The sequence below is a fragment of the Seriola aureovittata genome, chromosome 5, assembly GCF_021018895.1.
Source record: "Seriola aureovittata isolate HTS-2021-v1 ecotype China chromosome 5, ASM2101889v1, whole genome shotgun sequence".
NCBI lineage: Eukaryota > Metazoa > Chordata > Actinopteri > Carangiformes > Carangidae > Seriola > Seriola aureovittata.
The window spans coordinates 4,777,079-4,848,107 of record NC_079368.1 but is presented as its reverse complement, the minus strand read 5'-3'; the positions used below and the strand labels follow the sequence as shown (position 1 = coordinate 4,848,107).

Genomic DNA, 71,029 nt, shown 5'->3' with positions numbered 1-71,029 from the left:
GCTAACTAACCGCTGCTGTTTGACATTTTAGATTAAGATGCTGTCGGAGAGGAAGATGGAGCTGGAACGCCGGGTGCACGCAATGCTGGAAGAGAATGAGCTGCTGCAGAGTACAGTGGACGACCTCAGAGAGAGGACGCTGGTGTTGGAGAAGCAGTGTCACGAGAAGGACCTACAGGTACGGAGACACGCACAAAGGACTCTTAGATCTTTGAGGGTAGCTACTACCTCTGTAGATATTGCACATTACCTTCTGCAAAGCCTTTTTTTGTGTTTAACCCACTAAAATCTGTCCTTAAAATAGTCAGCACTCCTGTCAACGCTCTGCAGGTATTCATAGTTTGCACCATTAAGTCCCGGTTTTGCCTCCTTTGTCATGTCCAGTTGCGACAGAGCCAGATGGAGCTCCAGGAGGTTCAGGTTTCTCACAGGCAGCTGACTGCTCAGCTGGAGGAGCTGACAGAGGAGCACAGCCTCCAAAGCCTCACCCCACACCCGTCCAGCCTGCTGTGTGAGATAGAACAGAGCATGGAGCAGGAGGAGCAGGAGCAGGAGAGGGAGCAGGTAGTTAGTATTACTATTATTATCATGACCGTAGGATTATGTTTCATTCACTCCACTCTTAGTTTGTTTCAGTCTCAGCTTCAGTCCGCTGTGAGCACCAGACGGGTGGGTAAATAAAACATCCCCCCCCCCTACTTGTCTGTGTAGTTGCGTCTTCAGCTGTGGGAGGCCTACTGTGAGGTCCGCTCACTCTGCTCCCATCTCCGGGGAAACGACGTCACGGACTCGGCGCTGTCCACCGACTCTTCCATGGATGAGTCCTCGGAGACGTCCTCAGCCAAGGATGTGCCTACTGGCAGCCTCCACACCAGCCTGCTGGAGTTACGGAGGCTAACACAGAACCTGCTGGATGGCAACGAGTCCACGGTAATAACACACTGGCAGCTGCTCAGCACTGACAAAATATCCTTCCTCTCAAAGATAAGGGAGGCAATGCCCAATTTTAGGGATTTTAAGATGATCTTTCAAGAAGTTCTATGTAATTTGTTATTATAATAGCGCAAATAGACTCCAGTCATTTATTTAGATTTTTAAGGAAAGAAATTATATAGTAGTCACTAGGGGGTGTATATTTTTAATTAATGAATTAAGCTTGTTTTATTAAATTTAATTAAATGGAGCGGTATACTGTGGCAGACTAAACAGGTTTTGTAGTGGCCTTATCTCTGTTTGCCTTCTTGTTTTCTGTTTGCAGCTAATACAATGATACATAATGGAGACACAGGAAGCTCCTAACAAAACCAAACTCTATCGAGAACTTATACTCGTCGTATTAATCCCTCAGCCAAAGCAGGATCTGATCACCTGCCCCTCCTGATCTATCTGCTCTGCTGTTGCTGCTCATTTGTCATTTGTCTCTGGATATTTTGCATGAAGTCAATGTTTACACCAAGACAAATTGTTCATTGTTCAGGTCATCAGTTACGTCTGTGTATATTAATCATCAGCAGTTATCTGTTTTTACCCGGCAGAATTAGACATTGAGAAGAACAGAAGAGGGATTTTGTTTCCAAGTTTAAAGTTTTTTGCGAAACCCATTAGATTTCAAAAACTTAGACCTGCCTCCTTAAGCTGAACGGCCATGACAGCCATGAAGTTACATGGTTGTGTAGAGTTTATCAGAAGTTGGTGATTTTCAAAGGAATTTCTTTGAAGTGGCTTATCCTCCCCACAGTGATGCATATTAACCAAAATAAATCTTCACCCACTATTGGAATGTTTATTCTCAAAATAAGTGAATTGAATGCCTGGACGTTGACATCCAGCTGTCATGCTGACATTGCAATCAAGTAATTTCTCTTTTTAAATACTCCAAAATCACAACTTCCACTCCAGGAACTTTACTGCATATCTGTTCCTTTGTAGAAACTATAAAACCCATAAAATAAAGTGGTACCAAGATGGATACCTATTCTCATAAAGTTAATGAGGTTGCGAAGCTGAAACAACGATAACGCTCTAACAGGATACAGCCTCTGTGGGCTTATTTTAGACATGCAATAATGAACTATATGGGCAGTAGCAGTGCATAGACAGTGAGTGTGTGGGGCGTCGTGTGGTCTAAGCAGGCGCCCCATGTGTAGAGGCTACAGTCCTCGCTGCAGTTGGCCCCGGTTCGACTCCCGCATTGGACGGCCTTTGCTGCATGTCATTCCCCCTCTCTCTGCCTCCCCATTTCCTGTCTCTCTCTACTATCCTGTCCAATAAAGGCACAAAAGCCCCAAAAATATACTTAAAAAAAAAAAAACAGACAGTGAGTGTGTGCTGTGTGTTGACAGGGCTCGCGGCGCAGTGATGAGGAGGCTCTGGAGGAGCAGGTGAGGAAGCTGGGAGAAGAGCTGAGGGAGGTCAGAGTCCTGTACGAGGCTGAGCAGGACAAGACACGCAGCAGTGACGAGGAGCTGCTGCAGCTGCACAGTCAGGTACCGACTCCTCTGACATCTGTGCATGTGCGCACTCATGTAAATCATGTACTGTCTGTGCACATGTTGATGACACATGAGACTTTAACACTTGAGCCAAAGACAAAAGTGTTCGCACCGAGGCTCTGCTGCTAATCACGTGGAAAGCAAACTGTCAGACAGCCCTCATTAATTCAATATCACATCCACTCTTTCTTGGTGCATTAAAGATTGCTCTAAGAATAACATTGTGCTGCAGATTCTCACCAGTTTGTGTGAATGTGATGTATGTTGTTTGTAATGTAGGACATTGCTTCAACCTTGTTTTCTTTCTGTGAGGACAGCTCACTCCTTCCTGTGGGTTTGAGATGCCACCTTACATGATCTACACAAAACACACAGGCCTTATTTTCCCCACTAAACTGGGTCAACTAAATATCTCACGCGTGAGCACCCCCACTGTATAACGCTGCCAGTAAAACCTTGAAGCAGGAAGCAAGCTTGAATTTATGAGGCCTGCGTCTCACAGACCTGCTGTATTCTCCCATGTCACCTGCAGATGGCGCTGCTCTCTGTAGAAATGTGCTCTCTGCGGGAGGAGAACCAGCGGATCAGGATGATGGCTGAAGTCCGAGAACCCAGCGAGCAGCTCCAGAGTGCAATCAGAGACAGAGACGACGCCATAGCCAAGTAGGAACACATCATATGATGAACACTGCATTACACTGATGCAGTTATAACTCCTAATAACACATCACTCTCACCAACAACTGTATAGAGTATGTAGAATGGAGCAGGGGCCGGTTGCACAAAACACCTTAAGTTTTCTACTTAAGTATGACACTTAAGGTTTAATTTCTCCTTAGCTGAGGGAGTTACTTAAGGGTGTTACACAGAATCTCTTAAAAGGTTTCCTTAGTTATGGAAGGTGAGTAATTTACAGCAGTGAAAGAGATTTTACAGCAGTAAAATGTGATTGTTTCCATGGAGACCGTTTATTTGCTTGCCTTAGCTTATGCCTGTTTTCAAGGAAGCGAGCAACATTAGAGGAGTGCGCTGCCATATCCTCCTGTGGTTTGGACAGGAACTTCACAGAAACCTTAAGGAGGAGTCTTAAGGTGTTTTGTGCAACTGGCCCCAGGTTCTCTAAGATAAATATACTGCCCTTATAATATGTAATGTAACAAACCTTCTTAATCAACTCTCAGACTCAATGAGATGATCAAAGGGCAATTCTGGTTTATTACCTCTTGGTTATTTTTTGTAGTTACAATAACACTGTGTGCTAGGTGCTGACATCAGGAAACACAGTGACATCCCTAAAAGACATGATGAAACAGAACACACTTGAAGTCAAATGAACCCCCTCATTTGGCAGAGAGAATTACATTCATTACCCCCACTGCTTATAAACATTCAGCACAGTTTTACAGGTCTCCTTCTTGGTTCAGCTTTGACCCTCTGCACTTGCTGTAGTTGTGCGCACACAAAGTTTTCCTGTGCAGATAGATAGATAGATAGATAGATAGATAGATAGATAGATAGATAGATAGATAGATAGATAGATAGATAGATAGACTCTTTGTTGTCATTGCATTGACATTGCAATTGTCCTTCTGCACATCATTTCAACTCAGATGAGTTGGATACAGATTATAGACATTTTCATTCTCTGATTCTGCTTAAAAGAATAATTTGATGTTTTGGGAAACCAGCTGATTTCCCTTCTTGCTGAGTTTGTTGAATATGAAGCTAAAGCCATAAGCTGTTAGTTAGTGAACTTTAGAGGTGCTGGTAAGTGGATTTGGTTTTAGATTTGGAGCTAGTCAGGCTAGCTGTTTCCCTGTGTTGCCAGTGTTTTTGCTAAGCTAAGCTAACTGTCAGACAGACATGTGAGTGGTGTTGATATTCTCTTTTCTCGGCAGAATGAATTTCCCAAAGAGTCAAACTCTTCTTTAAAGATGCATTTTTCATCCATCACCATGTGCAGGAGTTTTTCTGTGCTGGTAGGAAACCTCTAGTTTCTGTGTGTGTGTGTGTTTCTGCAGAAAGAAAGCGGTGGAGATGGAGCTGGCCAAGTGTAAAATAGACATCATGTCTCTGAATAGCCAGCTTCTGGACGCCATCCAGCAGAAGCTCAACCTGTCGCAGCAGCTGGAGGCCTGGCAGGTGGGTCAAAGGTCACGAGAGATTTACTAGTAAAAGCCTAATAGTCCTTCTGTAGTATTTTGGAGCAGCTATTTTAAGATTGCTCCACAAAGAAACAGTGAATTTTGTTAATCCTATTGTCAATGAAATTAGTCAGCAGACTATTACATAATGTCTATAAGAATGAAATGACACTAGCTGCCAGTTTGTCCATGTTCCTTCCCTCCCCTGTCACTTCAGATTAGTGTCAGCGTATTTTAACACTTGCAGAATCTGTGCACATACACTAAACCACTCAATTAACTTCTGAGGGTGTGTGTCAGCTGGTTGGCCCGGATGGGTGTCAGTAAGGAAACATATTACATATGTAGCCTTCGGACACTGTGTGTGTGTGTGTGTGTGTGTGTGTGTGTGTGTGTGTATGTGTGTGTGTGTGTGTGTGTGTTCCCTCCCTCCCCCTCCTCATCCCTAACTAGCAGCTCTTTCCTCTCTCTTCTCCGTGCCCACAGTTTGCCTCCTCAGGGCTCTTTACTGTTTGGCTCTTGTGGTTTCTGATCTAGTGGCCTTTCTCAGCTTCCGTACCACCCTTTCTCCCCTGTGGTACTCCCCCTCCTGCCTTAGAGGTGAGCCCGTGCTGCGCCATCTCGCCGTATCACCCTGCACTAACCCGACTACGCCATGCTGAGCCATTCCATGCCACGGTTAACTGACTCAGGAGAAACGCCCACCCCAGCTCCTTTTCTCTCTGAAACCATTAAACCATCACAGAGAACCATCCAAACCACCACCTCTCTCTCCACCTGCCTGTCTCCTCTCTCCATACACCTGTGTACCCTACATGAACGCCTTTAGGAGATGGGTCCACTGGTCACCTTACCTGTTCAGAGATGATTCACAGACATCAAACACCTCTGTAGCCCCTGTACATCTTAATGCTTGGCTGATCATTTTATATTATTATATATCATCATATTTAATATTTATGCTGCGTTATGTTGAGCGACATTCAAAGTAAGAAGACTTATTGATAAAAGATTAAACATGTTTATTCATATATTAAGTACTGAGCAGCTTGTCATAAACAAACCATCAGTATTTGGTTCAATTTAGAACTTTGAATCATCGAATCTCAGGGGTCACAAGATGATTAACTTGACAGGAAAGCAGAAAAGATTTATTTATGCAACACAAAATTATGTTTTGTATTCAGATTTATTCGTCTAATGACTGAATAATTTTGCCTCCACAGGCAGAAGCCGTTTTCTCTGAGAGAGATTTGGCAGAAATGTCAATCACAAACTTCTTTCTTCATTCTCCTAATGGAATGCAGCCACTGGTGATCCAAAACAAATTGTTATCAGTATTAACTGGTATCATATTTTCATTGTTTTAGTTTTATGCTTCTTTTGTACATATTCCTAAATAAATTTTTTTATCAAATTACCACACAGAAAGTCTGGAGCCAGGTAGAATGACTGGTGAACAGAGGCTAAAAGGCCTTAAAATGAATTTTTGCCGTGGGGCCCCTTAACAGGTTAATCCAGCCAGGATCATTTCTGTGTTTATTTTAACAGTCTCATAATGTAAAACTGCCAGACAGGCTGTTTTTAGGATTACTTGCTATTCAGAAGTAGAACTGACATACAGCCTCATTTGTGAGAGATGCTGAGCAGCAATAAGTGATCTGCCAGGGGTGAGAGGTGGTTGTTATGTCTGTGTAATCAGTAACTAACAGATAAACTGATCAATGAGTCCAGTCCAAAACTTCCTGTAACACCCCACCACATGTCCTCTCTGTGACAAGTCTCTTCTGTCCTTCTCTTATTCACCTCTCTGTCCTTGGCTTCAGGATGATATGCACAGAGTGATTGACCAGCAGTTGATGGACAAGCACCAGGACGAGTGGCGCTCGGCCCCTTCCTCCCTGTCAGGGTCATCGAGAGCCCACGGCGGTCAGTCCTCCAGACGAGCTCACCGCATCTCCGACCGGGACAAGAGACTTTTCTCTTTTTTCAAAAAGAACTGAGCCCTGTCGGACTGGCCCCAGGCACGGCAGACGGACCACCAGGGGACAAGGAGGGAGCGACATCGTAGTACAGGGGCAACAACGCAGCCAAAGACGGGCAGTGGCGCACACTGAGGTTTGGGGGGGGGGGCTCATTTTGCACTTTATCTGTACCATTACTCTTCTCCTTACTGATTAATTGGTGACTGCTGACAGTGAGAGATGGAAATATAAGAATAGGACTTCCCCAGAGGCTTTGGCTTCAGCCCCTCTCATAGAAAGCTATCGGTCTTACAGAACATGAACAGGGTCACAAAGTTTACCTCCAAAGAGGAAGGTTTCCTTGTAGTGCCTATGACCATCTCTACTAGCCCACTGCCAACTCTGTAGAGAGGGGAACACCATGTACAAACTCTTATCGTATGCATCCCAGTTATCAGGCCAAGGAGTCTGGGGAAAGACAGTTGGGTATATGGGACATTGCAGGATCATGGGAAAAGATGAGGACAGTGGGACAGAGCAGGATGGTGAAGCTGCAGCCGACCGACGTAATCTCTCAGGTTTATTCATTTTGTCAGGGGACGTTCAGAACATGAGGCAACAGCTTTATGTATCAGGACCATGGTGTACTGTATATCTGACAAAACAACTGACAAAAAGAATGCTTATTTTTTTATGGACAGCCATGCAGCTTTTTTTCATTTTACAGTGGGTATTTGCCACGATTGCATGTCCCAAACCCCCAAACCTTCAGTCACAGTAAGATGAAGAAAAACTTTTAAAGCGGTGCTCCAGTAATTTACTTACTCACAAGAGAGATATTAAAGCTGCGCTAAACAATATTTTTATATGAAAAATGAATCAAACAGCTATGTCTAATATGAAAGGGGCCGCCGGTAGTTGACAAACCCACAGAGAATCGCTCCTAGACTCTGTAGTTCGCCTTAGCTCTACGGAGCATTACAGTCCTTTTTTTTAGTTCATTTTTGGATTTTTGGTTTGTTTTTATTTCTTTTCTACAGCCACAACTTTATTGTTTATGGTTCAGTCTCACCAGGCTCTCTCCAACCCAGTTTTCTGCAGCAGGCAGCTCTAATAAACCTGCTATGTGTTTGCCTTGCAGCAACAAACAGCAGACACACAAAGTCATTGACCTGCTGGTGAATATAGTGGAGCATTCAGCAGCTAAAGAGGCAGATATATTGTTCTTAAAACTTAAAACTCCAAATTACTGCTGTGAACAATTATTCGCTAGCATTTGCTAAACAATTTTAAAAGTTGAAATTTGCCTATGCAGCCAGAAAAATCAGTGCAGCAAATTCAAAGCAGCAGAGTTCGAGATGTTCAGTCTTTTAATCCGCAATATCAAGTTCCAAAAACACAGGATCCTACATATCCCATAATGCAACCAATACTCTTTTCATTACACCTCTCCCGCCCCCTCTCCTTTAGATTTCTATTCCTGTTCGTCCCCAAAATCATATCACCGTGATTAAGTTAACAGGACTCTCACATCAAGTGAATGTATAAAAACCAGCACTTTTTATTTGGACCTGTCTCACGTCCATGGTGAACTCTAGTGAACTCTATGAGGCCTTTATGTTCACCTCTGACATCTGAATAAACCTGTGGGTGGCTGACATTATCGTCCAGGTGATATGTTCTTCTACAGTTCACGTTATATTTAACATTTAAACATTTATCCTTTTTTCAAAGAAAAAAACACTGTCTAGCATCATCCTCATGATGTCAATCATCTTCCTAGTTGACCAAATTTTCAAAATGTTTACATCAGCTTGAGAAGGAGGAAGAACTACTGTATGTAGAAGGCTCATCAATTCTCCAAGTCAATCAGTCAGTCCAGCTCAACAATAACCTGTTGAATTTCATATTGTTGGCGGTGTGTCGGTGTACAGAGACTCCTCTAAACTTCCTCTGCAGTGGTCAACATCTGAGCTGCTTTGGTTCACCACTAAAAGAAAAAGGTCTACCTCCATTCTCATTGCTTCAATACTTCATGGGCACTTTGATTTCTTAGATGCCGGGCTTCCGTTTTAGGCGACATATCTGTATCTCCATTGGTAAAGCGGTATGTATTGACCTGAAATCTCCGAGCATGAATGACTTACAGTGTGGCACAGTGATGTCTCATGTCTGTCTGCGTTTGATCTCGTGTCTAATGCAGCTGTGCAAACCTATGCAGATGTCTTCTTGTCATTTCAGCTGGTTGTTGGGAAGGATCAACCCAAAGAATGATTTTTATAAAAAATAAATAAATAAACAGCCGAATAGGTTTGGATGAAATCAATATATTTATAAGAGAAAATGCATACATTTTGAATGAAAATCTTTTTTTAGAGAGAAATATACCTGTACATTGTTATTTGTAGGATCTTTTTTTCATGTGTGTCCTAACAGTGAGCAGGAATTACACTGGTGAGATGGACACGATCACTCATACCTGTGTTTATTTGACTGTTCGGGTGTGGCAGGCAGTACAACTGGAAAGAGATATTCAGGAGCTCTTCTAAGTTCTGTCCAAATTATTCACCAACAGGATGTGAAAACTACAAGAAGACTCGTGAATCTCAACTTTTAGTCCAAGAGTGCACAAGAAATACCACTCTCTGATAAGTCACCCTTTATAAACAGTTGAGTTGTAAATAGTGGCTTTACTAATGGTTAATAAAACTACTTCTTTATAAGGATTAATAATAAAAACTTTTAGGTTGACAGGTTGTGAACAATCTCTCTGGCTGTTGAGTTACTGATAAAGTCAATAGTCATTTGACTAATTGTTTGACATTTTTAGTCTTAATGTTAAGATAAGGAAACTGTCCTTGTATTTAATGGACAGACATAAGAGTGGAAATAATCTTTTATCTAACTTGAATATATAAGCTAATAAGCATATTTCTCAAAATATCTAACTATTCCTTTAATAGTAATTAATAAAGGAAATTAAATATTATGTCTGTAGTAGTTAATAAACATTTGCCAAGAGTTTCTTAATAAGCCAACAACAAAAGTTAATCAGCTAGTAAAGTTAGTAAAAGTAAGTAAATTTATTAAGAGGTTTTTGTCGTCCTTTTCCAGGAAGTGAGAGGTCAAATGATTCACTGGATGAGGTGAATTAAAAAGTCAAACTGAGTGTCCTGCTGGAGGAGGTTAAACACCAACCTCAGAGATTTTCACAACTTGAAAACCCAAAATGTGTTTGTATTTTGTTTTTTTTTTTAACTTTTATTTAAGCAGGAAAATGTAACAGATTAAAAATGACTGTTTCAGGAGTCCAGGCCAAGATTGGCAGCACCAGGAGCAAGATCAGTCGGAAAACCATCAAATCAGAATTTACCAGAATTAAACCTATGTGGCAATTTAAACAGCTTAAAAGCTTCTGTATCTAAAACCATAAAGTAACCAGGACCAATCCAAAACAATAATGTAATGAGACTAACACCGATTCTAAACCTGAAAACATCAGCAGCCAGAAGAGAGCGGCCAGTTTCTGCCGCAATGATCTGAATTCACAGACGGACACCAAATTCAGTCACGTTAGATCTAATGACAGAACGTACTTAATGATTTATAAACCATTAACATAGCCATTAAAAACTCTGTAAGAAGGGTGCCTCATTAGAAAGTTCTCTCACGGCTCCTGTCTGAAAGGATGTGATCAGAAAAAACAGAAACATGCTCCTCCCACAGGCAGGAACATGTCTCTGTAAAGTGAGTGAAAAAACTGAAATAAGTGTAGTTTGACACTCAGTGGTCCCTCCTCCCATTGGCTGATTGACAGGACAGGTAAGGAACTGCCTGCAGCAAACTTAGATTAAACACCGGTCGCTCCTGCCATATCCAGACTAATTTGTCTCCGTGTCACATTTTGTTGGAAAAACAATTCACTGTAACACACTGGGTTCTGTCCACATTACGTCCTAACTGCTGTTTCTGTTTCCTGTTTGTATGTATTGCTCCAGACTGTCGCTCCGACGCTGTAGACTGTACTGATCCATTTTCCAATTGAAAGCATTTTTAAGACCCCGTCTGCTGCTGCGTCTTTCTGTGGCAAACATCCTGATGCTGCCGCTGTGGGTTGAGTGAGTGTGTGTGTGTCGCAGTGACAGACAGACATACCACTGAGAGAATGTGTGTGTGTGTGTGTGTGTGTGTGTGTGTGTGTGTGTGTGTGTGTGTGTGTGTGTGTGTGTGTGTGCTCTCTCTGTCGCTCGTCTCCACTCAGTCGGATGTTATTTTGGAATTTAGTGCTTTCGGTGGGCTCATTGTGCTCCGTGTGAGTGCTTCCATTCACCACTGACTAACGGCACTGTTTCAGTTACAGAATGCTTCAAACTATTCAAAATATTTATCATGCAATTTTCTTAGCATTTTGGGGGATTGTTTTGTACAAATAAATACTTAAATACAGTCTGCTTGTCTCGCCTGACTTGGCCTGGAAATACAGATGCTTTTCTTCTGTTCTGTCCTCACAGTGTTGGAAATGAGCTGAAGATGCTTCACACTTTCTGCTGAAATGTGAGAACACCATCGTCCACAGAGAATAAATCAATAGCAGGGAGAAGCGATACAACAAGGTTTTTAAAGTATCTACACAATGAGGGCAAGAAATAAAAACATTTTCTCACAACATGAACTAAATATTACATGTTAAACATCCTGTTACATTAGGAGCTTCATCTAGCTCAAAGCGCTGTGTCTTAGTACAGTCTCAAAGAGCTGCTGTATAATGGCTCAGTCGCTTAGTCTTAGTCTTGTTCTTATACTTATTTCAATCAGGAGAGACTTCATTACGAGTCAGTGAATACACTTTAATTGCCATGTGCAAAAGAAGAGAGGATAGGTGAGAGATGTGAGGGCCATCGTATTTGAAAAGGGGGTGGGGCTGTTTGAAGTATAGGAACCCCCCAGGGAAGGCTGGAGGTGGAGGGGTGGAGGAGGGTCGCAACAATCCGCACTGAAATGACGGCTGACAGCAGGAGAGGGGAGAACAGACTTTACAGTTTGACGCAAGGTCAACGTGATTTGCTGGTTGAGATCGTGGTGAAATCTGATTGGTTACTGAAAACACCTGAAGTCAGCTGATTACAGGAAGTGTAGGTGAGAGAGAGAGAGAACCGTGAATGAAAGAGGCACAAAGACAGTCTTCCTGATTGAACTTACGCTTAGATTCATTTTAAAGGGAATGTCAGGAGCAATAAATGTAGTGATCTCTGCAGCTGATAGAGTTAGAGCTGCATATCCACACATCAACACTGTGTCTGCTGCACTGAGGGCGGAAAGAAGTGAAAGTCTGCATGAGTCAGATTCTCTTTTTTTTATCCTAATGAGGAAACATTTCAGTCTTTACATCCGGCTGTAGGTCAGGAGGGAGAGCAGGTCGTCCACTAATCACAGGGTTGGCGGGTTAAGTCGAAGTGTCCTTGAGGAAGACACTGAACCCTGAACTGCTCAGGCCAGCACCCTGCATGGCAGCATGCTTTAACCATCTTGTCATCTCGAAAAGCAGCCTCGATAAAAGCGCTACATAAATGCAGATATTTACCATTTACACCTGAGTCTAAAGGCAGAAATGTTAATATGAAAATGTTATCAATCACCAGGAGCCAGGAAACAGTTACTGGGAATGAGTTAACATCAGGAACACACACGCCATGTTTCCTTTAGCTGTTTTATTTGTGCCCACCTTTTCGACAGGCGACATTTTGATTTGTCAATGCAGGAGAATCACAGGTGGAACTGATGATGTTAATGATGAATCTGCTCCAGCAATAACTGCAGTGCAGTCATTAATGTCACCAATTACACCAGCGTTAAACAGGAGAGAATGTCGGGGGGGGGGGGGGGTTATATTCCTCAACAAACCAAGTATGTGGAAGATATTTAGCTCAGGATGTTGGCAGTTAGTGTAGTAGTGAAGGATGAAAAACAGACAGTGTAACATCGTTACTTTGTCTTGTTGCTGCTATGGAGGAATCTTAACTTCCTCTCAGAAAACAAGATGATTCATACTCTATATAAAACTAAATTAAACAGTTTATTTCCAGTTTATAAGAGGCTTCCCAAAAGACCAGTGCACACTTCCATAAAATTTTATTCACAGAAAAAAATAAAAAGACAGGTTCAAAATGAAGTTAAGACCAAGTCTCAAATCATTGACAAATGAGATCAGTCATTATGTGTCAAATATTTATTCTTTTAAAATGTTTATTACTGATTAAATTCATGTAGGGAAAAATGAATAGTACATCTCTTTTTCTCCAGTGTACAGCAAACCACAGCTGACGAGTGTGTTTCAACCATAGCACACGGGGCATGTTTTGCACATGCGCAGTTTGGTGTGCTAATTATGTGTGTATGTTCTATATTGAATATAAACACACAAATATATTTATATATACATACACATTGATGAATAGAAATCATAAAGTGTGAGATTTGATACCATCTCTAGGCCCTGGAGGTCAGAGCGACCTCTCGACGTTTATCAGGATCCCAAACCGCCTGCCAGAGTCTGCCCAGAGGGTGAAGACGAAACATTTCCAACAGGATCTTAGCCAATACCTACGGCTCTCTCTCCATTTATTACTCTCCCAATTCAAAATAAAGAAAAAAATATGTCAGTAATAGACATTGTGTGATGCTTCGCCTCTGCGACAAACCCTAGCGGTGCACGTGGAGAGGGAGAGGAGCTCAGGCCCAAACACACTGAGTTCCAGCTGCTGCAGTTCATCCACATTTGTTCTTACATTAACAGTCCCACTTTCTGCCACACTCTCATCATGGACGCCAAAAAACACTATCTGGTAACACTTCAATTGAACAGGTAGTAGGGGGGTGTGACAAAGAAGAGCAGAAAACAACATCAGACTTTAACATCAGTTAACTGTTGAGAATATTCAGGAAACACAGTAAATCCTTGACAGTCTAAATGCATGTCAGGCATTACCTTTTAAATACCCCTTCAAACAAAGTGTTACATGTTCAGAAACCAAGGGCAATGAGTCTGCTATGGATGTGAGGTCACCGCGATGACTAAGAGAGGCCAGTTTCCAGAGTAAGAGTCTCCTCGTGCAGCGTGAGTGACCGAGTACAGGAGGCGAGTCCGTCGCTGTGAGAGGTGCTGATATGTGGGTGTCGGGTGGAAGAAGGCCGGTGCTGCAGAGATACAGAATAAGAGGGTGGGAGGGTGGGAGGGGGCTTAGCCCTTAGCGCTTCTTGGAGACTCAACAGGGTCCAATCAGACCCTCATTCACCCTGCCTCTGGGCCGACCAGGGGTCACTATGGCAACAGTCCAATGAGAGGCGCCACTGAGCTCCTGATAATTTCTTTTCTATTATATTGGCAGTATCTTTAAAAAAAAAAAAAAAGTGGAGGAAAAGGTTTAAAAGCATAGTAAGACTGCAGTGACCGGTGCTGTCAGAGCTGAACGTCTGAGAGCTGCAGGAGTGGTTCAACTGCTCTGCTGCACTTGAACAAAAGGACAAAAAAGAACAAAATAAAATCAGTTATCGTTGGCTCAGCACTACTGGGGGTTGGGGGGGGGGGGGGGGGGGGGGAGCTTGGCAAAACATAAACAAAAAAAAAACAAACAAACACGAGAAAGTCACCAGTTCTGTCCATCGGATTAGTTGCTAAAGGTTGTCTACCAATCATCTTCATCATCATCTTCACCACCATCATCATCATCATCATCCATGTGTTTTTTTTTTTCCCCATCAAGTCAAATAAAACAAAATCTAGCAGTTCATGATCTGTTGGCGTGAGCCGTGGTAACACAGGTGTCTGAAATGCTGAAACTTGTAGAGAGGTGTCGAGACCTCCGCCTTTACTCAGACGCCAATCCCAAAGACCACCGCCTGACCAACCAAAAACAGCCCCACCCCCTCCCCATTCTGCCCCCCCAAAAATAAAACTAGAAAGAAACAAAACAAATAGATCCAAAGAAAAAAAACTGGTGGACCCTCCTTCTCCTCAGGCGCAGAGTCTGACTCGACTCTGAATGTCCCGTGTGCAGTGGAATGAGAAGGAGAGATGAGATACTGATGAAAGAATACGGGGATTATGTGGATATAAATCTGAGAATTATGGCAGTCAGTTGTCAGCTCGCAGATCCTTAAAGAAAGGAGGACCTCAGGTCAATAGTGCCCATCTGCTGAATTCCAAATAAAACTTGATCTGACGTCTGATAAAATCTGTACATTTTTTTTTTTTTTAAAGTCTTCTTGATTAGTTTGTCCAAAGGGGACATTTTTTTTTCTCCATTTATTTATTCATTTTTTTTATCTTTCACTGTATATTTATTAAATCTTTATCTGCTATTTAATTTAGACGCTCTGAGTCCCACTTGTGTGTGCGTGTGTGTGTTTGTGTGTGTTTGTGTGTGTGTGTGTGAAGAAAAGACGCCGCCGGCCTTGTGTGGATAGCTTGAGTTTGCTAGCAGCACTTTTTCTTTCGTTTACTGTTCCGGGTGAGTTTGACCACGTCGTTCTGTTGCTGCTGCTGCTGCTTGGCGAGCACCTCCTTTTTGGCTCTTAGCACTAGCTCTGTGATGCAGTTGAACATCTGCAGGAGAAGCACAAAACCAACAATGTGTGGTGAGCACAGCAAATCAGTCAGTAAGATCAGCCACATCAAACATGGCTGTTTATGAAGTGCAGTGTGCAGATCAGTTTTTTTTTTTTACCCCGTAGGAAGAGACTGATTCAAAGCTGAAAAACCGACTGTGGTTAAAATCTGTTTGGATTTTTCTAATCAGGACCAACAGCAGGTATTTTCACAGCATCAGAGGAACAGTTCAACATTTTATTCTTGCTGATTCCATTCTCACATCTGTCCATTCAACATGAAGCTACACACAGAAGCCAGCTAGCTTAGCTTAGCATAAAGACTGGAACGGGGGGAAAACAGCTGTTGTTGGGATTTAGAGAATCTTCTCATGTTTTATTTATTCATTCATCAAGAAAATAATGAGCAGATTAATTGATAATAAAAAGAATTGTTAGTTGCAGCCTGTTTATTTCCCTGAGACAACTGACTGATCATCTGGTGCGACAGAGAATTCAGACGCTGCCTGATTCAAGCCGTCAGTTGAGCTGCTCTGCATACCAGGCATGTCCCAGAAACTACGCCACACAAACACGTCAGTCTGTAAACAGCCCGAGGCCAGAGCCAACACAAACAATGAGTTACCTCTTCAACGTTGATGTTCTCTTTTGCACTCGTCTCAAACAGGTTGATTCCCATCTGCTCAGCGAACTTCTGTGCGTCAGTCGTCTCGACCACCTTGGAGTTGGGGTCGTCGTTCTTGTTTCCCACTGAAAATAAATAAAGGTGTGCAGGAGAGTGAAGAGTAGAGTCTGTTTTTTTTAAGCAAAAAGAAGCCAAGACGATAAGAGCCCGAGAGGGACGAACACTCACCTAATATTCGGCACACGTCGTCACAGTTCTGGTTGATTTCATGTAACCATCGTTTAACGTTGACAAAGGACTCGGCACTCGTGACGTCGTATACCACTATGACCCCATGTGTTCCCCTGTAGTATCTGAACATGCAGAGGGACAGAGACACAGTCAACCTTTAACATCAAGTCCCAGACATTACAGTTTGAATGAAACATTTATCCACATATTGCGCCATCTAAAGAAAAACTGAACTCCACGTGTTGGAATTAGGACTGAATGGAAACTAGTTAGGAGATTAATATCTTGCACAAGCAAAATGCAACAGATAAATGGTTTAGGTAAAGAGATAAGAGTAGTTTTTTGACAGTTGAAATAGCTTTAACTATGAAATAGAGCTATTTGAACTTTTAAATGATAGATAGTTAATTAAAGGTAACGGGTAAAAGGTTGATGGATAGCTACAGGTAAACTAAAAGTTGGAAGACAGCTACAGGTGATGCAACTGTAGTTGAAATGTCCAGGTTTTTGCAACTGGTAGCAAGACAAATGTAAACTCAACCAAACTGACTTCATCATTGACGGTTCAATTGCATGAAGAAATTATTGTATCATCCACAATTATGTCCACTTTTCTATCATCACGTTAAGTGGAATCGGCTTAAAAATGAATCCAGTGAATACACTTGGAACATGACATGGTCTGGATGAAGGGTTACTTGAGTTCATCTGTCAGGGCTGTGGAGGTTCATCTGACAAAGAGGTTGGGTACCACTGAGGTAACTACTGATGATGTCAGCAGGGGGAGACAAATCTCAATTATGAAGAGACACAACTTAATTGTCTTAAAAATGTAAAAGGAAAACTTTACTAATGACGCAGTTACTTCAAATGAGCAACGAGTTCTTAGATTGCTGAAGAGAGTCTGAAAATCTGGCCCTTTACCAATGACAAGAACATCTAATTGTCCAGACTGACTCAATGAACTTCACTGAAGAGTAACTGCATAGTCAATTAAAACGATTACTTCAATAATGCATCACTTTAGTGCATAGGACAGTATGTGACTGAATAAATGAGGACAGTCTACAGAAATGAGACCTCATCTGTCCCACACAGGACTAAACCAGAGTGTGACAGCCCGACAGTTCAACTGTGAACCTGCAGGCTTCAAAAAGTTGCCAGGCCCCAGAAAGGGAGCATCCCCACAGTGAAGCTGCACTGCACCAAACAAACACAAAGACCCTTTTGTCAGGCTTACTATGTGTGTGTGTGTGTGTGTGTGTCAGTGTTGTTGCCTGGCGTGACAGTGTGGGGATATGGTGTTGTCCCAAATGTCCAGCAGTAATGGGCCACCAGACAGCAGGGGCGGATGGTGGATGTGTGTGTGTGTGTGTGTGTGTGTGTGTGCGCGTGCGCTCAGTGCACATGAATACAGTGCTATAATCACACACAGCAGGAGTGTGTGGGCCCCAACTTGCAGTCACCTTTTCTGTAGTAAAATCTGCACAAACAGGGTAATAAAATGTAAATACACCAGACTTCTCGTCCGAATTTCTCCACATTATTATTTTTTTCTTTTGTTTAAACGCCAAAAAGAGTAAATGCTGTGAGGTGATTTGGTATCACAGTGATATTAGGGTGAGGAAGCATCCCAAATTTCAAAACCAGTTTTGCAAATGAAAAAGTCCTGTCAGAATAAAAGCATGAACTCACTAGTAGAAGGGAACTTCTTTAAACTTCAACACTAAAATAAAGACTTCAAAACTGTCATTTGCATCATACTGTGACTCTTGATCTGGGCCTCAGGGTGACGGCAGCTGTGGGTCAGCCACAGGAGCACGGCCACAGGGTCTCACATATGGTGGTTATCACCCTGGGCTGCCCGGGTGGACTGAGCAGGTCTCTGCCCGTGATGCATCTCCACAGTGAAATTCATTAAGGACCTAATGAGGCACCACGCCACTCTACCTCAGCAAAGTGAACAATCAGCCTAAATAGGCCGCCTGCCCGGGGGAGGGATTCCTAAAGATCAACTGGCAGCCACGCTTCCAAACTAGGACGGTCATACTCCTCAGGGGCTGAAGCGTCAGCACTGCAGAGAATTTCGAGCTTTCTGGCTGATTTCGGTGTTCGGATGGTCCTCGCTGCAGCGCTGCAAGTACGTCATAAAAACTTACAAACACACCCTTCTGGTCTTGTTAAGGACAAAACTCACAGGCTTGGACAGTGATGGTTTACTAGCTCTGAAGCGCAGCCTCTGTCTGCTCCAGTCAAAGTCAGACAGGGGTGAGTAGGGAAGATGACTTCTGTTTGAGCTGTAGGTCACATCCATGTTGTTTCTGCCTGCACTGCTCAGACGCTGCCTCCTCATACAGTGGGAGTTACAGCAGCACATTTATGCGTCGCTTTTATTTATTACAGACCGAGTGTCACCTCTGTACTGTAATGTCGAGCCTGTCCATGTAAACTACACGGTAATTGAAATGGAAAGTCCATATTCCAGCTGGGCACTTAAAGAAAGAGAGATCATCGGTTGTGACAGCTGGCGTTAGTGCAAGACGCATGAACACATGAGTAATTGGTCGTCAGACACAGCGAGGGACACTCTGGTGGAGAGGACAGCCAACAGCAACAGGAGCAAACTACGCCTGAACAATCTGGGTTTTCAAACTAAAAAACTAAACGGGACAAGCTAAATGATGAAGCAAATAGATCCATGATGTTGTTTACTTTAAATGTTTTGGATGCCTTGTCTTCCTTAGCTAAATCTGTTATGTCAATCAATGTCAAAGCAGTTTAGTCAATGGGGTGTAGTTGTGTTTTAAAGCTGCTATAATCAATATTTTGAATGTGACAATGGATTAAATGACGATGTGTAACATGAATGTTGTTGCCTGTAGTAACAAACACAGAGAATTATCACCCTACTCTGCAATTTCTCTCCTCATACGTTTTCAGCAACTTTCCACTTATTGTTTTGGTTTTACAGACACAACTTCACAGTTTTTAGTATGATTATTATTTTAACTATAATCATTAGTGTGGGAGGAATCATGACAACATGGAAAAGAGGTCAATTATAAACAGGTTAATGACAGAGACGCTCCCCAATAAAAACAATTTGTAATATCTAAAGTCCACATTCACTTTGCATTAACGCCCTTTTCTTGGCCAGACATCTAAAACCAGTCACCTGGAGGCTAACTACTGCTGCGTCTTCCAATGACCCATTAAAGCCTTACATGAATGTGATGTAATCCACTTTTATTCATTAGCGTTGTGCTGTGAGCTGCAGGAGTCTAGGCGAGCGCTGCAGTGTGTTTTGAAAGCTCGGCCGACGGGACGGGGAGAATGTTCCCATTCAAGTTGAAATGAGCGGCTGCGTGTTTGATTTGCATTGTGACTCAGCCGTGTCCAAACTGAACAGATAATAAATCAAACCTATCACAGGACGTGGCGGTGAAATTTAGCTCTCACGTGTGGTGCTGAACACATGTCCGACATCTGTGATTCAAGGGTGGGAATCCTTGCTCTTGTGTTGCAACATGAAAAAATAATAATAATGTGGGTTGCAACCATGCAAGAGTTACCTCTTTAAAGAAGGACGCTCTGCCCTAGATCAGTGTGAAGCCAGAGCCACATGGATACGATACACACTTGACAAAATTGTGACACATACTACAAGCATAAGAGGGTAAAGCTGCCAAGCCCTCGCCGTCATGTAGCACTACAGTATGAGACCAGGAACCTCCCTCTCACATCTGTAATTAGGATCTGTGGGGAATTCCACCCTACTTCACAGAACGGCACTGACTTATTCTAGCTGTCTACAAACTGCTTCCTCAAATAATACCTACTCTGAGGACCGCAAAAAACCTGTCTTGGTTTCAGATTCAATTGTTGAAATGAAAACTAAGCGCTTCACATGAAATGCCCACGAGAATGTGTGTTATATGTGTGTGTGTGTGTGTGTGTGTGTATGAATCTACTTACGTGGAGGTGATGGTGCGAAAGCGCTCCTGCCCTGCTGTATCCCAGATCTGTAGCTTCACCTTCTCCCCGTTGATCTCCACCGTCCGGATCTTAAAGTCCACCCCAATCGTGGTGATATAGCTACCTGCAAACACACACACAAAAACAAGGTCAAGTTAATGACCTACAACATTATAGTAGGAAGTGTTGAAATTAAGATAGAGTTGCTGAAATAGAACCACACACCTGAAAATGTGTTGTCTGCAAATCGCAGGAGGAGACTGCTCTTCCCCACTCCTGAGGAGGAAACACAAGCACAGGATGAGGTTTAGAGTACAACAGGTTTCCAAAAAAGCAAAGCATGTGTTTTTTTATTTTAATAATATTTGACTTCTAGCTTTCAAAGAAAATACTAGCATTGTGTGAAGACAAGCGTTGAGTTTTTGAAAGGTTTTGTGCACCACAAACGAGCAACTTTTCTAATGGTGTTAGTTTCTCATCGTATCCTAGTTACCAAAGCTGACACTTTGAGATGACTGCAAACCAAAAACAAGATGTCAACCTACACGTTTGCTGTAATCCTTGTGTACCTACAGATTTAATACTTTAAGGCATTAAGCAACACTGTACTTGTTGCAGTGTTCAGTATGACAGATTTGACGTGAACAAGGCTGCACCCTTTATGTCTACTTCAAGCATCTTGATGATGCGTGTACTGACATAAACTTAATCAATGCAATAGCAGAAGAAACAACAGCAACTGGAAAGGCTTGTGTCAAAGCCACAGAGGCAAGACAACAAAAGGAAGAAAGGGTTCCTAAAATGATCATGCATAATAAATAGGTTTGAGGAAGAAATAAAAGTTACACAACAGATGAAAGGAGAGGAGAACGCAGAGGGAGAAGGAGAATAGGATGATAGGGAAGATAGATGAGCAGGATCAGTGCTGTGTCTTTCACAGATTGTCAGGTAACAACTGGAGGTTAGGAAGTGACTCTGCCGCTCGGCCTGGGGTGGGACTCAACCTGCAGCCGTGTTAGTTATCCTACCTATTGTGTTATTGTCATCTCATGTTTGATTGGTCCCAACATAAAAAGCTCTCAGGTTCCTGTGGTCTCCACGCTACAGAGTTTTGTTCAAACAAACAATAACCAAAGCTTCAAAGCAGGAGATAGATCATCTTTCTGTACTAGTGAAGCTTAAATATGCCATGCCTTCCTGCTTGTCTTGCCAAAAACACTCCAGAAGATAAAACACTCCATTTGTCAGTGACAGAACATTTCCATTTTCAACCTTTGAAGCCTTGAATTTGTGTATCGTCAAAGATACTCCATAGGTCTTGTAGAGCAGTGGCGGTGAACATCTTATGTGTACAATGAAATGCTTGACAGAATTTTATGTTTCATAACTGAGCTAGTGTCAAACCACTCTCTATAAACAGATATGTCATGCGCATATCCTACTGTGACAGGCCAGAGGCCAAACAAGTCGAGCTAAGTGATAAAACTCAGCCTCAGTGCGCCGTCGAGATCCAGTACGATGAATGTCTTGACTCTCAGCAGCAGATCAGTCGACATGCAGCTGAGGAGGGGCAGAAGGTCAGAGCATCTTTCCTAAATAATCCCGGTGCAGCACTACAGACAGATGTATTTCCACGCTGCAGCTGAGGAGACACTGGCCTCTGTGTGTGAGGGGCAGTGAAGGGCTTGCTGTGCTGCCTTGCCTTCTACTGTGAGCAGCCAGCTGATGGGGTAGTGCCAGGATCGGGGCTGTCAATGAATGCAAAGATCATTGCCCACAAAGAGGTCCTGCAGGATGAGGCTCCACTCCTACTGAGGGTGGAGCCGCATTTAAAAAGGCATGTTTTCACGTTAACCGGGAGATACAAGAAGAGCAACTCTTATCAGGTCTTAACAGATTAAACATTATGCATTTACCTAGGGCAGTAACATTGTTCGCCATGGTTTTTAACATTATAAAGAAGACTAAACACAGCTAAGGTAACCACAGAGCCTGTAGCGTGTGAACCTCAGCAGCCTGGCAGACAGATGCACTTAACTGGGTTACACTATAGCTGACACTGACCACTTTGTTAGTCTCACTTCACTATACTTTGACTGGCTGGATGCAAAGATACAAACCAGAGCCTGCAGTGCAGCATTCCTCCACTATAAAGCAGCTAGCACTATCATGCTAGCCAGACAAATAACAAAACGCATCTCACTAACTTAACCTAACTTACTTTACTTAACAAAGCGCAGCAAAATCAAGAAATGCGACATTAAGTATATGTAGAAATGCCCATGCTTTTTAAAATAATAGCTTCTCAGTCCAGCAAACGTTATTAAACAGTTAGCTAGATAATCAAAGTGTAATGTTAGCCTAACTTCCAGCTACCTAGCACTGCTAACAGGGGATACAAACAAGAGGCCAAATTAAAGGAGTATGAGACCCCCGAGCAGTTATCTGGGTTACAGCGTGTGTTTTGTTGTGGAGCTCCAACAAATGCCTCAGCCGATATGAGCAGAGGACTAGAAAATGTTCGAGAGGGTTATGGTTATATCTGGAGGCGATATCCGGCCTGATCGGCTGACATGCCCAGCCCGGACACACAACCTCCGCCCTGTCACCGCCACATAAATATGGCGGATGTGTACATTTCACAAAAAGAATCGATGCATAAAATAAAATAAATAACAGGTAGTAAACGCGCCAGACAAGTTCACGTCGGACCTACAGCTGCATTTCGGCTTCCCTCCCTGTTAAAAAAACAAGACAGGGCCCACTTCCCGTCCCGCATCCCCGGCGTCGGCTTACCGCTGTCACCGATGATGAGCAGCTTGAAGAGGTAATCGTAGTCCCTGGCCATGCCGGTAGCTGGTGGCTCACCCCCGCCTTGTGCCGCTTCTTCTACTCGGTTTGCTGTCCGACCCCCTGGGCCCGTAAAAAGAATCACCTGCCCCCAGATCCCCCGATATGAAAGAAAACGACCACTACAGATGCTAGAAACTCTTAGCCCCCGAGCCGGCGGCGTTTTTCTCGGGGTTTCGCGGCGTCAGCAATCCTCTCCCTCCGCTGCAAACAGCCGGAAACTCCGCTTCCTCCTCTGCTGGTGCTGCACCCAACTCTGACCCGGCCTCACTGCGCAAGCTCCTGCTACAGCCTAGCCGTCCCAGCCCATTGATGAACACTAGACTCAAACCGCTTGGAGGGCAGAGGACCCGAAGCGTCCCATTGATTCTTTGAAACTTCTGCAAGCAGGGTTCATTAGGCTCAAAATGACAGACTCCTTCACATTTCTTTAAAAAATAATCTATAACAACATAAATTAAAGTGTATACACATTGATAACTACCAGCCCTGGAATATGCTAAATGTACTCCATCCCTCTATTAACACTAATCAGAATAAGGATATATCAAGGGTTAATATGTTCAAGTAACATGAAATAAATTTGAAGATTTTCTTTCAGATGTTTAGGTTTACTTCTCGTGATGAAGACACTACAATGTGGTTTGTCTGTTATCAACCTTGTTTTCACTGACAACTTAAAAACCTGCAGAATTACAGTAAGGTGAGTGATTTCCTGAGCCCACACTGAAGGAAACTTTCCAATATCTCACACACCACATTATGAAATCAAGATCTTTTTATTTTGTATTGCCTTTTTACAACCGTATCACTGACATAAGAATGGTTTTTATTCTTACAAGAGGCTGCCCCCCCCTCCCCCGCCCCTGAACAACTCTCACACACAAAGTCCAAATAAAAGTTAAAGATAGGGGTGTCACTTCATTACAGTGGTGTCTTAAATGCTTGAAATAATTTTGATAAAATAAGTAGCAAAACACTGAAACATCAAAAAAGATTTGGCCTTGTGTCTACCTAATTTAATTCAGTACAGCACAATAAGCTGCACATTGTGAGATAAAAGAAGAGAGTTATAAATTGTACTTAAAGGCCAATAAAACAATTACACAAAGTGAGAAAGAAAAAAGAAAAGAAATTTGTTGGGGAATATGCTGGAAACCAGTCAAAACACAACCCATCTCAGCCTCGGTCCATGATAGGCAACATGGGCATGTGTGGCGAGAGTGTCTGGGGTTCTCATACAGTGGAGACTTGTTCTACATGTCAGTCGAGCTTCTGTTGATTTCTGCAGATGTCATTTCGTTGCACAGTCCTGCTCCATCACGTTAGGATGGTGTCATCTATCTCTTCATTAGAGTCTGGCAGGCTGGCAATTTTCTTCAAAGACCGGCGGTGACACTCTGACAGTAGGTCGTTACTGGCAGAGTCCAGAATGGCAGTCATACTCTGAATTGCAGCAAGAGTAAAAAGTAAAAATTAGAAAAACTGTATTTTTAATGTAAATCATCCGCATTTGTAAATTACACTAGAGTCTGTAGTCTGACCTGCATGGTTTCCTCTCCCTCACGGAGTCGCAGCAGGTTGACGATGGTGTGTTCGCTCTGGGCTCTGACACTGGTGTTCTTGTCCTTGGTGTTGTCCAACAGACTCTTCAGCACAGGCTTGATGAGACCGGCCTCCATTGAGGGTGTAGCCGGGTCTTTGAACACCCACCACAGCACCCGCTCTGACACCAGTCTGATGTCACTGGACTGATTCTGAAGACACTGTGGGGTCACACAGACAGTGGATGTCATAACACAAAACCTCCATCTACTACCCACTGGGAAAGCAGGCACTCATCATAGCATTTATTCAGTTACACTCATTCATAGCCTCATGACTTTATTTATAACTACTTGATATCTGATATCTATCAGTTTGATATTAGATCTAATCATTTTATTTATACAACTGAACGCTTTGTGAAATTAATAATTTATGGCTGATATTTGACTTCAGCTGGACTTGAGTGGATTAAATTCTGATTTGACAGCAAGAGTTGAATATATTCTACACTCCTCAAGTTACTATTGGACTTTAAGCCTATGACTTAATTTCATCATAGTACTAATATATCATCAACATTAGCCTGGTAATAGAGTAATAAAGAGAATTAAACACAATTGTCAAAGGAGAACATTCTTCAAATAACCCCTACTTTACGACACTATGAAGACTATCAAGTTGTACATCAAGCAACAAATGTGAAACCCCATTGTCCTTGTTACCATCAAGCCTAAATGAAAAACTTTTTACAGCAGCATTTGATTTTTTTGTGGCCACTTTGGGACAGCAGAAGAAACTGTAAACACATCACCGACATATATTGTGGTGCACGATTTAGCAAACATACATTCAATAAACATGGAACATCATTACCATTAATTTGGAGTCGTATCTACACTCACTTCCTCATTCATGTAAAGGCAGAAAAGGGAAGTCAATATAGCCTGTGATAACAGTGTTGGACAAGTGACCTGGAAAGCATAGTGAGCTAAGCTACCTCCAGAGAAATGTAGCAAACTAATCTATACTAACACCAACATGACAAAAGCAGTTTATCACACCAGAAGCTCTCTCAGTGGTCAATATAACTGTCAATCAAACAGATACGCAGGTAAAATGATTTTCAGTTCAACTGTTTATGAAACAATAACCCAAGATTACCCTCAAACAGCAATATTACCACCACGCTAGTGAGAAATGTAGTTAAACTAGTGATGCTGCTTCTTGTAGCGATAGAACTGCCTAACACTGTGATTATCAGTGAAAGAAAGGGTTCCTGCTTTACCTTGATTAACTGCGTGATGATGCGCTGGGAAATACTGGTGCCTCCCTCTGTTCTGAGATTATGCCTCATCAGGAATCCCATCCCTCTGATTCCACTGGTGGCAATGGGGATCTGGAAGAGGAGGGGAAAACAATATGTACTAGCAGAGCTGAGGAAAGGAATGACATGCAATGTAAGGGAACAGTAGAGGACATGGAATTACAGCCTATAATAAGTATGTCACGTCACTCAACAACAATTATGTAGTAGTTATACATTTGAAGTTTTTGTAGTTTAGAAAGAAAAAATGTGTAAATACTAATTACTTTCATTGTTCAATTATCTGTTGAATCTTCAACTGAATAATTAGCAATCTGCAGATTTTCTTCTGCAGCAAAGGACTGATACCACACTCACATCTGGCACAGAAAATATGAAGCTACAGCCAGGAGGTGGTTAGCTTAGCTTAGTATAAAGACTGGAAACAGGGGAAACAGCTAGCCTGACTCTGTCCAAAAGGCCCACTAGCTCCTCTAAAGCTGACTAATTAACACGTTGCATCTCATTTGTTTAATCGGTTGTGGTTTAATGGCAGGTTATGGGCTGGAATATCTCTTGGCCAGGGGCAGTGACTTTCTGGAGACTCCAGCCCATAAATTGTTACAGCAGATACCTCCCAATAAATTCAGAACTTGTGAATAACCATATTTTCTAAAGTATGAAACTATTTATTTATAGTTGACTTACACAGGATATTCATTGCAGCCATGTGTATCAGTTCATAAGATATGTGAGAAATGTATTGTCAAAGAACATAGGCCCAGGCACAGACTTTCTCCTCACCCTGTCGGCAGTGGCGTTGGTCAAAATGGTTTCCGTTACAGTATCAAAGTACTCCTTCCCACACAGCTTCTCAGGAGCAGACTTGACAGCTATGGCCAGGGCCAAGCTACGACCATGGCGCACCATCCAGTCCACACCAGACATGTCCGCTACAGGCAAAAATATAATAAGTAAATAAAAATAATTTGTTTAGTTCATGCTCACTGTTTTACTGATGGATAGAGAACAGCAGTAAATTAGGCAACACACACAGGGATACTCAAGCTCTACTGGGCAAATATGTTTATAAAAAGGACATGAAAAATACTATTGGTGCTAAAACCAAGCAAAAAATACACTAAAGGTTATTGTTTCAGTCTGTACACCAAGCCAGTGCCTGTGATAAACTGCAGTTATGATCACTGAGGACACTGAAATTGACAAATCCACAACTTAGACACATGCTATTGATCATATTCAGAGAACTGAAGGTGATGATCATTTTGCATGTAAATACCAACCTAAGATGTGCTGAAGTAACACACTCTTCAGCTCCTCCTCTGACAGGAAGGCACACAGCACACCAACACAGCCTGCTGAAGCCATTCGAGTCGCATCCTACACACACACACACACAGAATGACACACCAATCAGAAAGCTAGACAGCGACAGATTGAGTGTCATTTTTTGTCAAACTGACATGTAGGTTCAAAACCACCTTTTCAGAAAGCCACATCCTCTCTGCCTGACTTCCGTTTTTCTATTGTGATCAGACAGAAAACTACACCACTGAACAGCTCTCTGTGAGATTTCTTCCAAGTGTTTAAACATTTATACTTTACTTCATTGGTAATTACTTTATGTATTCAGTAGCAATTACAGGCCCTGAGGTGAAAATGGACATGTTGCAACAGATTAAAAAAAAAGTCTTCTCAGCTTTACTTGTTGCTTAAAGGCATGTGCTCCTCCTGTCATACCTCATCATGTCCCAGCATGCCTAGTAATGTGGTGGTGATGTTCTTGCGGATGGCTGGGTCCACCTTTGACCCGGCGCCCTGGATGACAAACCTTAAGGCTTGGAGCATCGTCTCTCTGTGATGGGGTAAAGATCACAGCACAAGCATAAGAATAAACTGTATGTGGTAATAATAGAGCTGTACCAGTAACCAGTAGAGTTCTGAGGCTGAGAACAATTTTAATATTTGAATCTTTAAAAAAATATGAAGATGTATTGGCAAGTTTAAAATTTTTTAAAAACATAAACACAAACAAATATGATTTTAGATTTGGTTATTAAAGAACTGTGACTCAGACTGAATAGGACAGCTGAAAAATGAATGTGCCAGTGCTCTCTGGTGGACAAATGATGTAATGGAGACACTATTTTTAAATGAACCCAGACATGTATTTGTTGTTTCTGTACTGACATTACTTGTTACAATATAGCAATGATATGCTTATATCAGCCAACTATAATGGCCTCTAGTCAAGAACATTTTGGGACAAATGTCAAATCACAAGTTATTCATGGACTGTTTGATATGTTGCTCTGGTAATGTATTTGTTTCTGACAGATTTGCCTGTTTTTGCTCAGGGCCTTTTTCATACACACCACACACATTTCCACTTAGCTTTGTGTGTCATTCCTGAAACTTTTTTTTTCCCCCAGTGAGTGGACACGAGTTCATACAAATCCCTCAGACCACTGGTTCACAACCTATTTTACTTGCGACTCCTTAAACTGATGCAATGCGCCATCAAATTTGATCAAATTTGATCAAATTTGAAGGATTTATGGAGGAAACGATAGCATTAAGAGCGTCACTGCTGTCATGTTCTCATGTATGATTTAGTTATACAATATCAAATTACAATTCAATATTAAATCAACAACCATCACCAGCCCAAACAGGAATCCAAAATGTGATTTCATTATATGAAATTTCCAGTATCCGTCGACTGTTAGAGCACTCACCTGACTCCAGCGTCCTCTGCGTTGCGGATGGCAGCCAGCTGCTCAGTGAAGAGTGGGTCCACCTTGGTGTGGATTGAAACCAGTTGGCCTAGAGCCTCAGCAGCCCTGAGCCTCACTGCACGGCTGGAGTCCTGCAGGGCCTTCAGGAAGGTGGTCTGCAGCTGAGGAAGGAAGGGCTTCAGGGCAATGCCCACCTGTAGAGAGAAGTCAGTCCAGACGTTAGAGCCAGAAATGGTAACTTAATACTCCAAAATTACATATCATAATATATGATTATATTTAGCCCTTTTGGTGTCCTATAGGGAGATGCAGGTACAAACCTTTGCCAGCAGCAGGGTAAGAGTCTCCAGCAGAGCGGTCTTCACTGTCCAGGCAAAGCGGTCTCCCAAGATACGAATGAGAGGTCCAGTGATGTTGACAACAGAGGGCCGCAGAGCCTCAGGAGACGTCAGTTTGATGACGCCTCCTAATGCTTTAGCTGCCTCTTCTTTTTGCTCAGGGCTACCAGTGAGGACACCTTCTCTGAGGACAGGCAGGATACAGGTCACACCCTGTGGACACAAACACGATGAAGAACATCAAATATGAATAACAAACTATTATTTTCACTGATTAATCTGTAATGTAATGTTTTGCAATTAACTGCTTAATTACTAATATGTCAGTAAATTGTGAAAAAGGCCTGTTATGGTTTCCCAGCACCCAAGATGACATATTTTAATTGCTTAAAAAGAGCAAAGAGCAAACATTTTTTCATATTTGTGAAGCTGGAACCAGGGAGTTTTGGGAATTTTAAAGCTTTTTAAAGAACGTAAACATTTTTGCTGAGCTAGTGTGTTATTAACCATGCCCCCTGAGAATTTTCAGTCTGGCAAGTGTCTGGTAAAACTGAAGTTTCAGTATTGAACTGACAAATGAAAAGGCCTCTATGTGATTGGTCGCTATGGTTTCTTGTGTGGACACAATTAGAGTCACATATATGACAAGGAAACCAGACTCTTGTCCACAGCAGTGTCAGAGCAAAGTTGCAGTCATTTGCCAACACAGGAGCACAGGAAGACAAATGTGTGGTACAAGGTAGAAATACAAGAATGAAGTCACCATGTTGTGATAAGGTGCCAGTGTTTGTGTCAGAAGGAGCCGTCTTACCTTCTTGGGCAGACAGAAACCAGGCAGGTGCTGACCCCTCACGTCTGTAGCTGCTGATCTAATGTCTCGATGCAGGTCATCAATTAGAGCCAGCTGGCTGCTCGCATCCAGTTTCTACAGTAACAGTAAGTAACAACACTGCGTCATCCTTTGATTAAGAAATAAAGTATTTTTATTCTTCTTTCTTTGCACTATATTGTGTAAATATAAACAGTGAAACCTCAGGTACCTCTACATCAATGCAAAGTTAACTGTGTGTTCAGTTACTTTAATTTTGATGTCAACACACCTTGGTGATGGAGTTGATGGTATCCCAGCTCTGAGACAGGACCTCTGGGTTGGAGTCATTGAGAAGGCGGATCAGGCCTGACAGCAAGGTGCGTGTATGGTTGCTGTAGTCCAGGCGTGTACGAGCGAAGTATCCATTAAGGATGGTGACTGCGGCCTGTCTGAGGCCGGGGTCCGCACCGCGTGTGGCCTCCAAAAGGTCATCTATGATGATGCGTTGGCCCACTTCATCTTCCACTGAGAGGATCACTGTTTGGCAGCTGCACAACTCCTGAGGCAACGGTAATTCATGAGGGTTACCGTTAGTAGCAAAACAGCTGAAGCACAGCACAGCACAGATTAGTAGATATTATAATTTGTGACTGTCTGTGTTACCTGCGCTTCATCCTCTGTTCCCAACTTTCCTTTGAGGGAGGAGAGCAGAGCGGGCAGGATGACCCCGAGGTGGCGTGTCAGAGCGTCTCCAGCCACAGCGGACAGGAAGGCCAGCACACGGGTGTTCACAGGAGGAGCAGTCAGCTGGTTCAGTGATGGAGGACATCCACTTTAGTCAGTCATACAGACACAGTAATATGGACTAACAAAGGAAAACCTGACTGTAAACGTTACCTTTGGAACCAAGTAAGGCAGCACAGAGCGACTCTTCACCGCCATGACTTGCTTCAGACCGTCCAGAGCAAACTCAGCTGTCTCCTCATCATCCTGGAAAGGCATTCAGTGTGTTATAGACTAGACTAAAAACTTTTTAATGCTATCTGGATTTTAGACTGCGTCCTCGCTGTCTCACCAACTGTTTGAGCAGAGTAGGCAGGATGTCGTCCAGCGCCTGGTGACCGATGGTTGCATGGAGCTGCTCAAAGGTTTTGGCTGCAGCCTCTCGAACCTCCTCCAGGGGGTCACAGAGAGCCTTCCTGACTGTGGGGACCAGTGATTCAGAGAACACCAGCACCTGCAGAGCAAACACCGTCAGGTTAATAATTATTCATGGCTATTACAGTTCTCAGACTCCTGGCCTAAACTTATTTGTATTTTTATTTATTTTTTTATATTATTTTTTTAATTTAGATCCTGAATTGAAAAACAGCTAACTTTAACATGCTAACCAATAAAAAAATATGTTAATGCCATTTCATTTCTCCTGAAGACTGTTTAGTTTTTAGCATGTTGCCTGTGTTGGATAGTGACAGTAGAGATAGAAGCCAGTGAATGTCAAAAGAGCATCACACTGCAGTTATATGATATATCCTAACGACTGAGCCATCATGAGTTACAGACTGCTCACTTCTGACAACCTATTAAAAACACATTTGTACTTGAATATACAACTCGATATGTAGTAACATTAATTGGAAATGTATGATTTTTATTTTTTTAAATAAATTGTTCAACACAAAAACATGAACTTTAAGTACATGTTAGCAGGATTGTAGCTTTGAATCCTGGGAGCAGCTCTGAGGTACTGTTTTTAATTAATAACTGCACACCATCTTGCAATGGGATCACAACAGACACACACAGACTTTGTGTTTGTGAAAACAATACGTGCATGTTACGGCTGGTAATAATTCTAATGGGTTTCTGCTGCTGTGGGTAACTATAATCTAATATGATCTTAATCTCATTTAGCCCCACTAGCTATAATGCTACATGCTTGTATAACAGCAGAGAAATGTGTGTGTTACAGCATCTGCGTGACTCACCGCATCTTTGCTGGTTGACTTCATGATCTCACTGAGGCCGATGCAGACGCCCTGCCTCTCGTCGCTCTTGTCAGAGCGCAGCCCCTCCTCCAGGATGGGAATGATCTCAGGGAGAATCTTCTCTCCGAGCTTCCTCACCAGGTCACCCAGTGTCCGAGCAGCAATCTAAAACCACATGGACACCCAGCATCAGTAAAAAGGCCGTGTGTGGGTTCTTTCACAGTGAAAGGAAAAGGCAAAAACTAACAGTAACCAACCAGGGAACATAAAATCAATGTGGTGTCGTTAAGAAGTGAAAAGGAGTAGTACCGTTCTCTTGTCAGGGCAGGTGGAAGCCAGGAAACCCAGCAGTAGAGTGAACAGGGTTGGGAGGATCTCTCGAAGAGTTCTGGGGGTGTTAGATACCACGATCTTCCACACATGGAGGGAAGCCTGTCGAACCACCAGCTGGGTGTCTGAACGACCCATATAGAGACCAGACAGGACACGGTTACGCCGCTCAGCGCCAAGAGCACCAATGATGGCCTGTGAGAGAGAAAGTCAAAGGTCATGTCATCCACACAACAAAAAGACAACTTTTGCTTCTTTGTATTAACTGGATGAATCTGTAGAGGATTTTCTGATGAAGAAATGTATTCGTACTTTATTGGACGCAGCTGTTCCAAAGTTGTCATCCTCAGACGCCGTCTCTGTGGTCATCTTTCCTGTTACTCCAGAGATGTGGAACAGCAGATCTCCAAGCAGTTGCACAGAGCTGAACCTGCAAACCAAGAGCAGCACAGACCCATAGTTAGTCAATATACAAGTGACATTTATCTGACCACTAATGGGTTATTGTGTATTTAGGTCTAACCTGATTCTCCACAGATCATCAAACAGGCCCTGTTCCAGCTCAGGAAGCAGCAGTGCAATAGCGGTCTCGGCATACATGCTGATGATTCGCTGTCCGGCCCGCAGCGCCGTGTCTCTCACATACTCGTTCTCATCAGCCAGAGCCTGGTGGTCAACACAGAGAGGGTAAGAGATACTGAGCTGCAGTGAAGTGTCATCTGCAGAATGATACATGGTTAAATAATAAAACTGCTTGAGTCAATGACAAGCCTGCTTCCAGATTAAGATGTATTTAATCACCATGGTAATCACGATGCTATATACTAATATACTATAATTTTCTTGCTGACCATCAATACATTCATTGGGATTCAATGTTGTACAAGACCAGAACATGGCAAAGACAGATGTCTATCAAAGTGTAATGTGTGGTAAAAAAAAAAAAACAGTTTGGGAAATGCAGGGACAAGGGCCACATACAAATTCACCTGTAAACAGTAATTTTACTGGTTCTCAGAAAGTTGTGATTTAAAGTGTATACCTATAATTCTGTTGAACAGTTTAAGTCAAGATTCATGGCTAAATGGGAAAAAACGATAACATTGTTGTGAACAACTTTGTAGCCACTACCTTGAGGATGCAGGGGATGATGGGCCCAACGTAGGGAGTAAACTTGTCTCCGAAGGTGAGGGGCAGGTAGATGAACATCATGATGTAACCATCTCTGACGTGGGAGGCAATGTCTATCTTGCTGGCTGTTTGCACCACATCTGGCATCAGCTTGTCTAGCTTCTCCACTCCTAGTCCAGCCATCACCTCAGCCAGACCTGAAGACACCGGCACAGAAATCATTTGGTCACTCATTTCTTGAATGATGTTAGGCACAAATCTCCAACAACACAAGAAGAGAGGGGAGACGAACCGACCTTGTGCAGCTCCAGAGCGATCTACAGAGCTCTGCTCAGAGGCCAGCGTTTCCATGAGCCATGGCAGCAGGTCGTCAAAGCAGGACTCACCCATCCCCTTCACCATGGCACCCAAAGCCTTGGCTGAGACAGTACGTACCTGGAGAGGAGAAGAAGAGGAGCGACTACAGCTTCAGCTTCATACAACAGAGCACATATTACTGGGATGTTTTGAAGATACTAAGTTGAGAGAAACTGAGTCTGAGTTTAAGTCTGTGTCAGTTACCATGGTGACAAGAGCTGTCTGACATGCTGTTTCATTTCCTCATTCACACAGTTGATATCAAAGCATTAATTTGCAGAAGTTTACTGAGAAGATAATCAAGATCCCCAGTGCATATTAGTTTGTTACCCAAGGCCTACCTTAACTAATGTTACCATTTTTATGATCAGTCATTAATGTGATTAACACCATCCTCCTTTATAACACTGTGACTCTGAGGACATTAAGATGACTGTTAGGTTGTCTATCAGTTCCTTTAGATGAAACATTTACTTTTTACTGTTAGTTTAAATATATTTAAATATTAGTTTAAAAGTGAGTGAAATTCGCAACATATAGTCTGAATATTTCAGTTACTATGTTTAAATTTACTACATGTTGCAATATCACATGATATATAAAATATAAAATATGATGCTGAGCAAAATTTATGTGAAAAATGAACCTAGACAATTTTTCAACTGCATATCACCAAAATCATTAAGCAATCACTGAGTTGGACTAAAGGTTACGATCACAGGTCTATAATAAACTCATGTCATATCTGATTGATTTCATCTTCTGCTGCCACCAACACTTGATGAATAAATACAGTGTAAAGAGCTGTCACTAAACATACCTCAGGCACCGGGTCCAACAGAGAGGCCTTCAGTCCAGGAATAACACTGGGCAGGTAGGGTGATAGATCCTGTAAACAATGACACACATCACACCATAAGCAAAATGCAAGTCTACAGACTACACTGGTTTGAAGGATTAGTAAGATTTTAACTTTGTTTATAGTTCTTTGTAATATATCTAGAATGCTGTGTACCTTCTGGTCAGTGAGGGAGTACATGTTGCCAATGATCTGAGCGGCCATCTTGCGAGTGTCAGTGGAGCGGTCCTGGAAGGCTCTCTGGACGATGGGCATGATGAGGGCAAGTGAGGCGGCATCAATGAAGTGCACAAACTTGGTGTCCAGCAGCGTCTGCAGGCACGTCTGGGTCCTCCTGGACGGATCAGTGAGAGCATCCAGGAGGATGGGTGTGATGGCTGAGAGAGAGTAACAATGACATCATTAAAATACTAGTTCACTTAACATCAGTGGTAACCAAAAAAATCCTCAAACTTATTCTTTGATTACAAGCCTCATGTTGTAATTTTAATTCATTCATTCATTCATTCATTCATTCATTCATTAATTCATTCATTCATTTACTGGCAGCATTTCTGAGCTGCTAACTAAATTACTTTTACGGATTTTTTTCTGATTGGAAATGTCAAAATACATGAATGTAGATTTAATGCATACAGCAGGTGAAATAATTCTGATTATAACCCTGAATCATATTGTGTTACTCTACTGGACTGCTATCTATTGGAAAATGATTCCCTCATTAGTGACTCAACACCCATTTGATACACGCCCATTAAAATGTAGCAGTACTAGCATCACAGAGTACATAAAGGGTGGTTTTTGTCATTAAGACCTTAAAATCTAGAAACAGAGACAAAAAAACCAAGCGTTTCTCAGACTGAATATGTTAGTGCTTAACGACAACTAGATAAAATAAGTAATAAGACCTATTGTATTGATATTGTACAACTAACCCTGTAAATTTACTCCCATGGGATTAATAATGAAGTTTACCTTATCGTAATGAAAAGTATGCATACAGCCAAAAAACAAACATTTTTAAGCCTAATCTGTTAGCAGCTTTGTCCCAGGCCGCTGAGTCCCTTACCCAAGATTTCAGGGTTACGGATGACAGAACCGATCTGTCGGAGCGCCTGCTGTCCAGCCTTCTGCACCTTCACATGGGAGTCGGTCAGCACCTCAGTCAGCTTGGGCACAATGCTGGGCAGGCATGAGGACAACTGCTTTGGGGCACAGAAAGCCATGGCACCTAGCAACTCCACCGAGCCTGGAGGAAAGAAGAAGGTTTCTCACAGGAATCTATTGTATGACTAGAAAAGTCATTTGATTCTGACAATCAGTGATAGTATATAAGTAAACAAAAACTAACAAAAAACTATTTTTTTACTAACTATTGTTAGTGTAGTTATAGTACAGGAAATATAAAGCAGTATGTATACTTTCCTCAGCTTTCTAAGCAATACCCAGAAGATGACCAAATAATGTCGTATCCTTGATCATTAATACATTCCAGACCTGTCTAGGAACTGTGTATGTACGGGCTCCTCACCTGCTTTAGTTCTCCAGGACTCCTCCTCCAGGGCCACTAGCAAGGAGGGGAGAACTAGCTTCACTCCGTGGGCACTCAGGTTCCTCATCACAGCTTTGGCACAGTCATCTGCAGCCTGGGGAGAAAAAGACAGGGGTAAAAACCTTTGACAATGATCACCCTAAGAGATTTATTTGAGCAGAAAGTGAGATATTAATGCAGGAGAGACAGTGGACTCAGGATGTGATCTGCCTGCTCACCTCTCTGACATACTGGTTTCCATCTCCAAAGCAGAGCAGGAGGTGTGGCAGCACATGGACCACATATGGCTCAAACAGCTTCCCCAACATGTTACAAAGCATCTCAAAGGCAAATAGTGCTCCTGCAAGAGACAAACAGCAGGTCAGTGCTTTCATATTTATTGGACCAAAAAATATTTCATGACGTGATGTTCTGAAAGCCTTTGTGCTGGCTACTGGCAGCCAAGTGCTAGATACAATGACAAAAATAGCATCTGCATAAAACAGTTGTAAATTAATCCAAAGCCAAACAGTTCAGTGGTTGGTCAATCATCACTGACCTTCCCTCCTTCTGAAGTTTTTCTTGTCCTGGATGGCGTCGGTCAGCGTGGTCATGATGTCCTGCTGTTTGAGTGCCAGGATCCCGAGACCTTTGACCAGGCCGGCCAGTCCGTACGCTGCTCCCTTTCTCTCTGCGTACTTGTCGCTCTCCAGCAGCAGCTGCAGCAGGTTTCTTACAATCCCTGCAGCGTCCTCCTTGATGGCAGGAACTAAAGGAGGTAAACAGCTGGCCACAGACTCCTGGACCTGATGAGAGACGACAAACCACATGAGATAATATGGTGAATTTTTCAGTGCACAACAATGTGAGTGGCAACAAAATGAGAGCTGTATAAAAAAGGCTAGAATAAATTATAATAAATCAAATCTTGGATGCTGAACACTGAACATTTAAGGGTTAGTAAGTTGTTTGGAAGCAGGTTGAGTTGCTTACCTGCTGTGAAGGCGTAGAGAGTGCAGTGATGAGCTTGGCTACGATGGGTTTAACCTTGGGGTCATTTTTGTCCAGATGTTTTGCCAAGGAGCCCATGAGAATAACCACACTCTGACGGACAGAGTCATAGCTGGCATCCTGGGGGGCATTCTTCAGAAACTCCTCAAACACTGGCAGCAGGGAGCTCACGTTGTCCTGTTACAAAAAGCAGGGGTATCAAGTACAGAGCAAGACATACTTTTCATATCAAAGTGCATGTTTGAAAAATGTCTTTGTTTGAAATGTAGCTGGGGGAAAAAAAGTGCGCTGTACCTTTCCGTGTGTGTTGAGCGCTGACAGGGCAGCGTCTAGCATGCAGCGCCGCACTTCAGTGTGGCGGTCATTCAGAGCATCAGGAACAAAGAAGAGGAAGAGAGGGGTGACCTGAGATTCATCCAGGTACTGGGACAGCTTGTTCAGAGCCAGAGCGATGCCACACCTGACAAAGAAATGTGTGGGAGACAAAGGAGCTTAGTGCACAAAAGGGAACACTTAAATTTATCGCTCTGTTATAATGGGATTATAGCTTTTATGATAATATCTGATATATAACTGCTAAAGCAAGACATTAATAAGCAGATTGCCAGGAAAGGGCCGTCTCAAAATAAGTAGTGAGCTGGCTCTCTGACAAGCACGTTTCAGCCTTTTCCTCTCATCACAATTAGTATTTTTTGGCATCCTATCTCCCCTTGTTGGAACTAATCCAAATGTTTCTGCTTTACTAAAAGGAGGCTAATGTAGATATTATGGTGGTTAATTGTGCATTCATGGACTAAGGTCTCTGAGACGCACTAATGTTTATTTTGTCTCCTAAAATAAAAACAGTAAAAACCTCTGGCATCTTTCATCTTTGCAAACACACACTGAGATTTACCTGGCCTCCCACTGATCAGGTGGAGCCTCAGAGATGACTCTGCCCAGAGCATCCAGCACAGGAGGTGGTCTCTTTGAAAATACAAAAATATCACACTTTGATTTCTGAGGTCAAATTCATCCACTAGTAGCAGCCAGAGCTACAGTATAAGAGTAATAATGTGATCTTGCCATGACTCAGGTCTCACATAGAGTTTCTGGTGGTAGAGCTCAGTCAGCTGGCTGAGCACCGTAGGAGACTGGTCTCTGTACTCAGACACGGCACTTGACAGAGCTTCTGCTGCGGCAGAACGGACAGCTTCCTCGTGGTGGGTGACATCTCCAATCAGCAGGGAGCAGAGCTCAGGGACCAACTCCAGACCCAGAGACTCCCAGAGTCTGAGGAGGAAAGACAAACCAACAAATTAGTTTAACTGTTAAACTGAATCGTTTCCATTCTCCTTCACAGAGCAGAAATCAAAACTTGCAGGAAGTAACATTTTCTAAATGATATTTAAAGAACAGCATTGTTACTTTTCAGTAGAGAATGAACACTCAGCAAGAAAGGAGCAAGAAATCTCATAATACATACTTTTCAGCCAAGGCTCGTCCTTCCTCTTCAACATCAAACCTGGCAACCCAAAGCCTGCGCAGCAAGCTGAGCCCACTGGCCTCTGTGCTGTCTGTTGGCAGTGCAAACTCCATCTCCAACAATCCCTGAGCACAAATAGTTAAAGAGTTACCACTTAGTATGTTTGAAAGTACATCTCCATTATGGTCTAAAAGCTGTTTGGCCTTTCTTAGTTTATTAAATTTGTTTTTGAGCTCATAAAATATGTAGAAGAAGCTGAAAATGAAACCTTGGAAACTTCCCTTGTCTGTAATTGCTTGAATGGAATAGACCATCTTCAACTAATATAACTACAATTATTGCCTTGAGGTTTTACACCTCCACCATCCAGTCAAGTTGCAGTTTATATCCATGTCTGTCCAGACTCATAAAATATATGCAGTGAAGACTTTGAAGTAGTTTACTAAAAGGCACTAAGTGTATTCTGCCATAACTAGGGTACGAACATTTGAGTTATGGCCAAAAAGGTGTTTTGTGAGGTCAAAGTGACCTTGAGCTTTGAGCACCAAAATCTAATTTCATGCTTGAATCCAAGTGAACATTTGTGCCAAACGGACAATCCCAAAATATAATGTCTCCACCTATGGCTGACACCAGCATGGAGGTATAAAAGTGAACTGATAAATCGCTCACCCTGAGGGCAGCATCCCGGACAGAAAAGCAAGGTGACAGCAGGGCGTTTAGGAGGACATCTATCTCTGGTTGCTCTGCTACAGTGCAGCCCTCTTCTCCTCCAGCACTGGCACACAGAGCTGTCAGGCACTGAGACGCCAACACCTGAAACACAGAATGTGAAAAGTCTCACATCTCAGGGCCAAGTCATTGATGTAGCTACTTTAGGTTGTTCCAACAGGAACTAAAACAGGAAAAGCTAATACAGCAAATGAGACATGTACAGTAAATACAAACAGCAGACCAATACTTAATTATTAAGAAATATAGCAATGGTGGAATCTGGAAAATAGTGTGAGTTTAAAATGAATTTAATGTGAACTCTGTCTGTAAAATCTCTTATGTACCTGGAGTCTTGGGGTGGCTGTGGAAATAATTCTGGTCAGAAGCAGCAGCATGTTGACACGTGGAAGAAGCTCAGGGCCGTTCTGAGACAAGAAAATATACAGTAAGTACATAATAAACTACAAAATAAATGGTAGTATTTTCACAAAGATTTCTCAATTCGCCTTGAGATTTATTTTCATAGACCATTTGGCTTTGCTTAATAACTGAACAAGGCAGGCAAACACAAAAGACTGCTATGTGGATGCCTGGTGAGTAAATAAATGCTGAGACAAATGGACTCCATGAAAACCATTTCTCTTTTGTTACCGAGTCATACTGGTTGTCTGAACTGATGTTTTTTTTCCACATAAATAATGTATTTCCCAGTCATCCTCATGTGCAGGTCACAGAAAGTACAACGGAGACGTTTGTCTTTACCTCATCTATAACAATGTCACCAAGGTCTGTGTCGGCCCGAAGCTGGGAGTGTTCGTTGATGACCTGCAGGGCTTTGGTCATCATGTTCTCTGTCTCCTCTGTGCTGCCTGAAGACTCCCTGAGCATGGCGTTGAGGAGAGGAAAACAGAAGGAGAAAGCTGGTGCAGACAGCGGAACCACATCTAAGGAAAAAGACAACACAAAGAAACAAGAGAGCAGTCAGTATTCCAGCACTGAATCAAATGAGATTACATTTTCATGACAGATTGTGAGACCATGGCTTCTTATGCATCATTTTACATTTCCTGACACAAAGAGGATTAAAATATTGTCTCAATAGTTTCTGAAACATTATACTATTAACTTCATCAGGAAGTGATTCTGCACCAATTAGTTTTTCTCTTTTTTCTGTTTCATTTGTGTTCTGTGGATTTTGATGAAATTGTTTGTCTCATTTTACAATTATTAATGTGTTAATTGTCCCAGATGTTTGAAATGTGGCCCCTGTTTTTGATTGGTTGTTACAGCCTTTTGCTTTAATGTAAAGACATCTTCTTTCACACTGTTAATTTGATGTCTGATATCACTTTGCTACGTACTTTGCACATTAAATAACACACAGTTTAATTCCACATTCCTTAAATTAATTGAGATTTCCAACTGAGACTGAGTTCCTGTAGTGCTTTTATTGCTGAGTCAATTTTGTCAAAGTCTGAATATATTCACAGAATGTAAAACATAATTTTTGGCAAAAAATTGATACATGAATCAGAACTAAAGTGGCGCATTGTATGTGTCTATGTTGACAAATGTGGTTGCCGCTGAGTTTTAAGTTTTAAGTGTCTGTGACTCACCACCAGTCTTGCCCTCTCTCTGTGGCACAGTGTGGTTGTGCAGCAGAATCACAGTACGCTGTACTGCTGTGTCCAGGTCCTCCAGTCCCCAGGCCTCATCCAGATCACACTCGGGTTTCAGCATCCGCAAAGTCACATGACCCACAAGCACAGCTGGAGGAAAAAGGATAGAATGATAATGACTTGATATACTGAGACAAAGCTGTATTTATCAATACAATACCGAGACAGGCTATGTACCTAGACTGTGAAGGTGCTTGGGCATAAGGCACGCTCCAATGTCCAAGAAGACCTGCTGGACGCGTGGAGCAGCCAGAGGGGACTGTAGCAGAGGCAGAAGAACCTGGAGGACAGAAGGGAGCTCCCTGGTGATCTCAGCTGGTCTCTCTATCAAAGTAGCTTCCACCAGACCCATCACACTCTGCAACTCCACATCCAGCTGGTGACAGAAAGGTAAACCACAGGTCAACAAGAAGTCAGGCAGGCGTTACAGAAATCATTTGAGTCTTTACTTTAGACTTAAGGTTCCTTACCCCTTGAAGTCTCTTGCGAATAGAGGCCTCTTTATCAAGCTGGATTTGCATCATTTCCTTCTGTTTGCTGGTGAGCTGCACCTCTTCCTTGATGCCTTTTTTCTTCTTTAACTCCTGTAAGATCAAAGGGAAATCTAACAGTGTTCCAGACTTTAACACTACCAAAGAACAGTGTTGGTGGAAAGTTCACTTTACCTCCTGTAGCTCCAGTTCAATGATCTGTTCCTTGTAGGAGTAGGCCTTGTTCTCTCTCTTCATGTTGACTTTCTTGGTGCTTTCCTTCTGAGCACTGCAGCAAGTGTAGAGGAGGAAGACATGAGTAGTGCCAGATAGACAACAGAGAAGACAGGAGATTGTTGTTGTGGTTGGTCAACGGGTGCAGGAGAGACTGTGTGCTACCTCTGGATGATGCTGTTGTCGTAGAGGTTTCCTTCAGGTGTCAGCATGATGGCATACTCCTCCCTTGTGACCTGAAGTAGAGCAGGACGGGAAAGCCCCTCTGTGACATGACTGATTACCCGCGGTAACAGCTTGTTGGGGGAAAGGCTGGAGAGGGCACCAACAGCGTTTTTCACCGCCTGGGGAGAAACACATGACCATTAATCATCCTGGTATCATGTAAAATACAACAGCAACAGTCAATAGCTAATCTCTTGCAAGATTCTTTTACATCCTGTATGCAGAAGGTAAAAAGCTGTTTAACTGCATCATTCAATCAGCTTGGTGTCTTCAAAGGAAGTCAAGTGTTCTTGTGTGTATAAATCTCATGTAAATGCAGTAATAATGAGGTGTGTGTTGTCATCAGACCTGGTTGTTGGCATTGACTGCGAGTAGATGTGGCAGAATTGCCTCCAGATTCTTTTCTATGAATTCTTCTGCTTTTAAGTTCATGGAGGAGAGCAGAACAGGCCAGAGACCACGGCGAGCTTCAACTGGAAGAGATATATACATGTAGTGGATGAGATGTCAGTGTGGGACAGAGCACCAATATCTACTATCCCAGTGTAATTAAATGACAAAAACCTGTCATCAAGATGAATGGAGTTCTCCTACCTATGGATGGATGATGAGTGACTGTGAGGATCTCCATGGCCAAATTCTCTGCTTCAGCGGGGTCGCCCCATTGGCTGGCAGATGAGCAAACGACACACAGCGCGTCCAGCAGGACACGGGGGGGAACGTAGCTGCGACCCAGCTCAGTCAGCTCTCCTGACTCTGACACCAGGACATCCTGGGGTAAAACCTGACCGTTTACAACATACAGTCAGTCACAGTCAGGCTGAGAAAAAAAACAAACTCATTCTTTCATTTTCAAACTGTAGTGGTTGTATATATTCACAAAACATTAAGTTAATATTTACAGCTGTTGCCAGAGGCTGGATATGTACCGAAGTACAATTTGATATTGTCTTTCAGTAGATTGGACTGTAACTAGATATTTTTGAGGCGTAAGTTTGAATAATCAGTCTGTACTTTGTGTTTGTTGATGATCACGCAGAGTTCTCTAAGAAGGCCATGGGCAAGACTAGATCCACCCAAAGAGGAGAGCAGCTTCCTGATGGTCTGTTGCGCCCTCTTCCTCACACGCCAGCTCCGAGAGAGCAAAACGGCAACTGTAGCGTGATGATACATCCTGCAGAACACAGATATTATATTAGGATAATTAATTTATTAAGTAAGCAAAATCAGAACAAACAACAACATTTTTTCCATTCTACTGGTGAATATACTTTTTAATCCTCTGGGTACATGCAAAATGTGCAGGCAAATATAGAGTATTTAAGTTCTCTAAAACATTTTCAGGGAAAACATTGTTTACAGGTTAATAGGAGGACAGACTCACTGTGATCTGCTGGTGTTAAGTCTGTGGGCGTGGTCCAGGAAGAGCCTTTCACAGAGCAGCAGCTCTGTGAGCAGAGCTAGATAAAATGCAACAGACAGATATAAGCCATAATTTTATGTCGTAACATTTTTTAATCAATCATGAGCTTCTGCAATGATGATAGTAAGAAACAATTTCCTTACTTTCCTCACTGGCCTGGGAGAGAAACTTCTCTGTGGTGAACAGTGGCTTCTTCTCATCTAAGATCACGTTCCAGAAGCTGGAGAATTTTGCTTCTGCAGGGACAAAAAAATAAAATAAAATTCGTTATCACATCCCATCTGTGTGAGCTAAAAATTTCAAATAGCCTTGATGAATGAGAAGAAGTTATTGTTGAAATGAGGGCGCCACCTGTCTGTGTCTCCAGCAGAGCGAGTCGACTCAAAAGAACAGAAGCTGCCACACCCTCTGCAAGCAGAGCATGCTGGGAGTTTTGTGCCACAGCCTTCTCCACCGTTTGGAAAAGCAAAGGCATGAGGTCTGAGGCCTGGGCCAGAGTGTCACCTGAACACCAGGGGAAAAGAAAGGTGATAAGTGGTTTGACTTCAAATAATGGATCTGGACATTTGACACGTAGTGCAATGTGTGTCACTGACCTTTAAAGGCCCCCAGCATGGCTTGAAGGTAGGCGTGTCGGACCAGAGAGGTGGAGGTCTTGAGGGTGAAAGCTTTCTTCAACCAATCCAAGAGAGCTTTGGGAACTTCTACTGTGAGGCGACTACTCCACTGGGATAGCACGGACACTGCATGCACCAAGGTGCCCTCGTGAACTAAAGAAAACAAAGAAAAGTTAGCACTAGACTGAAACATCATATCTTGCTAAGAATTTACAGGCCCAATGCATAAAACTGCATTATGGACTCTTATTGTCTAATCACCCTAGTGACAGTAACAGGAAGCACTGCGATACCTTCTTGCTGTAAATAAGGGATGAACATCACAGTCACTGCAGAGCTGAGAGTCTGGCTAGAGGTTCCTGACACAGCATGATGGCTGCAGCTGGCAATCCCTACAACAACAACAAGATGAAAATTCTCAGGTTGTCTGTTCGCATTTCTGTGTCATGGATAGGTCATAATTAAAAGTGTCTGCAAGGTCCCTTACCGGACAACACACTCATCTTTTGGGCAACAACTGTGAGCTTTCCCTCAGACCCTGCAAACGCAAGAATTATATTTCAAGTAAGCAGAACCAATCATGATTAAGACAGTATCTCATTCGAAGAGGAAATTAATTAGTTCACCTCCGAGGATCTTGAAGAGGTGTGTGACAATGTCCTGCACTGCGGTGGGGTCACTACACTGCTGGGCCAGGTTCTGCATGGCCTGGACCGCCTCCTCCATCAGCTGGGCATTGTTGGCCTTCAGCTGGCCTGAAACACAGACCATACCATAATTATACACTGGAACTTATGCTAAATATCCTATTTGCATGAAGACACATTTTTAAAATGGTGTTCCACAAAACAAATACAAAACTAAATTAGCCCAGGCCTTACTTGCTATGGCCTTTCCGATATCCATAGCATACTGACTGAGGTCGAGCGTCACAGCGGACAGCAGGTAGGAAACAGCTGGAAAGAGACCGGACAAGGTTTTAATCCACTATATGAGAGCCGCCCCAGCACTGAGCAGGTAAGTATAAAACACAATCACCAGAAACTATAGGGGACTCACTCTGCATGGCGTTCTCTGGACTGCGTAGCATTGTCTTCTGCAGAGTAGGTAGGAGTAGTTCCTTGAACTCGGAGTGGGACACATGACGCAGTAAGGCACCACTTTTGTCCAAAATGTGCTGTTGTGGTTTTGTCTTGCTCATGAGGACTGATTTTAAGTACAGGTCCAACAGGGCACTCTGGAAAACACACAAGTTCAAATGGTGCTGCTATTTTTGGAGCACATAACTAAAAACTTAAGGTTACAAATCAGAAGTGATTAGGAAACTCACCTTATGCTTCTCTATTGTAGCTTTGTCTTTCTGAGCAGTACAGAAGTCTAAACACACGCCCAGCATGGGCAGAGTTGTGGAGCTCTGATCCAGACTCAACAGTGTGCTGATGTACTGCTCAACCAGTCCAGGGTGCTGTTAAAGACAACAAACGTCAGACCTCCAGCTCACAGATTAGGATCCACGACTACTGGGCAGGTCAAATTGAGGTATATTCCAGTATCATTTAATTTCACAGGCCGACAGTGGTCATGGTTTCTGCTCCTGTACAGGTTTTTAAGACAACACTCTAAAGTCCCATTCATACAGGATTAATACTGCAGGGGGAGATGGGTAAAAAATATTTCCCCTCCTCTCTTGTAATAATACCAAACGGCATTTTAGCCATTAATTACAGGAGCCATTTCTCTAACAGGTGAGCTGTGGAAAAATGATGTGACCTTCAACTGGCTTAGTGTTATTTCATTATTAGTATTTACCAGTTATTATTTAGCTGTAATCTAATTTTTAATACAGACAATCTACTTCAAGGTCTCTTTCTGGATGGGGATTAGGCGGCTTTTTTGGTGAGGTGAGAAAATGACTCAGGAATCTGCAACAGTGTTAAATACAGGCAGTTCACTACATACAAACCCATTTCATGCCGACAAAGGTAAACCAGAAAAGACAGAATCACTCACACCATGACATGACAATTGCCTTTTATCTTTTCTCAATGAATGGGTTGACTGATCGACTGTCAGTGAGGTTATCAAAATCCCCCTCTATTTCTTCTTCAGTTGTCACACTGTGCACAGAGCTGTTGAAACTATGTCATAGTGAAGGCAACTCTTTGAATAAAACTCAGAGAGTGGAGTTCAGAGTGGACTTAAATCACAAAAGGAACAACACCTTTGACAAAAAACAGTAGATGATTGGGGCTTTGATTAAAATCTATGCACCAGTGCAGGCAATTTAGTCAAGATCCTGCCACGCCGCTGTATCATCCCCACATCATTTGTTTAGTGATTCAAACAAAGTGAATGACTTAAGTTTAAAAAATGACAATTCAGTCTGATTATCAGACTAGATCCTCCCCTCCGACAAGTATGCCATTCACTGCCAGTGTGTACTGCACTCACTTGCTCCCAGAGGTGATTGAGATTCTTGAGACTTGATTTCTGAGCAATGTTCTTGGCTCCTCCCACCACCTCGGCCACAAGAAGGCTCTGAACTTCCACCTAAAAAAAGAGGGCAACAGGCCACAACATGACACTAACATCCAAGATAAACACTGACCCTGGCCAGATGTGGGCAAATTCTAGTGACATTTAACAATTCAATGAGAACCATATGATTGTATATAAAAAATATTTTTCACAGACAATAATATAATGATGTAATATCTGTTTAACAAATCCAAAACTTTCACTGACCATTTTCTTCCAGATGGGTCCCTCTCTTTTCTCTGGAGCAGAAAACACAGTGGGGACTAAAAGGAAGGTCCAAGACAAGCCGATGAAGGCAGCAGAGCCTGTGCTTTTACTGAAAATATAATATGGAAAGCACAAGAAAGGGAAGAAATAAAGTTGGTAAACATGGAAACAAAGACAGGTTCCTAGAAACATTATTTAATTTAATAAGCTGTTTGTTTTTAACCTTTCTTTTTTATTTCTATTTGAATCCAACTATGAACATATATATTTTTTAATTTTCTGCTGTTTTAATTGGTATATCCTGTTTCTTATCTATATAAGCCTGTGCGAACTTTGTTATGGTGTATCAATGTAGTTTGTTGTATTTCTGCTGCGTTTGCTCACAACATTATAAGTATATACACTACACTATAATTCTTGCTTACCCTGCCTGTCAAACACAGAGTGGAAAATCGATATTGACAATGCTATGACGATGCTTTCAACTATTAATCTGTGAAGGCAGTAATTAATTAAGTAGTGCAACAACAAACTTTACACTGCAGTGGTTCAGAGGAGTACCTGGGCTCTCCATTTTTGCTGATGACTCCACTGTTCAGCAGGCAGTGAAGGAGGCTGGTCACCAGGATGCCAGGCTGTCTGTCAGCCAGCTGGGCAATGACAGAGAGCAACTCTCTGCGCGATGCAGCATCCCTGAGAAGCGCGCACACACACACATCCATTATACTGACAGGTTATTTTGTCCACTCCATTTGTATCAATGAGGGTAGGTTAAATAGCATAAAACACTTCCTAATGCAATCCAGTTCACCAGCACCACAACCTGGAAATAAACTACACGACTGCTGTATTGGGCTGCGTTAATTTCAGCTAGGTGTATTGAATAAACTGGAAACTGAGTGTAAACATTGAAACTATGTTGTAGTTTTGTTGTGGGTGAACATGACAACATAAACCTACCGATATCTGTGTGGCGTGAGACAGAAGAGCTTGCATAGTCCTTTGATAGCAGGCTCTGGTAACTCTAAAAAAGGTGTTTTGAAGAATGATTAGTGGTGGTTATAGCGCATATTTTTTAAAAACATCACCATAATGTAGAAAATTAAATAACACAAAATTCCTCACCTTTGCCCTTTATACACTGTTTCAGCTCTCCAAATATCTCCTTGCGCTCTTTCACACTGGCTGTGGTCACTTTTACAGCAAATTTCTTCAGCGTGTCGGAAACCTGAAGGAGTAGTCACAGTTAGTGTGAGGACTGGTGAATAAAAATCAAGTAAATGGCAGTAGTGACATCCTAAATCGAACCTTCAGTCCAGGAGGAAAAGACATTAAGTTCATGCTCATGTGGGACATGTGAGGTCAGAGTCTGGAGCTAGGATATACTTGGCATTTTCTCTTGAGAAATACCTTAAATGATTGACTGATTAAAAGAAAAGTAGCCGACTGACTTTCTGTCTATCAACAAAAATCAGTTCATCTCAGCTCTAGTTTCATGTTCATCAACTCATACTTAGAACCTTGATGTTAAGATGTGGGCCTGCATTTATCAAACTCGTAAGAATAACACTACAGCATGCTCTAAAGGACCAGATAAGAGTAAAAAAAAGTTTGTTGCTGAGTGTGCACAATAAGACACATTCATCAAGTGATTTACTCCTACTTACAGCCAATTGTATGAGTAACATAAATTGAAGATCAAACTTAAGTGATTTCATGTATGCTCAGAGAAGGAGTAGTCAATCATTATAGAATATAGATTCACCCTACATCTGTCATATTGAACATTGTTTTTTAAAAACCCTGTTTACTCCTGTGCATACATTTCTTGTTAATTATACATCTTGACACAAACTTTTTGACCTTATAACTTGGGGGGGGGGGGGGGGGGGGGGGCTGTTTACTCAGTGGTATGTTGTTCTGCAAGAACCTATACTGAACAACCATAATTTTATATTTTCATCTTATTTGTGTGAAATCTTAAGGAGAAATTTAAAACAAATTATAATGTATAAATATATAAAAAGGGATGAAATAACAGGAAATTGCCTGTAATGGGAGAAGAAAATTCTGCTGCATGATATATAGCGATTGGTAGAAAGTGGTGTAAGATCCTGTCAAATGTTCAAATGCAAATAACTCATGAAAACTACTCTGTTCTTAATTCTACGGTGTTATAGTAGTAAAAACATCAGCATACTTGGCTCTGTTTCTGGAATGAAGTCATCTGATATTTACTGGTAGTTTGTGAGGAGTACAAGTGAAGGATTTTTGCTTCAGATTTTTGATTTCTCACTTTAATTCCAAATTTGACATTTTGTAGTTTGATAAGATTCAGACCCATGATTGAAAACCTATGAACATGCATTAGATATAAATCTGTTTATCTTTTATTCCTGGAAGAGCTCTTCATGTATCCAACTTTCTTTCAACAAAATAAATAAATTGGAAAACTAGTAAAAGCCAGTCAACAATGAAGGCCTTCTTTTTAAATCAACTGGTGGTCGGAAAAGGAATTTTCAGTAAAGGCAATACTGTCCCTGAGCCAGCATCTGCCACGCTGGGTTACGTAGGCTACTGTTTATTTAACTCTCTCTCAACATATCAGTCGTTACGATTCACTACTTATGCAGGGCGTAGCTTGGTTAACTCACCACAAAGATATAAGATGTCTGTTTGTTTAAGTTAGGTAATTTAGACCAACTGCAGTTAATGACAGTGAGTTAAAGCCCCCGGCGAGTTTACGAAACGGTACCATCCACAGCTTCAGCTCGCCTCTGTTCAGAGACCAGTCCTCTGTCAGTGTGAGCTGGTTGTCGTTGGCTGTAGCAGCAGCTCAGTCCCATCTAGTCACACTGAGGCTACGTAGCACTGAGCTAACAGCCTGCTAGCTAGCTGCTGCTAAAGTTTGCCTGAGTTTTTCGTTGAACACCAAAACACACCAGGATGTTTACAAAGCGGCACTCAAGATACATCGAATTTGGTTTCCCAAGTACTTAATTATCATTCTGTAAGCGGACAGCGTACTATTAAAAAAATAGTCACACAAACCTGCGTGTCCGCTGCCATCTTGCCGGTCTTGATGCAGGAAGGACTTGTTGACGTCACGTCCAGGTCAAAACAGATACGTAACCTTTTTTTTTTTTCTTGAACAACGTCAACATTATTATTTCAGATTTTAACATTACATGTAAATATTGTGCATGTGCAAACATATCTAATGAACATTTATTTTAACATATAGATACAAATATTTTTCAAATATGCAGACATTGACATAGGTCATCTCTAGGGGGGTTTGGAAGAAAATTAAAATAAAAAAGACATTAAACAGACATAAAATATTACATTCACACGCATTTAAAATGTGGTTCATGGTAAGCTGTGGGAGGTAGTGTTGTGCCATTCATGAACGATTCGTTCAAAAAACAAATCTTTTGGGTGAACGAACTGAACTGAATCAATTCCTGAAATGATCCGTTCATTTCTCAGTTCAATTGAGCTTGTGGAGCAAATGTGCAGGGATACACTCGCTCACTGAGTGAGTGATTAAAGTCACTGGATGATCGTCAAAGGGATACACTCACATGGAGGCCATTCTTTTAGCACAACATTATCAATGGCCTAATTCCTCACGGGGTTACACTTCCAAAGCCACATGGACACAAACACACATCTTTAAGTTGCCATTAAAATGTTGGGCTGGTCCTTAAGAGACTCACCTGTGCTGCTGCAGCTGCGATGAGAGGAAAAGATGTGAACCCTGATGATACTCAGTGGCTCCTGAGATTGTATCAGGTCCTGTTACTGCAAGTATGATTCGGTGAACGAATCTTTTGAACAAATCTTTTTGGTAAATAAATTGATTCTGGTGATTCAGGACACTGAAGAGAACTGCTTTGCACATCAGAAATGGAGGGAGTATGGTCACAACCACAGGCTTTCACCTCCTCAACAGAGCAGTACCCATTAAACCCACAGGGTACTACTATGGTCACCTGGATGCTGTGACCAGGAGATATTTTTCTCTTATAGCTGATAAAGCGAGATGGAATTAAGATTTCATTAAAACAAAAATAAGGTTTTACACCTTCCTGGAGATAAAAGGTCCAATCTAACAAAAATGGTAAACAAAGATACTCAAACTGTTTCTGTGATAAAATTCTATAGTGGGTATTAAGAGTAGATGATCTGGTGATGCATATGTTTAAGACTGCATTATGAATATAAAAAAATCTAGAGAGTAATAATTGTGGTTTTGTTTTGAATGTTCTGTTTGTCATAAAGGTGTTTCAAGTTGATCACTGGACTTTGCAGCTGTTCATTGGTCAGCCAGTACAGATCAACGTATTCTAAAATCCACAATGATAATAGACCAGTTGTACAGCTTCATATTTGTGTTTTTCAAAAAGAGCTCATAGAATAATGACAGTTTACTGTAACATTGTCAATTTTAAATAATCAGGTCCTGTTAATACAACATTAGTCACCACCTTCCAGTTCTAGGCAAGACTATTTCAGGAATTGTCATCTGTGTTTCCTGATTCTTAAATCCGTTTAGGAGGCATGAGGCTGACTTTTCCCGCTGGTAAACTCAAATGTAACCAATCATTTAAATGCTTCCTGACTGATTTTAACCAGGATTTTGAACTGGTTTTGATTGTTTACATTGTGCAAGGACTGTCAACAGAGGGAATATCATCATTCTTTTGTATGCAGTGTCCAATCCTGCAGTTTTATTTGTTCAAAAATGAACCAAAGTAAATAAAAATGAGAAGAAACAAGGTTTTTATCTTGTCCCAGGTCTATAGCACTGTGTCAAAGCACACCTGTCTATCAGTGGTGGTTACATATGTGAGGTACACAAGGTGGCTAAAGCAGGAAGCAGTGATTCTGGCTCGCTACCACACTGTGTGGCTCCTTGCCTTTAAGGATCTGAGAAGAACCTGTGTGCTGTAGCTAGTTTAAGTTTTATTAACTGCTGTGGTTTTTGTCTCTCATGATAATTAACAGGTAGAATGTGCAGAATGTGCTGTACTCATTATATAGAAATGAATGTATCCTCTATAGAAAGAAAATACAGGCCCAACTTAATAAGGTCACACTATGCACCAAAATAACAGTTTGGGAGCTAAAAATCAACACATTAAGTCAAATAGTTGCAGGCTTTTAATCTTAGAAAGTTTTACAGGCAAGAGAATGATAAAATTATCAAATTATTAACGTAGATTTTGGAGGACCAATCCTCTGAACTGAATCCACTGCTTCATTCTCTGTGCATGTTAAAGAATACCATTGAAAAATTAACATTATACACCATGTGAAAAGGAATACATACATTCGTTTTGTAAATACACATCTGACACATATTAACACTTCCAAAAAAAGAACACAGAAAACATCATAAACAGTTTTGATGAACATACATTTAATTGCCTGTTTGGGTAATTGGGTCCACCTAGCAAATGCAATTTTTTAACAGTCTTGCAATTAATCCCACCATAATAAGGGTTAATCATAGCAAACTTTTGTAGAGAGGGCTTTATTGATTCAACTTTATTATAATTCTAGCAGTGAATATATTGCACTTTGTTCTTGCTGTAAAACTGTATTACTGTATACTGTCATCCTTCTGTTTAGTCCACCCCATTTATTTCAGTGAGGGAAGACTATTCATTACACCTTATAGCACATAATACTGTTCAAACTACACCCTCCAGATTGATAATATTTACAACTGGTAGGATTTATTGCAGTGCTATTGTATTAAACTGCATTAGTTTTAGCTAGGTATACCGATAAAGCTGAGGGTGAGTGTTTATATTGAGGTTGAGTGCTTATATCAACCCCTTTAGCACGGTGTAGCCTCTGGGTACATCCAGGTCTTCCAGGACTTTCCTCATTCATGATCTTTGTGCTGGCTGGATCAGACGTTATGGCACCTCTGTCTACAACAATCTCCATCACTTCATTGGTATTATCGCTGCCATCCTGGCATAAGTGGGTCTAAATCAATGTCAGTGTTTAAGTCGTCATATTTAAAAACAAGAGTAACACAAAGTTCATTGTGTCTGAACTGAAGTGTCTGACTTACGTACCAACTACTCTTTGAAGAGACCCTTCAGCTTTTCTCTGAGATACACCATTACGCCACAAACAGCAACCTCTCTCCAGATTCATCCTGTGAATAAAAAAAAATAAAAACTGGCTCCTCCATGAGCATGGATTTTTAAAAATCACATCACTGGGAAAAAAGACTGAAGGATTAGATTTGTGAGGCCTGGACTGTACCAATTACAATTCTTTAATGTGTTTAATCATAATAAAATAATAAATTGATCATTTTAAGGAAGGCCATTTTTACTCCATTGATTAGTTACAATTTTAATTTTCAATCATGGATTATATTAGAGCATGATTATTATAAAAGCTTCCAAATAAATAGTTATCCAATGTCCTATTTCCTTGTTCTATTGTGTTGGGGTAAATTTTAAATGATGACGAATGATGAAAATTTTAATAGAAATTTTAATTTGAAGATATCTTTTGAATTTAAATTCTGTTATAAATATACTCATACTTATCATGTTCCTAATCTCAACTCATTTGTTTTCTAATTTAACGATTATAGTGTTGGTTGAGGGGCCATCTTCCAAGGCAAAAAAAGAAAAGGGGACATCTTCCGAGAGTTAAAGGTGTTTTGACAGTGAAATCAATGCAAATGACAATAATGTTTTAGAATTATAAGAAGGAAGTGGTTTGGAAGACGTACTAAAGAGGAACGATGTTATAAGGTGCGAGGGGGTCTTCACAATGAAAAAAATTCAAACGATGTTTATATGAACAATAAGAAAAGTAAAAGAAATAAATATTTTTGACACCTTCTATTGTACAAGGATATCTTCACAACAACCTCTTCAGGTGAGGTTGGAGAAATCCTTGGCAAAAAACACACAAGAGGTGCCTTCTTCCAAGGCGTGAAGGTGTCTTGACAATCAAAGAACAGAAAGGAAACCTAACATTTTAAAAAATGAAATAAGAGAAAAACTGGAAACTGACTTGACAGTCAATGAAATGTAAATAAAATATTACTTTTAAATGAAATCAAAATTAAAAAATTTGGAAACTGACTTGACACCTCCCTCATGTGAGCAAGAAAAACCTCCAGAAAGACTTTAAAGTCATAATGGAGAAATCCTTGGCAAAAAATACACAAGAGGGGCCATCGTCCAAAGCTTCAAGGTGTCTTGACAGTAAAATCATTTCAAATGATGAAAATATTTTACAAAAAAAAGAAGGAAATCTTTGGAAAACATAGTTAAGTGCGGAAATGTCACAAAGTTCGAGGGCGTCTTGGCAATAACAAAAAGGGAAATGATGTTGATATGAACAGTAAAAGGAGTAAAATAAATCAATCTTTTTGACACCTTCTAGTGTACAAGGATATCTTCACAACAACCTCTTCAGGTGAGGTTGGAGAAATCCTTGGCAAAAAATACACAAGAGGTGCCTTCTTCCAAGGCGTGAAGGTGTCTTGACAGTAAAATCATTTCAAATGATGACAATGTTTTGGAAATACAAGAAGGAAATCTTTGGAAGAAATACTCACGTACAGCAATGTCATGAAGCTCCAGGGCGTCTTGATAATAACCAAAAGCCAATGATGTTGATATGAACAATAAAATAAAGAAAATAAAGAACTTATATGACACCTTCTAGTGTACAAGGATATCTTCACAACAACCTCTTCAGGTGAGGTTGGAGAAATCCTTGGCAAAAAACACACAAGAGGTGCCTTCTTCCAAGGCGTGAAGGTGTCTTGACAATCAAAAAACAGAAAGGAAACCTAACATTTTAAAAAATAAAATGAGAAAAAAACTCGAAACTGACTTGAAAGTCAATGAAATGTAAATAAAATAATAATTAAAAAATTTGGAAACTGACTTGACACCTCCCTCATGTGAGCAAGAAAAACCTCCAGAAAGACTTTAAAGTCATAATGGAGTCATTCTTGGGAAGAACTACACAAGAGGGGCCATCGTCCAAAGCTTCAAGGTGTCTTGACAGTAAAATCATTTCAAATGATGAAAATATTTTACAAAAACAAGAAGGAAATCTTTGGAAAACATAGTTAAGTGCGGCAACGTCACAAAGTTCGAGGGCGTCTTGGCAATAACAAAAAGGGAAATGACGTTGATATGAACAGTAAAAGAAGTAAAATAAATCAATCTTTTTGACACCTTCTAGTGTACAAGGATATCTTCACAACAACCTCTTCAGGTGAGGTTGCAGAAATCCTTGGCAAAAAATACACAAGAGGTGCCTTCTTCCAAGGCGTGAAGGTGTCTTGACAATCACAGAAACGTAAAGGAAACCTAACATTTTAAAAAACAACAACAACAAAAAAAAATAAAAACTGATTTGACACCTCCCTCATGTGGGCAGGAAAAACCTCCAAAAAACCTTTCAGGTCAGATTGGAGGAGTCCTTGGGAAGAACTACACAAGAGGGGCCATCTTCCAAGGCTTGAAGGTGTCTTGACAGTAAAATCATTTCAAATGATGACAATGTTTTGGAAATACAAGAAGGAAATCTTTGGAAGACATACTCACGTACAGCAATGTCATGAAGCTCCAGGGCGTCTTGATAATAACCAAAAGGCAATGATGTTGATATGAACAATAAAATAAAGAAAATAAAGAACTTATATGACACCTTCTAGTGTACAAGGATATCTTCACAACAACCTCTTCAGGTGAGGTTGGAGAAATCCTTGGCAAAAAACACACAAGAGGTGCCTTCTTCCAAGGCGTGAAGGTGTCTTGACAATCAAAAAACAGAAAGGAAACCTAACATTTTAAAAAATAAAATGAGAAAAAAACTCGAAACTGACTTGAAAGTCAATGAAATGTAAATAAAATAATAATTAAAAAATTTGGAAACTGACTTGACACCTCCCTCATGTGAGCAAGAAAAACCTCCAGAAAGACTTTAAAGTCATAATGGAGTCATTCTTGGGAAGAACTACACAAGAGGGGCCATCGTCCAAAGCTTCAAGGTGTCTTGACAGTAAAATCATTTCAAATGATGAAAATATTTTACAAAAACAAGAAGGAAATCTTTGGAAAACATAGTTAAGTGCGGCAACGTCACAAAGTTCGAGGGCGTCTTGGCAATAACAAAAAGGGAAATGACATTGATATGAACAGTAAAAGAAGTAAAATAAATCAATCTTTTTGACACCTTCTAGTGTACAAGGATATCTTCACAACAACCTCTTCAGGTGAGGTTGCAGAAATCCTTGGCAAAAAATACACAAGAGGTGCCTTCTTCCAAGGCGTGAAGGTGTCTTGACAATCAAAGAACAGAAAGGAAACCTAAAATTTAAAAAACAAATAAGAAAAAAAATAGAAACTGATTTGACACCTCCCTCATGTGGGCAGGAAAAACCTCCAAAAAACCTTTCAGGTCAGATTGGAGGAGTCCTTGGGAAGAACTACACAAGAGGGGCCATCTTCCAAGGCTTGAAGGTGTCTTGACAGTAAAATCATTTCAAATGATGACAATGTTTTGGAAATACAAGAAGGAAATCTTTGGAAGACATACTCACGTACAGCAATGTCATGAAGCTCCAGGGCGTCTTGATAATAACCAAAAGGCAATGATGTTGATATGAACAATAAAATAAAGAAAATAAAGAACTTATATGACACCTTCTAGTGTACAAGGATATCTTCACAACAACCTCTTCAGGTGAGGTTGGAGAAATCCTTGGCAAAAAACACACAAGAGGTGCCTTCTTCCAAGGCGTGAAGGTGTCTTGACAATCAAAAAACAGAAAGGAAACCTAACATTTTAAAAAATAAAATGAGAAAAAAACTCGAAACTGACTTGAAAGTCAATGAAACGTAAATAAAATATTACTTTTAAATAAAATATTACTTTTAAATAAAATAATAATTAAAAAATTTGGAAACTGACTTGACACCTCCCTCATGTGAGCAAGAAAAACCTCCAGAAAGACTTTAAAGTCATAATGGAGTCATTCTTGGGAAGAACTACACAAGAGGGGCCATCGTCCAAAGCTTCAAGGTGTCTTGACAGTAAAATCATTTCAAATGATGAAAATATTTTACAAAAACAAGAAGGAAATCTTTGGAAAACATAGTTAAGTGCGGCAACGTCACAAAGTTCGAGGGCGTCTTGGCAATAACAAAAAGGGAAATGACGTTGATATGAACAGTAAAAGAAGTAAAATAAATCAATCTTTTTGACACCTTCTAGTGTACAAGGATATCTTCACAACAACCTCTTCAGGTGAGGTTGCAGAAATCCTTGGCAAAAAATACACAAGAGGTGCCTTCTTCCAAGGCGTGAAGGTGTCTTGACAATCAAAGAACAGAAAGGAAACCTAAAATTTAAAAAAACAAATAAGAAAAAAAATAGAAACTGATTTGACACCTCCCTCATGTGGGCAGGAAAAACCTCCAAAAAACCTTTCAGGTCAGATTGGAGGAGTCCTTGGGAAGAACTACACAAGAGGGGCCATCTTCCAAGGCTTGAAGGTGTCTTGACAGTAAAATCATTTCAAATGATGACAATGTTTTGGAAATACAAGAAGGAAATCTTTGGAAGAAATACTCACGTACAGCAATGTCATGAAGCTCCAGGGCGTCTTGATAATAACCAAAAGGCAATGATGTTGATATGAACAATAAAATAAAGAAAATAAAGAACTTATATGACACCTTCTAGTGTACAAGGATATCTTCACAACAACCTCTTCAGGTGAGGTTGGAGAAATCCTTGGCAAAAAACACACAAGAGGTGCCTTCTTCCAAGGCGTGAAGGTGTCTTGACAATCAAAAAACAGAAAGGAAACCTAACATTTTAAAAAATAAAATGAGAAAAAAACTCGAAACTGACTTGAAAGTCAATGAAACGTAAATAAAATATTACTTTTAAATAAAATAATAATTAAAAAATTTGGAAACTGACTTGACACCTCCCTCATGTGAGCAAGAAAAACCTCCAGAAAGACTTTAAAGTCATAATGGAGTCATTCTTGGGAAGAACTACACAAGAGGGGCCATCGTCCAAAGCTTCAAGGTGTCTTGACAGTAAAATCATTTCAAATGATGAAAATATTTTACAAAAACAAGAAGGAAATCTTTGGAAAACATAGTTAAGTGCGGCAACGTCACAAAGTTTGAGGGCGTCTTGGCAATAACAAAAAGGGAAATGATGTTGATATGAACAGTAAAAGAAGTACAATAAATCAATCTTTTTGACACCTTCTAGTGTACAAGGATATCTTCACAACAACCTCTTCAGGTGAGGTTGCAGAAATCCTTGGCAAAAAATACACAAGAGGTGCCTTCTTCCAAGGCGTGAAGGTGTCTTGACAATCACAGAAACGTAAAGGAAACCTAACATTTTAAAAAACAACAACAACAAAAAAAAAATAGAAACTGATTTGACACCTCCCTCATGTGGGCAGGAAAAACCTCCAAAAAACCTTTCAGGTCAGATTGGAGGAGTCCTTGGGAAGAACTACACAAGAGGGGCCATCTTCCAAGGCTTGAAGGTGTCTTGACAGTAAAATCATTTCAAATGATGACAATGTTTTGGAAATACAAGAAGGAAATCTTTGGAAGACATACTCACGTACAGCAATGTCATGAAGCTCCAGGGCGTCTTGATAATAACCAAAAGGCAATGATGTTGATATGAACAATAAAATAAAGAAAATAAAGAACTTATATGACACCTTCTAGTGTACAAGGATATCTTCACAACAACCTCTTCAGGTGAGGTTGGAGAAATCCTTGGCAAAAAACACACAAGAGGTGCCTTCTTCCAAGGCGTGAAGGTGTCTTGACAATCAAAAAACAGAAAGGAAACCTAACATTTTAAAAAATAAAATGAGAAAAAAACTCGAAACTGACTTGAAAGTCAATGAAACGTAAATAAAATATTACTTTTAAATAAAATATTACTTTTAAATAAAATAATAATTAAAAAATTTGGAAACTGACTTGACACCTCCCTCATGTGAGCAAGAAAAACCTCCAGAAAGACTTTAAAGTCATAATGGAGTCATTCTTGGGAAGAACTACACAAGAGGGGCCATCGTCCAAAGCTTCAAGGTGTCTTGACAGTAAAATCATTTCAAATGATGAAAATATTTTACAAAAACAAGAAGGAAATCTTTGGAAAACATAGTTAAGTGCGGCAACGTCACAAAGTTCGAGGGCGTCTTGGCAATAACAAAAAGGGAAATGACGTTGATATGAACAGTAAAAGAAGTAAAATAAATCAATCTTTTTGACACCTTCTAGTGTACAAGGATATCTTCACAACAACCTCTTCAGGTGAGGTTGCAGAAATCCTTGGCAAAAAATACACAAGAGGTGCCTTCTTCCAAGGCGTGAAGGTGTCTTGACAATCAAAGAACAGAAAGGAAACCTAAAATTTAAAAAACCAAATAAGAAAAAAAATAGAAACTGATTTGACACCTCCCTCATGTGGGCAGGAAAAACCTCCAGAAAACCCTTCAGGTCAGATTGGAGGAGTCCTTGGGAAGAGCTACACAAGAGGGGCCATCTTCCAAGGCTTGAAGGTGTCTTGACAGTAAAATCATTTCAAATGATGACAATGTTTTGGAAATACAAGAAGGAAATCTTTGGAAGAAATACTCACGTACAGCAATGTCATGAAGCTCCAAGGCGTCTTGATAATAACCAAAAGGCAATGATGTTGATATGAACAATAAAATAAAGAAAATAAAGAACTTATATGACACCTTCTAGTGTACAAGGATATCTTCACAACAACCTCTTCAGGTGAGGTTGGAGAAATCCTTGGCAAAAAACACACAAGAGGTGCCTTCTTCCAAGGCGTGAAGGTGTCTTGACAATCAAAAAACAGAAAGGAAACCTAACATTTTAAAAAATAAAATGAGAAAAAAACTTGAAACTGACTTGAAAGTCAATGAAACGTAAATAAAATATTACTTTTAAATAAAATAATAATTAAAAAATTTGGAAACTGACTTGACACCTCCCTCATGTGAGCAAGAAAAACCTCCAGAAAGACTTTAAAGTCATAATGGAGTCATTCTTGGGAAGAACTACACAAGAGGGGCCATCGTCCAAAGCTTCAAGGTGTCTTGACAGTAAAATCATTTCAAATGATGAAAATATTTTACAAAAACAAGAAGGAAATCTTTGGAAAACATAGTTAAGTGCGGCAACGTCACAAAGTTCGAGGGCGTCTTGGCAATAACAAAAAGGGAAATGACGTTGATATGAACAGTAAAAGAAGTAAAATAAATCAATCTTTTTGACACCTTCTAGTGTACAAGGATATCTTCACAACAACCTCTTCAGGTGAGGTTGCAGAAATCCTTGGCAAAAAATACACAAGAGGTGCCTTCTTCCAAGGCGTGAAGGTGTCTTGACAATCACAGAAACGTAAAGGAAACCTAACATTTTAAAAAACAACAACAACAAAAAAAAAATAGAAACTGATTTGACACCTCCCTCATGTGGGCAGGAAAAACCTCCAGAAAACCCTTCAGGTCAGATTGGAGGAGTCCTTGGGAAGAACTACACAAGAGGGGCCATCTTCCAAGGCTTGAAGGTGTCTTGACAGTAAAATCATTTCAAATGATGACAATGTTTTGGAAATACAAGAAGGAAATCTTTGGAAGACATACTCACGTACAGCAATGTCATGAAGCTCCAGGGCGTCTTGATAATAACCAAAAGGCAATGATGTTGATATGAACAATAAAATAAAGAAAATAAAGAACTTATATGACACCTTCTAGTGTACAAGGATATCTTCACAACAACCTCTTCAGGTGAGGTTGGAGAAATCCTTGGCAAAAAACACACAAGAGGTGCCTTCTTCCAAGGCGTGAAGGTGTCTTGACAATCAAAAAACAGAAAGGAAACCTAACATTTTAAAAAATAAAATGAGAAAAAAACTCGAAACTGACTTGAAAGTCAATGAAACGTAAATAAAATATTACTTTTAAATAAAATATTACTTTTAAATAAAATAATAATTAAAAAATTTGGAAACTGACTTGACACCTCCCTCATGTGAGCAAGAAAAACCTCCAGAAAGACTTTAAAGTCATAATGGAGTCATTCTTGGGAAGAACTACACAAGAGGGGCCATCGTCCAAAGCTTCAAGGTGTCTTGACAGTAAAATCATTTCAAATGATGAAAATATTTTACAAAAACAAGAAGGAAATCTTTGGAAAACATAGTTAAGTGCGGCAACGTCACAAAGTTCGAGGGCGTCTTGGCAATAACAAAAAGGGAAATGACGTTGATATGAACAGTAAAAGAAGTAAAATAAATCAATCTTTTTGACACCTTCTAGTGTACAAGGATATCTTCACAACAACCTCTTCAGGTGAGGTTGCAGAAATCCTTGGCAAAAAATACACAAGAGGTGCCTTCTTCCAAGGCGTGAAGGTGTCTTGACAATCAAAGAACAGAAAGGAAACCTAAAATTTAAAAAACCAAATAAGAAAAAAAATAGAAACTGATTTGACACCTCCCTCATGTGGGCAGGAAAAACCTCCAAAAAACCTTTCAGGTCAGATTGGAGGAGTCCTTGGGAAGAACTACACAAGAGGGGCCATCTTCCAAGGCTTGAAGGTGTCTTGACAGTAAAATCATTTCAAATGATGACAATGTTTTGGAAATACAAGAAGGAAATCTTTGGAAGAAATACTCACGTACAGCAATGTCATGAAGCTCCAAGGCGTCTTGATAATAACCAAAAGGCAATGATGTTGATATGAACAATAAAATAAAGAAAATAAAGAACTTATATGACACCTTCTAGTGTACAAGGATATCTTCACAACAACCTCTTCAGGTGAGGTTGGAGAAATCCTTGGCAAAAAACACACAAGAGGTGCCTTCTTCCAAGGCGTGAAGGTGTCTTGACAATCAAAAAACAGAAAGGAAACCTAACATTTTAAAAAATAAAATGAGAAAAAAACTTGAAACTGACTTGAAAGTCAATGAAACGTAAATAAAATATTACTTTTAAATAAAATAATAATTAAAAAATTTGGAAACTGACTTGACACCTCCCTCATGTGAGCAAGAAAAACCTCCAGAAAGACTTTAAAGTCATAATGGAGTCATTCTTGGGAAGAACTACACAAGAGGGGCCATCGTCCAAAGCTTCAAGGTGTCTTGACAGTAAAATCATTTCAAATGATGAAAATATTTTACAAAAACAAGAAGGAAATCTTTGGAAAACATAGTTAAGTGCGGCAACGTCACAAAGTTCGAGGGCGTCTTGGCAATAACAAAAAGGGAAATGATGTTGATATGAACAGTAAAAGAAGTACAATAAATCAATCTTTTTGACACCTTCTAGTGTACAAGGATATCTTCACAACAACCTCTTCAGGTGAGGTTGCAGAAATCCTTGGCAAAAAACACACAAGAGGTGCCTTCTTCCAAGGCGTGAAGGTGTCTTGACAATCAAAGAACAGAAAGGAAACCTAACATTTAAAAAACAAAATAAGAAAAAAAATAGAAACTGATTTGACACCTCCCTCATGTGGGCAGGAAAAACCTCCAAAAAACCTTTCAGGTCAGATTGGAGGAGTCCTTGGGAAGAGCTACACAAGAGGGGCCATCTTCCAAGGCGTGAAGGTGTCTTGACAGTCAATGAAATGTAAAAAAAAATATTACATTTAAATAAAAAAATAAAATAAAATAAATATATATAAATAATGTTGCTGTATGTATCTGCGTGTATATGTGTGTGTGTCTGTATGTATGTGTGTATATATATGTGTGTGTGTGTGTGTGTGTGTGTGTGTGTGTTGGTTTTCTGACAGAAAAAACGGAGAACGTGGAAAAATAAGAAGAGAACTGCAGCCCACCAATACCCTTCAGGTCACACACCATCACTTAACATTACAGTCATCAATATAACTTTCTTTTACAGTAATGATTCAAATGAAATCTCTCTTAATCAGCACGTCGATCCTTACCTTTTAGAAGTTATATCCAGATTTTCACAGTTAAGTTTTCCGAATCCACATCCAGAGCAGGTCAAAGTCAAGCAACATGTCTCTTTTTTTTTTTTCAGGCAACTGCCATCTTGTCTGTGGTCTGACAAGATGACAGTTGCCTAAGTCAAACAACTACCACACCTACCTGCTGTGAGACTTTACTAATTTGATTTGCAAAACTAATTTACTAATCCAATAACAGAAGCTATATCATGACCGTCATTAAATGACAGTCATAATGTGTATTCTTCCTTTTCCACAAATGACAGAAAATGTTCTTTGTTTCTCGAGCAGCTACAGGTCTCAGAAAGTTAAGAAAAAACTTCAATAGTGAAGGAAAACTCTGAGATGTCTCAGCAGCTGTGCCCCGATCCACTGTGTCGCTGCCAGGTTGTTTGTCAGGTATATGGAGACAGACATTCTAAAGTGGCTTTGATAGTCATAATGATTAGAACTTAGAATGACGTCATAATGAGGATTCCACACACACACACACTGAATGCTCTCTACTGAATACTACACTCCTCAGGGTTAAACAGTAGCTAGAAAAGTTATGCATTATTCACGAATTGGCCATAAAATGTGATCTGATCTTCATGTAAGACATACGTATTGTAAACACAATGTACTTTAGGGAACAATACACAGACATCTATAAGTGCTCGTGACTATATTGAACACAGCCATTAAACACTCACAATGCTAAAATAAAGAAAATAAATAACTTTTTTGACACCTTCTAGTGTACAAGGATATCTTCACAACAACCTCTTCAGGTGAGGTTGCAGAAATCCTTGGCAAAAAATACACAAGAGGTGCCTTTTTCCAAGGCGTGAAGGTGTCTTGACAATCAAAGAACAGAAAGGAAACCTAAAATTTAAAAAACAAAATAAGAAAAAAAATAGAAACTGATTTGACACCTCCCTCATGTGGGCAGGAAAAACCTCCAAAAAACCTTTCAGGTCAGATTGGAGGAGTCCTTGGGAAGAACTACACAAGAGGGACCATCTTCCAAGGCGTGAAGGTGTCTTGACAGTCAATGAAATGTAAAAAAAAATATTACATTTAAATAAAAAAATAAAATAAAATAAATATATATAAATAATGTTTCTGTATGTATCTGCGTGTGTATGTGTGTGTGTGTGTGTGTGTGTGTGTGTGTGTATGTGTGTGTTTGTGTGTGTGTGTGTGTGTGTGTGTGTGTGTGTGTGTGTGTTGGTTTTCTGACAGAAAAAACGGAGAACGTGGAAAAATAAGAAGAGCAATGCACTCCACCAATACCCTTCAGGTCACACACCATCACTTAACATTACAGTCATCAATATAACTTTCTTTTACAGTAATGATTCAAATGAAATCTCTTATTCAGTACGTCGATCCTTACCTTTTAGAAGTTATATCCAGATCTTTGCAGTTAAGTTTTCCGAATCCACATCCAGAGCAGGTCAAAGTCAAGCAACATGTCTCTTTTTTTTTCTTTTAGGCATCTGCCATCTTGTCTGTGGTCTGACAAGATGACAGTTGCCTAAGTCAAACAACTACCACACCTACCTGCTGTGAGACTTTACTAATTTGATTTGCAAAACTAATTTACTAATCCAATAACAGAAGCTATATCATGACAGTCATTAAATGACGGTCATAATGTGTATTTTTCCTTTTCCACAAATGACAGAAAATGTTCTTTGTTTCTCGAGCAGCTACAGGTCTCAGAAAGTTAAGAAAAAACTTCAATAGTGAAGGAAAACTCTGAGATGTCTCAGCAGCTGTGCCCCGATCCACTGTGTCGCTGCCAGGTTGTTTGTCAGGTATATGGAGACAGACATTCTAAAGTGGCTTTGATAGTTATAATGATTAGAACTTAGAATGACGTCATAATGAGGATTCCACACACACACACACTGAATACTCTCTACTGAATACTACACAATGTACTTAAGGTAACAATACACAGACATTTATGAATGTGCAGTGGTTTCAGGGAACTGTTTACTTTCCACAGTATGCACAACTTGCACAATTAATAGTCAGTTACGGTTTTTGTTTTTCATCCCCTGTCAAATAAAAGTACAACTACTCTACGCACTCTATGACCTGTCTGTCGTAGTCGGACCCCCCAACCCCACCCCCACCCTTCTTCAGCTAAAATATAATCCAGAAGATCTTATTATTGTAGCTGTACTGTAATATGCCAATATCCAGTCTCAAACAGTATATCTCACTCAGCTACACTGACTGTGATTATGTGAAACAGTCAGACGGTATCTGTCTCCCTTTAGAGACCAACCTGGGCTCGACATGTTGATGGAGACCAGAACAGCTGAAACAAGAAGGTTGTGACCGCTGATTGTCAGAAAGGCCAGAAAGTTAATGTTTTAATGTATCTTAATTTGTGACTGGCCACATGAAGCTTCCAGTGACCACAACCAACAAAGGAATCTGTTTCTGTCCCCTGTGGCCTCTAGAAGCAAATACATTTCATGGCTGAGTTTTGGTTCAGTGTAGGAACTTATGTTCATGACTAATAGGAGCTGCTAGCAGTGCTTTGACGTTCATGATTTGTGTTACCCTCCATTTTTGCTATAATTAGCTTAATTCCTGGTATGGTCTTTACAGTCAAAGCATATTTTTATTTTTTCATTTTTTAATAGTATTTAATATGCTTGCTTCATGAATGTAGCAGTGAAATGCATAAATCAACATAAAATGTACATTTCGTTTCAGTTCATTCATGAAGACATGAATCATTGATTAACTGAATCCCTGAACTAGTCAAAGACGTGGACAGCAGTTCAGAGGGCTTGGACCAGGCCGCTCAGACGGTCAAACAGAAGTAAACGCTGAACCAGTCACCCAATTCTATTTCATTTTTTTACAAAATTGTCATTCCTTCAAACCTAAACAACTGTGTTTTGAAATCATTACACCATAGTTAACACATTCCACACCTGTCCTGGGAGACTCTGTATACTCTTACCATCTACAATTCATTTTACACCAAGAAAATGAGAAGTGTGTTTCTGTTTCCATCAAAACTGTCTTTTTCACGATGTTCCATCTTTTAATTCAGCAACGTGCATTGATTCTGTGCTAATTTGGTAGCCTGATCATTTTTAAGGCTCTCTTAATTAATTAAATTTAATATTAGAAGATGCCTCACTTGTATAGGGGATCCACCGTCTGACTGTTGCCAGCAGGTGCTCCTCCTCCATGGGGGGGTCCATTAAAAGTCCTTTACTCCAGCATGAGGTCACTCTAACGATAACGCTTTCTCTGTGTTTTCCTTCAGTCGTATCTGATAGTTGGTTTCACAGCAGAAGTTTTCCAAGTGAGCAGATATCCAAGAGTTCAGCAGACAGGTTTTCGTGTCAAGTCCAGGTGCAAATGATAAATTTCAATTATTAGAATCACCTGTCTCCATGACACCGACGCGAGCCCATGTGCACATGTGCGTGAGCATGAGAGATCTGATTTGCAGTAATTCAAATTCCTGGATTTCTTTGTGATCAGTAATCGGAATCTTTCATTTGTCTGTTTTTTTTTCTTTTTGTGTTTGAGACACATTCAAGACTCCGTATTCAAAAAAGAAGAAAAAAAACTGATGTGCATCTGACTGACGACATGACTTACCATTACTATCACAATTGTGTTGAGTGTCACGGTCATCAAAAGAAGTTTTTAGTAGGTAGCTGAAAAGAGTCTATTGTCTGATATGATAATGCTATATGGAGTGGAATTGAGAGTAAATACCATCTGGCCCTGCATGAGGGACTGGAACTTTATAAGTGCAAATCAGGTGTAAATTCACTCCTGAATTACTGAGCCTGGGATAAGCATGGGCTATGATAACCAACACCACATATACCCTACAGAGACACAGAATCAATGCCCCTCTCCTCATCAGAGACTTCAATGATGTTAATGACCCCCATGTAACTATGCTATTATTAGAGACATACTATTTGGAAAGTAAGCTTTGATAGCTCTATGGATTTAGATAGCAGGATGTAATGGCCAGGGGCCAATAGATTTTTCACTAAATGTAACCTGTTAACAAAACTTAAGCACTAAAAAGACCTTGCTCTGTTTTCATATTTCTCCGGAGGTAACCGGTTCCAAGTAGAGCTGCTGACAGTGAGCTCTGTGGGTTATCCAGACAAACAGGGACACTTTTTGGAAAGCAATGTTCAATTTAATGAGCACCACAAACCAAATGTATTTCTCCTCCATTGCACTGGTGAGTGAGCAGAAATTCCAGAGACAGGTATCTCCAAATGTGGGACACATAAGTCCAAAACTAAATCCTTAAAACAAAAACCTGAAATTGAAAACACTGTTCTGACTATCCTGAGCAGTCACACTGGAACTGAACCATATGTTTTTGTAATTTCCCACCATAGTGTGAAGGTGACACATTACCACATCTGAATGGTTCCAGTCATCCTGCATTTACATTTATCAAAATTCCTTCATTAAATGTCCATGCCTACCTGTTGACTGCACTGTCTTCATGTGGTTTCCATTACCTCAAGATTAGATTTGCCAACAGCAGAGACTGACAGTTCTGGTTATTAAAATACTGGCTATTATCCTGACCTATTATACTGACTATTAACAGAACTGCACTTCATTTTGCAGTGTGCCATAACTACACATGGGTTCAGATTAATTTTCAAGGATTTCAAGCACTGTCTTCAAGTCTCTTTGATCGATCAATATAGTATAATGTCTGTCTGGCTGAATGGTTACATTAAACTCATTACACAATATACCTGATGAATGGAACATTTTTACTCTGCTCTGAATATCTGTCTGAAGTTAAAACATTGGCCACCAGGGGTCATTCTGGTATCATTGCTACAACTGCAGATTAAAAGCAATTATATAGAAGTATTAGAATTTACTATTCACAGTTACAGGCCAAAACTTGCTTTCTTCTCTGCTTCTAAAGTTTGTCTCTAACATATTTGTTCCATGTGGATTATGGCTGTGAATTAGTGGTTTGGCTAATTGTTTGAATCAACCCAAAGTTTGTGCACAGAGTGTTAGTTTTGACTGGTCATATGACAAATGAGCAGTTTAAGACATGAATCTGTTTTCTATTCACATCTTACATGTTATTGGCGTATCAAAGCCTCACAGATCAGGGGGCCCTATTATCTGTGTTTTTGAGAATAATATGAACAAATAAATCATAAGATTGTATGAGGAAAAAGAAACTGCAATAAATCTCGAATCAGTCAACAACTCGAAGATCAAGAAAACACATTTTAATGATGCAGGCAGCTTTGAGAACATTTCATTTTTAACAGCAGAAATTTTATGTTACAATTCATCAGTTTATTCTTTCCCATTTCAGCTAGTACATATTTACCAAATTCGGCATGTGTTCTGTGTTCTCCTCAGTCTTCGTCCGAAATCCGCCTTCGTTTAAGCCACCAGATGGCAATTTTCTGTTCCTATGAGTCTTGCTGTCAAATGTGAACCAGTATGTACAAGCAAATAGTACAACATTAGCAGCCTAATGATGTTTGGTTAAAAATATTAGTAATTCATAGTTTTCTAATTTTAACAAAACTTTATGAGTGAGTTTTTACGGGGAGGGTAGTGGTACTGGCTCTACTCCATTCAATGGACATTCAATCCATGCGTGAACGAGTGTGTCCTGCCGCTATGGGCTGGACAGGGATATGACTCAAAAAAGTTATAAAAAAGAGAAGAAGCAGCTGAGCAATCAACAGTACCATATCGATTGAAGACACTAATGCATTCTCCCATAAATATCTCTAAACACAGAAATATCACAGAATGAGCAGTTCAGGCGAGATGCTCGAGTCCCGGAGTTTGGATCTCCTCTTCTCCTGGACGTTTTATCCGTGTCCACTTCATGTCTCTCTGTCCCAATATCTTATTTTCTTTTCATTAGCAGAGGAGCTACTGTCCTCGTATGCTATCCAACAATGGCATAGATTATAAGTCCGAAAACGATGAGTGCAGCTACCACTCCAACGACCGTGAACAGAATTTTCATCCTCTTGTTCTCCCATCTTTTCTTTTGCTTCACCTGGTTGGAGGTCTTTTCAAAAGTTTTACTCTGGGGGAAATAAAACACAATGAAGATGTTACATTACATTGTTGTGTAACTAACCTGCTTTTACATGTCTGATAATCTTGAACATATGCCAAGATAGGACAGCATAAAACCAGAGCAGCCATGCTAACTTCTATGACACTTCCAAAGCATACTTAGAAAACTAATTAAGAAATGCCATTTTCTACATCCATACACCAGTAGCTCTTCTGTAAATAACTGAATAAATAACAGACTGAATTTCAGAGGCAATTTAAGAGTTTTCATGTTTGTATAAGAGGAACTATATTTAGAGTACAATTCTCAGATGTTCCCCTACTTTGCCTTTGTTTAAGCAACTATATTCAATATTCTTTATATTAAAAATGGATCACAAGTACTTAAGTCTGTCTGCGGGTCAACAAGCAGGTCAGATCATTTTCACATCGACCCATCGGCCTGTGCTTCACTGTTCTTTTAGCCCTCTGAGAACTAAAAAAAGCAAACAGCCAGATGAATGTTTTTGTTGCATAACCACTACAGGATACAGTTTGGGGGAACACAGATCAAATAAAGTAGGAAAACAGTTCTCAAACTGGCGTTTAGCATGCAAAGAAGTTTGAGACGATTTGACAGCATGTTCAACTTAAAGTTGCACTTATCAATTTCACGTAACACAATGGATGAAATGGCTGCATGTGATGTGAAATGGGCTGCTCGTAATGAATTATCACCCAACTCTGCAGTTCCTTTTGCCTCTATGGAGCATTTTAGCATCTTTAAGGTCATTGTTTTGGTTTCATGGTCCACAGATTTCCTTTCTGGGTCAGTTTCACCACTCGTGGCAGGCAGCTCTAAAAACCCACTGCACATTACCTGCCCAGCCACAAATGGCAGACTGTGCAACAAGGGTAATGAATATTAGACTTACATTCATCAGTTGCACAAAACACGTTTCCAAATGAAGGTAATGTTTCTGCTGGATGTGTATATAAGCAACTGCTTGCTAACAAGTTTGCCATTTCCAGTTAATGCAGGTTTAATGCTGCATTTTTTGGCCACGTGGGGGCAGCACAGAAAGTTATAAACACAAGCTTAACACATTACCACTGCACAAACTTTTTATAAATTGTTTTTATTAGTAGTATTAATTAATTATTAATTATTAGTAAACACTAAACATCTAGTACACACAACATTTGCATTCATTCACAGTCATTATTCTGGCCACCTGGCCAGTGTAAGTTTGTCTGTCTGTCATTTGGGCAGGTAGCGTACAGTGGGTTTATTAGGCCTTTTCTCCTGTAAACAGCTGCCAGCTGCTGGTGGAAAACCACTCAAGTGAGACCGAATGGAAACAGTAAAATGTGTGCAACACCAAATCAATGAAGTGAAAGATGCTAAAGGGAACTGCAGGGTCTGGTGATAATTCTCTGTGGGTCTCGCTTAATACTTGTATGAGTGAGTGTAAGTTCCTGCTTCCCTTGTTTGCCTGTTCCAAACCCATGTTATGTGAAAGTGTATCCAAGCTCTCTTGAACTTAAATTTGTTGTTTTAGAGAACTGCTCAGCCGTGTGATGTAACACAGGCCAGCAGGGGCAATGTGGGAATGATGTGACCCGGTTTTCGACCCCTGGACGGACATTTGTCTCGTGGCATGTCCTGGACTCACTGTCATACCCAGGGAGACCAGCTCACTTCATTCATCTTAGGAAACAATAGGAAATACCTTTCTAAAAATAGCACCATAAAACACAATCAGGATGTAAATTGTACATTTGTTTTCCTCTACAGCTCCACCTAATGTGTATTTATAGACATCAATATGACATTTCCTAGTTTCATTCCCTAGACGCCTGTGGAAATGGAGTGTTTGTGCTATTTGCTCCAGTCATTCACCTTATCCATACAACACAGAGACTTCCACTCAGTTAAAATACTGTAGTGTGACGCTAACTTTTCCCACTTGAACAGCTAACCTGAACTCTCCATGCATACCGTTGCCAGCAGCTTATCAGCCCTATTCTCCAGTTCGCCCAGTTTGCCAGATCTTTCTTCAGCCTTGTTCAGGTTGTCCAGCATGATGACCCTCACCTCCTCCACCTCCTCCTGGGTCTGCTGCAGGCGGCTCTTCCCGTTCTCCTGTCCAATAAACACATGGTTACAGAGTGAGATAAATGTAGCCACTCGGCACTTTTCACTTTTAAATTTATGTCCTCACATTGTCTGGACACTCCTAAGTTGAAAGACAGATGCATAATGGTAATTTCTTAGAGTAAACAACCGGTGTCAGCTATGTGTTTATGAGAGAGAATCCCAGGCACGCAGGAAGTGATGCGTTTAATGTTATGGGATAAACAGAGGAAGTTAGTTAACAAGGGCAGTTAGCATGGCCATTCATTGCCATCATGAAAGTCAAACATGGAGAGTGCAGCCTAGAAATACCTAGCAATGAGCATTCACCACTTAAAACTG

General features: G+C 40.7%; 4 protein-coding genes across 6 annotated transcripts in view; 1 reads left to right on the top strand and 3 right to left on the bottom strand.

Annotated features, from left to right (window-relative positions):
- bicdl1 (BICD family like cargo adaptor 1) overlaps nt 1-11,046 on the top strand; it is a 22,732-nt gene extending 11,686 nt beyond the window's left edge. The window contains exons 4-11 of one of the 2 annotated variants that reach the window (XR_008827954.1): nt 32-178; nt 385-564; nt 712-930; nt 2,343-2,486; nt 3,025-3,155; nt 4,514-4,634; nt 5,123-5,236; nt 6,463-6,600. Coding sequence is in view for 1 of the 2 variants with exons in the window: in XM_056377346.1 (XP_056233321.1) it covers nt 32-178; nt 385-564; nt 712-930; nt 2,343-2,486; nt 3,025-3,155; nt 4,514-4,634; nt 6,463-6,639 (1,119 nt within the window). In the remaining variant the exon portion in view is untranslated. Of the gene's footprint in view, nt 1-31; nt 179-384; nt 565-711; nt 931-2,342; nt 2,487-3,024; nt 3,156-4,513; nt 4,635-5,122; nt 5,237-6,462 lie in introns of both variants that reach the window. The other variant, XM_056377346.1, reaches the window with a different exon arrangement.
- A 1,666-nt stretch (nt 11,047-12,712) lies between these two features.
- Nucleotides 12,713-23,151, bottom strand: rab35b (RAB35, member RAS oncogene family b). 2 transcript variants are annotated; one of them, XM_056376752.1, is made up of 6 exons: nt 22,832-23,137; nt 20,261-20,311; nt 20,036-20,159; nt 16,058-16,182; nt 15,830-15,954; nt 12,713-15,202 (listed from the first exon to the last, which is right to left on the bottom strand). In XM_056376752.1, exons 1-6 carry the CDS (start codon nt 22,881-22,883, stop codon nt 15,074-15,076), a joined length of 606 nt encoding a protein of 201 aa, XP_056232727.1. In that variant the 5' UTR covers nt 22,884-23,137; the 3' UTR covers nt 12,713-15,073. The 2 variants fall into 2 exon arrangements, with proteins under 2 accessions (XP_056232727.1, XP_056232728.1); XM_056376753.1 differs by lacking the exon at nt 15,830-15,954 and having other exon boundaries at nt 15,096-15,202; nt 22,832-23,151.
- Nucleotides 23,152-23,645: 494 nt separating this feature from the next.
- Nucleotides 23,646-49,519, bottom strand: gcn1 (GCN1 activator of EIF2AK4). Its single transcript, XM_056376417.1, has 57 exons — nt 49,475-49,519; nt 47,549-47,651; nt 47,384-47,447; nt 46,985-47,116; nt 46,424-46,532; nt 46,130-46,228; nt 45,009-45,143; nt 44,738-44,915; nt 44,560-44,634; nt 44,305-44,433; nt 44,166-44,216; nt 43,972-44,070; nt 43,658-43,831; nt 43,413-43,565; nt 43,205-43,297; nt 43,023-43,098; nt 42,653-42,812; nt 42,233-42,422; nt 41,987-42,111; nt 41,579-41,757; nt 41,375-41,468; nt 41,180-41,293; nt 40,887-41,085; nt 40,647-40,799; nt 39,793-39,974; nt 39,375-39,455; nt 38,989-39,132; nt 38,317-38,441; nt 37,934-38,123; nt 37,747-37,817; nt 37,146-37,311; nt 36,834-37,028; nt 36,400-36,646; nt 36,080-36,201; nt 35,841-35,955; nt 35,379-35,558; nt 34,466-34,686; nt 34,271-34,339; nt 33,390-33,528; nt 33,094-33,290; nt 32,486-32,628; nt 32,275-32,392; nt 31,942-32,157; nt 31,633-31,797; nt 30,720-30,881; nt 30,542-30,634; nt 30,308-30,451; nt 29,934-30,203; nt 29,645-29,758; nt 28,816-29,046; nt 28,496-28,689; nt 27,498-27,612; nt 27,041-27,137; nt 26,541-26,689; nt 25,719-25,829; nt 24,430-24,651; nt 23,646-24,331 (listed from the first exon to the last, which is right to left on the bottom strand). Exons 1-57 carry the CDS (start codon nt 49,490-49,492, stop codon nt 24,206-24,208), a joined length of 8,016 nt encoding a protein of 2,671 aa, XP_056232392.1. The 5' UTR covers nt 49,493-49,519; the 3' UTR covers nt 23,646-24,205.
- Nucleotides 49,520-67,739: 18,220 nt separating this feature from the next.
- vamp5 (vesicle-associated membrane protein 5) overlaps nt 67,740-71,029 on the bottom strand; it is a 5,800-nt gene continuing 2,510 nt past the window's right edge. Inside the window, exons 2-3 of the mRNA XM_056375261.1 lie at nt 70,553-70,696; nt 67,740-68,578 (exon numbers count right to left, since the gene is read on the bottom strand). Coding sequence (XP_056231236.1) covers nt 68,435-68,578; nt 70,553-70,696 — 288 coding nt within the window. The 3' untranslated portion in view covers nt 67,740-68,434. The remainder of the gene's footprint in view (nt 68,579-70,552; nt 70,697-71,029) is intronic.

What these genes read in the sequence shown, in the direction of transcription:
- rab35b (XM_056376752.1), bottom strand. Translation starts at nt 22,883, where the DNA reads ATGGCCAGGGACTACGATTACCTCTTCAAGCTGCTCATCATCGGTGAC. An exon ending in GCTCATCATCGGTGACAGCG is followed by an intron (nt 20,312 to 22,831) that starts GTAAGCCGACGC and finishes TTTCCTCCTCAG; the next exon opens with GAGTGGGGAAGAGCAGTCTC. An exon ending in CGACGTGTGCCGAATATTAG is followed by an intron (nt 15,955 to 16,057) that starts GTGAGTGTTCGT and finishes ATTTATTTTCAG; the next exon opens with TGGGAAACAAGAACGACGAC.
- gcn1 (XM_056376417.1), bottom strand. An exon ending in TCAATCACCTCTGGGAGCAA is followed by an intron (nt 45,144 to 46,129) that starts GTGAGTGCAGTA and finishes TGTCTTTAACAG; the next exon opens with CACCCTGGACTGGTTGAGCA. An exon ending in TCTACCACCAGAAACTCTAT is followed by an intron (nt 37,818 to 37,933) that starts GTGAGACCTGAG and finishes GTATTTTCAAAG; the next exon opens with AGACCACCTCCTGTGCTGGA.